The sequence below is a fragment of the Tamandua tetradactyla genome, chromosome 3, assembly GCF_023851605.1.
Source record: "Tamandua tetradactyla isolate mTamTet1 chromosome 3, mTamTet1.pri, whole genome shotgun sequence".
Taxonomy (NCBI): Eukaryota; Metazoa; Chordata; class Mammalia; order Pilosa; family Myrmecophagidae; genus Tamandua; species Tamandua tetradactyla.
The window spans coordinates 86,642,407-86,714,495 of record NC_135329.1 but is presented as its reverse complement, the minus strand read 5'-3'; the positions used below and the strand labels follow the sequence as shown (position 1 = coordinate 86,714,495).

General features: G+C 39.8%; 3 long non-coding RNA genes across 3 annotated transcripts; 1 reads left to right on the top strand and 2 right to left on the bottom strand.

Moving 5' to 3' along the window:
* Positions 1 to 11,243: 11,243 nt before the first annotated feature.
* Positions 11,244 to 14,591, top strand: LOC143676212 (uncharacterized). Its single transcript, XR_013171914.1, has 3 exons — positions 11,244 to 11,438; positions 12,179 to 12,413; positions 14,486 to 14,591. It is a non-coding gene; the product is annotated as an uncharacterized LOC143676212 (long non-coding RNA).
* Positions 14,592 to 16,643: 2,052 nt separating this feature from the next.
* Positions 16,644 to 31,968, bottom strand: LOC143676211 (uncharacterized). The gene is made up of 3 exons (XR_013171913.1): positions 31,924 to 31,968; positions 16,895 to 17,077; positions 16,644 to 16,763 (listed from the first exon to the last, which is right to left on the bottom strand). It is a non-coding gene; the product is annotated as an uncharacterized LOC143676211 (long non-coding RNA).
* A 10,892-nt stretch (positions 31,969 to 42,860) lies between these two features.
* Positions 42,861 to 65,265, bottom strand: LOC143676210 (uncharacterized). The gene is made up of 3 exons (XR_013171912.1): positions 65,206 to 65,265; positions 43,098 to 43,242; positions 42,861 to 43,002 (listed from the first exon to the last, which is right to left on the bottom strand). It is a non-coding gene; the product is annotated as an uncharacterized LOC143676210 (long non-coding RNA).
* Between the last annotated feature and the right edge of the window lie 6,824 nt (positions 65,266 to 72,089).

The window sequence follows — 72,089 nt, the reverse complement described above, 5'->3', positions numbered from 1 at the left end:
AGCCCATGATGAACTCTGGGATCTGTCCTGTAACTACTTGTTGAAGAGTGCTTTGAATATTATTGTTGTTTTTTTTGGAGGGGGTGCATGGTCTGGAAGTTGAATCTGGGTCTCCTGCATGGAAGGCGAGCATTTTACCACTGAACCACTGGTGCACCCCCTATTGTTTTTTTATTTCTTTGCTTTGCATATGTTATACTCTACGATAAAAAAGTTAAAAAAATAAATAAATATTGGTCCCTGAGCCACACCTCCAGACACGTTGCTATTGGTGAAACTTGGGAGTCTTTCTTTTTCAAAGCTCCCCTTTGTGATTTGGATCCCAGGACTGACATTGAGGAACAGCACACGAACGGGTTTCTCTCTTACTTATGACAGACAGCTAGTCTACCCTTCTCCCTGATTCTGCAATGGTTTCATGGGTGCGGATCACCTCCTCCTAAAAGGATGCACATATTTAAGTGGACTAGGCTTGAGCCCAGATTCCTTTTTTTTCCACAACAGTGTGGACAGTACTTAACACACAAAATCCACTTAATTAATAATGCTCTGATTCTGGGGTTAAAGGAACAGTTAAAAGATCATTCATTTCTTAAATTTCCACATAAACCAAAAGTTAATTAACAAAGGCTATGTAAGCAGATTTCAAACTAACTTCCCTGAAGGTGCTAATCCATGTAAGTCATTTTTCATAGCCCTATGTCTACTCAAGAAAGCCCACTGCCTGGAACCCTACACCCCAGGGTTTCCATTGTACAGGAGAGCTCCATTCTTCTCCCCTACCAGAACTCTTATTTTAGTGCAGCAGATTCTCATTTCATCTAGCATGTTTTAAGTTTCAATAAAACATAGACACTCAAATAGGTTCTGTTGCAGCGCTTTGCACAAGGGAGTCTGCAGCATGCTCACACAAGTGAAAGGGTTAATCTCAGATCGAAGTGCCCCAAGCAGATATTTGAACTTCTTGTAATTTTATCACTAAACAGGAAGGGATTCACTCTGCAGTGATATTTGTTTGGAGTCAAATTTTGGGTATGGCTCAGGTATGGCATGGCAGTCAAGAAACAGAGGCTTATGGAGAGTGTCTACACTGCACTCTCTGGACTGGAAATCCAAAGTCACCATATAACTGCACTTATAGTGAAATAAAGGGTTTGCAATGAGTAAAATTGGAAATCTAAATCTATAACCCACCTGGAACATAGAACAAAAGAGTTGACCATGTTGATATTTGACATGCTATTTGGCAGAGAAGCACTAAGGAACCAGAGGTTTTTTGAATCTGCACTGTTGAGCTTTACATAATATTTTAAATTATTTTCTAGCAAGCAATGAAGTGAGGTTAACTGAAAAATCATTAGGAATATATGCTGTTTTCAGAAGTAAATATTATTAGATTGTCAACTTCAAAACAAAAAGTTCTTGTAACTCTTTCTAAGAGCCAAGAGTTCTAAGATCCACTGAGTTTAATCGACCCAACACCAAAAAGGGAGTTATTAAAAAGATGTTGGCATTTTCAGCCATTTATATTTTAAAATTCAGGATTTTCTTAGAACTAGTACAAATCAGATAAATCAAGTGGATGCTGAAGCTGATGAAAATTATTAAAAGCCATAATTTCCAATGTTTACAATTGTCAAATCCCCTAATTGTTCTCAGCTGATTTCATGAATGTCATAACACATATTTATAAAGCTAGTATATGCGAATGTAGCGTTCATCCATTTTTCACATCTTCAGATACCGTAACAGATTTTGCCTGAGGATAAAATAGGGTTTCAGTGCTTTTTTGGGATCATTCAGAGATAGTTGAAATCCAGGTTCTGTCACTGGTGAGGGAATGCCTTCACCTCTTTCTAGAATAAGCCAGAGAATAAAAAAGCAAAAGAAATAAATTGGAGAACTTCTTCAACTTTGGTAACACTTTCTGGAGTGCTGTTATACAATTCTGTGCTGACCCTCTGAACTCAGCGAGGCCAGGGCTTACCAGGCAGCTCAGATGGGATCTGAGTGCCCTCTATTGTTATGGCTTGTCTCAGTGCCCTTCGTTGTAATGCCCCATGGCATTGTTATGAGAAGGAAATGGTGGAGCTACATAGCATGCACAGCCAAGTGCTTTGTTGTAGTAGGTACACCACGAATACTAGTTTTGCTGCCATATTCCTCTTGCATGGTAGCCTATATTAGTCCGTTGAAGCTGATAAAATGCTTTTCTGTCTCAGATTCTCTGGATTTTCTCTGAATTTCTTCACTTATAGAGGCTCCAGTAAAAGGATTAAGACCTATCCTGAATGAAATGGGATACATCTCAACTGAAGTTACGATCCTACTCACCAAAAGACCCTACTTACAATAGGTCCACATATAAGAACATGATCTTTTCTGGGGTACATATGGCTTCAAACCATCACAGAGCTACTTTCTCTTATTTTCTTCTCAGTATGTTCCCATGAAAAGAGACCTCAGACCTTAAATATCAATGTTGTGGGGGCACAAGTTGTTTTCCCTGGGCCTCTGAAATCACAATACTTGGATTCCATCTCCTCTACCCCGACATAGCTTGATCGTGATGTTAAGGTTTCAGCATGCAATGTCCACACACTTTTTGGAAACTTTTAATCAAATCATTAGAGTGACATAGGTATTATTATCACTGTTATTATTTATCATTAGTTATCCTGAAATGATAAGGATTAATGAAACACAAATAATCCTTGCTGATCTCCAAATAGGGGTACTTTGAGAACCAAATGAGTAACTTCCACTTTATTAGGCAGTTAAGATCTTTGATCCTTACTGAGAAATTACAAGCTTTCTCAGACATATTCAACAACCACACACACAAAAAACCTCCATATTTTAAAAGTGAGATGAACAATGTGTAATTTAAGTCATACTTATGTCAGAAAAAATGTCTTCCACTCACTCATTATGTAATTCATTTTTCAGCCTCAGTGCCTCGACATGTGATATTTAAGTGACAGATTAAGAGGGGTACATGTTTGCTCTATTCCAAAAGGAATAAAAATTTACATGGCCCTATTGAATAAAAAAGCCTTTATTATTTTTAGAATCTCTTTGTTTGAAGGGTGTTTTGCTGGCTTATCTCAATAAACTTTCAAAAAATGTTATGTCCCCAAACTCTTTTAACCCATGCCCAGCCTGACACAAGGGCTCCACAGAAAGCTTCTTCTTTTCTATTACCTTTCCTCAAGTCAAACCCTAATTACCACATGGGGTGGAGCAGCTGGAATGCCTAACCATCCTGCGTAGGCATGGAGGAGATGGGTCATGATGCCACTGGTGAGGGGTGAAAGGGTTCTGTGGGGAGCTTCACCCAGACCACACTGCACTAGGGAGTGCTGAAGTAGAGCTGATCAGTGTCAATCATGGGTCTTGACCATCAGTGAGAAAAATATCCATGAGCATATCACCAAGATGGCAGCACCAACTGCCTGCAAAGGGTCAGAGACAAAAGGCATGGGACAAGTAAGACAAAGAGAATAGCATAAGAGTCCCAAGAAAATACATACACTTACCCTATCCAATACCATGAGGACACAGTAAGCTCTGTCATATATACAAAACACTAATTTGGTATAGAAAAGAGACAAAGAGCAAAATACTGGGAAGCTCAGCATTAACTGAAAGGAAGGCATTTTAAACAAAAAGGACATTAACAAACAGAAAGAATTGAGATAAACTTTTTTTTTAAAGTTTTCCCACTCCCAGGCCAAGTAGGAGATTGTGCCAGTTTGAAAGTATTACGTACTTCAGAAAAGCCATGTTTTAATTCTGATTCAATCCTGTGGGAACAGATATTTCTTTTAATCCCTATTCAGCATTGTAGGTTGGAAATTTGATTAGATTATCTCCATGGAATTGTGACACACCCAGTTGTGGGTATGACCTTTGATTAGATGGAAATGTGACTCCACCCATTCGAGGTGGATCTTGACTTAATGGAATTCTTTAAAAGAGGAAACATTTTGGCAAAATGACAGAGTCTAGGGAAATGACAGTAGCCTCAGAGCCAATAGAAACTTTGCAGCAGAGCAGACACAGATGTGAACACATGAACAGATACACAGATGTTTGGAGATGCTTAAAGCCTAGCAGACATGCCCATGAGATGTTAGTAAAGCCAGAACCTAGAGAGAGCCAAGGGAAGCCAAGAGATGAAAACCAGCCCTGAAGAGGCAAAGCAAGGAACCTCCACAGGAACAGAGGCTGAAAGCAATGGAGTTCAGGAGCAAGGGATGAGCAGATGCCAGCCAGCTGATAGGGGTGTGCCTGACCCATCGTATTTCTTGAATTAAGTTCTCTTTCCCTGCATGCTGTAGTTTGGAGATTTTTATAGGCTTAGAACTGTAAGCGTGTAATTTATTAAATTACTCTTTGTAAAAGCCCCTCCAGTTCTGGTATATCATATTCTGGTAGCTTGCAAACTAACACAGAGTTTACAAGGAAAATTATCTAGGTTGTGGGTAAATCAACATTTGCGTTGTACATCTAGGCAGTGGCATAAGCAAACATTTAGTCTCACTAAATGCATATAATACATTTGCATCCATTTATACTCATGTGTGTGGTGGTTTAAAGCTGTATAGACACCAGAAAATCATGTTCTTGTATCTAATCCATACCTGTTGGAGAGAGCCCATTGTAAGTAGGAGCTTTTGACGAGGTTACTTCAATTAAGCTGTGGTCCAGCCCAATCAGGATGGGTCTTAATCCTATTACTGGAGTCCTTTATAAGCAGAATGAACTTGACAGAGTGAGAGAAAGCCACAGGAAGCAAGAAGTCAAACATCAACATAACCCAGAAGAAAAGAGAGAGACCAGGAGATGTCATCATGTGCCTTGCCATGTGACAAGCCACGTGACAAGCTAAGGACCAAAGATTGCCAGCAGCCAGCCACATGATGCCATAGTCTTTTGGAAGAAAGCATTGCCTTGATGGTACCTTGATTTGGACTTTTCCCTAGCTTCAAACTTCAAGTGAATGAATTTTCATTATTTAGCCCAACCCATTTCATGGGGTTTGTTTGAGCAGCCTAGGAAACTGAAAGAATATATAAATGCATATTTGCCACATAGTAATTGGAGAATGAGCAGTGCACTAGATAACTCATCATTCCTCCATTTGTAAAGCAGTTCTGGTGTGCCAGATGTTTTGTGTTGCCTTTTATACGGTACCTTACATAGGCACATATGGGAAGGAATGGGTACAATATCAGTAGCAAGACAGTGGAAAGGGGATTTCATTTCAGGGTGTACAAACACAGGACTTCATGCAGCAAGGGAGACAATCTGGGGAAAGGAAGAGAAAGGCTCTGGAAGGTCAGGTAGTTCCAGTGTAATGAAGGACAGAGGATACAGGTAAGGGGTCTTCAGGGAATTAGACTGCACAGGGAAGCAATATCCTGCAGCCTGCCCAGGAGGTTGACCATGTAGGGAACAGAGACCACAAGACCCTTCTTCTCCAGATAATGGCCATTTCCTGCCTCATGTGGTGATTTTAGGGCTAGCTAGCCATCTCTCTAGGAGGTGGGTGTCATCTCAGCCTACTGCTCTCGCAGCATGACTCCACTGCAAGTCTTTCAGTGGGTGGGTGTCTGGTTGTCAAAAGTAACAATTCAGAGGGTTCAGCCAGGGCTTCAATTCTATACCTGTCAAGCCCCTAAGATTGGCCCATAATATGCATTAATCCTAAGGTACCCTTTAGTGTTGAGATAGAGGATAGATCTCAGCAGCTAATGTGTTCCAGATGGGAAAAGCACATTGTGGTTGAATTAAAACAAGTTCATTTGATGAGTTCAGTAGGCATCTACCTGGCATCATACCTCACCTCCAGTACCACTTGTTGTGTGACCTGGAACAAAGCACTTACCTCTTTAGCTCTCTATTACTTATCCTGAAATGGGAGTAACTATAATGCCATTTATAAGGGCCAAGTGAGCTAACTCTTGTAGGCTATGCCAGTGCATGTTACCTCTTATTAAGTTATTCCTTCCAGTTATAAGGCAAAGCTATTTGAGGTTCATGGGAGGAGATGTTGTTTTTATAAGAAAAAATGAAACTCCCAGTGATCAATGGCAGGATATAATGAGATATGATGGCTTTGATGTCAGGCAGGCTCTGGTTCCATCCCTGTATTGCCTTATCTGGAGTACAGTGTGGCCTTAGTCAATTCCCTAACTTTGCTGAGCTTTAGTTTTCTCATTCATAAACCAGTGATAGTAATAAATACATTTAGGTTCACAGCCTGACTCTCCCACTTACCTTAGTCTCATGATGCCTTGGATTTTCATCTGGAAAGTGGGATAATAATAGTACCTGTCTCTATTTCAGGGCAGAACACCTTAAAGGAGTCAATGTACAATTTTTTTACACTCCCTCCCACAGCTGCTGTGATAGTGGAAATTTCCATCAAGATAATGCCTCTGACTTGAGAGACTACACTGAAAAAGAACTCTTGCTGACCTTTTGGACATATTACATGAGGGAAGAAAAATGAAAAGAAGGCAAGGGAGAGCAGGGGATCCTTAAGTATTCCAATATTTAGTGGTCCAGAAAAGAAAAGACTAGCAACAAATGCTGAAAATGAATATATGCATGTAAGAATGGTGTCATGAAAGTCAAGAGAAGAAAAAGTTTCAAGAAGGATTGACTGGAAAGGATTCTGTTAAGCATTAAATAAGGTGAGGGGAAAAGAGTATTCCTTGAATTTACAGAAATATTATTGACCTTGGCAGAAGGGTTTCAGTTGTGATATAAGGTTATAATACTGTAATAACCTGACAAAAATCTTGGGTGTAATGTAATGGCGACACTGAACAAAAGCAATTATCAGCTTTTTATAGATGAGAAAAAGGTGACTAAATTGATTGAGTGAAAGTCTCTCAACTTGTAAATGTTGGGCCGTCGAATGACTCCAGATTTATTGCCTCCAAATGTTATCAATTTCCTACTAAAATTGCCTCTCACTGGAGGTAAAAATTCAATTAAATACAATTATCCGGATATTGTAAAATCACTATGGTAATAGAGAGAATACTACTAAAGTTTGCAGTCAAATAGATAATTCTACCTCTTCTTGGCTGTGGGAAATCTAACAAGGTATTTAAGTTTCTCTGAGTTTGTTTCCAAATATCTAAATAGGATAAATGATTATCTTATCTGAATCTCTATATCTATCTATCTATCTATCTATCTATCTATCTCTCTATCTATGTAATTTATCTCTCTATCATCATGGTCTATCAATTTATCCTGTTACAAAGGGACCCAAATTAATTGCATGAGGACACCCTACCATATTCCTGAGGGCAATCTCTTTGTTGATTATAGATGCAATGAATTGATTATAGCTACAAATCCCATCTAGAAATACCCTTTCATTAAGAATTAGGTCAGTGCTTGATGAAACAACTGGACCCCATGACCTGACCAAGTTGAAAATGAAGTTAACAATTACATTATATAAGGAGAATATTTGAAAGTGGAAAATAACAAAGTGATGTAAATAGAGAAGATGATTGAGCAAAGATAATTTAAAATTTGATAGCAAAATTAAAATTTGCATTTATGCCTGTTTGAAGCTATTATGTACCCCAGAAAAGCTATGTTTTAATCCTGATCCTATCTTGTGGGGGCAGTCATTTCTTTTAATCCTGATTCAATATCATAGGTGGGACCTTTTGATTAGATTATCTCCATGGACATATGGCATGCCTAATTGTGGATGTGACCTTTTGATTAGATGGAGATATGAATCCACCCATTCTAGGTGGGTTTTGATTAGTTTATTGAAGCCTTTTAGAGAGGAAACATTTTGGAGAGAGCAGAGCCGACACAGATGTGGATATTTAGAGGGCAGAGACAGATGTTTGGAGATGCTTGGAGCCCAGAAAACATCACCAGGATATACTAAGCAAACCAGAACCTGGAGAGAGCCAAGGGTAGCCAAGAGATGCTAGCCAGACCCAGAGAAGCAAAGTGAGGAGCCCCCACAGGAACAGAGGCTGAAAGCAACAGAGCCCAGGAGCAAGGAAACAGAATGCCAGACACGTGACTTAGCAACTGACAGAGGTGTTTTAGATCTATCAGCTTTTCTTGAATTAAAGTATCTTTCTTTGGATACCTTAGTTTGGAGATTTTTATAGGCTTAGAACTGTAAAACTTGTAACTTATTAAATTCCTCTTTTTAAAAGTCCACTTCTGGTATATTACATTCCTGCAGCTTGTAAGCTAATACAATAACGTCTTAGTGAGGAAACGGCATTGAAGAAAACTTCAAATGGAGAACACACTTGATAAGCTTTAATTTGTTTTAGAATCTATGGAAGGACAAAGAGGAATAGAATAATGATAAAATTTTAAAGGCAGAAAATATATCCATACTGAAAAAAAAAACAGCAGCAGTTGAGATAAAAATCATCAGAAACCCCTATCAGAAGGTGTGAATGAATTGACAGGCAATTGTCAACCATGAAATAATTAAATAATGTATAGAAGGCACTCAGCCCAGGACCTAGCAAAGCAGCAGGCATTAAAAAAAAAACAGTATTCAAATTATTATTTCAAAATTAACAATTGTTCTACATCTGATGGGTATGAAACCCTTGCCAAAGTAAAAACAGCAGCCCTCTCTCCCCATAAAATGGGGCAGAAAACCCCAGTGGTCTGGAGTCAGAGAATCATTAAGTATGGATTTCCCATTTTTAGGCCCAAGAAAGTCGTCTTAGTTTCCCAGCTGCTAAAAATACCATGCAATGGGTGTATTTAAATGATAGGAATGTCTTGGCTCACTGTTTCAAGGCTAGAAGTCCAAAACGGAAGCATCAACAGAGCGGTCTTCTGGCCCTGGCTATGGGTAATCCTTGACCCTTGGATTTTCCGTCTCATGGTGATCTCTTCTCCTTTCTCTTTTGGGTTCTTTTGACTTTCACCTTCTTCCTGTGGCTTTTCTTCTCTTTGGATTTCATTCTGCTTATAAAGGAATTCAATAATCCTGCTTAAAGCACAAACTGATTCAGTGCGACCGTACCTTGACTGAAGCAACATCTTCAAAGATCCTATTTACAATGAGTCCATGTCCACCAGAATGCAAACCAAGACCAAGAACCTGTCCACACCAGGATCCACAATTCAATACACCACAGAGGCTCTGTCCCTCAGTGGCCTGTGTGTAACCACAGAGATTTTATAGTTGCTGGCATATCTGTAAAACTATGCCAACTAAAGATATTTACTCAGATAGTCACTCAGAAAATATTAAATGTCCTCTACATCTAGGAAAATCAAAGAACATCTGGCTTTTAAAAAAATAGAGCCTGTCGTGGTCAGGTTCATGTGTCAATTTGGCCAGATGATGGTGCCTGGTTCTCTGGTTGGGCAAGCGCTGGCCTGTCTGTTGCTATGAGGGCACTTAATGGACTTAAATCATAGTTACGTTAGCTGCATCCACAGCTGTTTGTGCTTGTAATCAGCTAAGGGGAGTAACTTCTGCAATGAGTGATGATTAACCTAATCACCAGAAAGCTTTTAAGGAGGATTCAGAAGAGACATTCACTTTTCCTGCATCAGGCAATGAACCTCTCCTGTGGAGTTCATCCAGACCCTTTGTTCTAGTTTGCTGGCTGCCGGAATGCAACACACCAGACACGGATTGGCTTTTAATAAAAGGGAATTTATTTTGTTGGTTCTTCAGAGGAAAGGCAGCTAACTTTCCACTGAGGTTCTTTCTTACGTGGAAGGCACAGGATGGTCTCTGCTGGTCTTCTCTCCAGGCCCCTGGGTTCCAACAACTTTCCCCGGGGTGACTTCTTTCTGCATCTCCAAAGGCCTGGGCTGAGCTGCGAGTGCTGAGATGAGGAATGCCAGCTGCTTAGGCTGTGCTACATTGTGCTCTCTCATTTAAGCACCAGCCAATTAAGTCAAACGTCACTCATTGCAGCAGACACGCCTCCTGGCTGACTGCAGATGTAATTGGCAACAGATGAGGTTCACATACCATTGGCTTATGTCCACAGCAACAAGACTAGGTATGCTTACCTGGCCAAGTTGACAACTGAGTCTAACTAACACACCCTTCATCGGAGTAATCAGCTTCACAGCCTGTCCTACAGATTTCGGACTCTTCCATTCCCATGGTTGTCCACCCAGCCTCTCCTGAGAGTTCACTGAGGAACTTCATTGGAGTCACCAGTTTGTGGCCTGCCCTACAGAACTTGAACTCTACATTCCCACTGTTATGTGAGACACTTTTATAAATTTTCTATCTACAGATATCTCCTGCTCATTCTGTTTCTCTAGAGAACCCTGACTAACAAAAAGACATTAGCCTAACTGGAAAGAATACAGAAATAGATGAAATAAGAAGAGGAGCTGATGTTTTTTGGATGCTTCCTAAATGCTGAGATGCTCTCTCATACCATCACAGCAACCTTTTCATGGGGTAATATTTGAACCTCTGACCCTAAGCCTATATCCTAACAAATCCATAAGACCAATAACAGAGTTAATTACTTTGTTGGAACTCACGAACATTTATCAGTGTCTTCCTATAGTCAGTCATCCCACAATATGATCTCACTAGAGCTTGTGGATCCAGACCTAACAGGGAAAAATTGGTATTATTTTTAAAGAGCAAATATTTAATCCATGAGGTAATATATAGACTAAAATCATTCCTTTCTTTCCAACTTTCACCTTTTCACCCTGAGTCTTTAGCCTTATTCTTTAAAAAAAAAGAGGTTATTATGAGCCATTGATTGTATAATATGGGTTGACTGTATGTGTGTGGATATTTCTCAGTTAAAATATGTTTTTTTAAATGGTTGCTTCAAGGTTTCCATAAGCACTATCTCTGCCGGGTCAACTGAAGAGCCTTCTTAACAGATCAATAGCTCCTTAGTAGAGAAGTAAGGTGGCCAGAGACACTGGAAGCTTCAGTGTTAAGAACTCCTGCCCATTAAAGATGAGGGGGAAAGTGAAAATAACGTATCATGTAAATGAGGTTCCAAATCAATAGGAAAATGATGCTAACAAAGTCAACACTCTCAAATCTTTTGGGACACTACTTCTTCTATTACTTGAGGAGAAGTGTTTCTATTTCAGGGGTGACAGCAGTCACCATTGGCCTGACCACCATGATCCTGACACTAAGTGATTCTAATGGGGTAATTAGAATTTAGAATCACTAAGTGATTCTAAAGAGAGAAAAGTATAATCCTATCTTATTTTACTTCATTTTTTGTACACACTAAAGCTCATAGGATCAGTGGAAATGTAGAGTAGGGAGCACTAGAAATCAAGTCTCTCCACCAAAACCACCACTGAACTGGCAAAAAGCATCTGAATCAACTATTTGAACTTCTGGACCCTATTGGAACATTTTGCAGAATCTAGGGAAGCACTGGAGTAAGAGGCTGGTAAATTTCTCTGAATTCTTGTGACTTTCACCCTCTGTGAAGCAGCTTCCATCTCTCATACAACTACATGGCAGGCGACAGTGAGGACTTCAGCCCAGTTTCCTGGTGCAGGTTATGACACCAGATTGGGTTATAAGGACCTAGGCCTCCAATGTCTGGCAGTATGTGGTCTGATTGCTGATTAAAACTTTTGATTAGCTACTTCAGGTTGCTGGGAGTCCAGCTCCGAGGGCAGTTTCAGATTGGCTATATTAAAATATTACAAATATAAAAATTGTGAATGAAAAATAATACCTAAGATAATTGAAACAAACTTGCATGTATGGTAAGCTATAGATTCACCATATTTGATTATTCTGGGCATTTAATATCCTTAACATTTTTACAAATTAGGCTTTATGACAATGTGACATAGTTTTACATGTATCATACAAAATAATGTTTAAGAAGAATGAACTCCCCTGAGATCATAAAAAACTTTTTACACATTCTATGTGTACTCCAATTTCCAATCTGATATGGTGTCCAGACCTCAAGGATATCTGAACAGGCATAAAATTTCAGAGAAGGTAAATACTAATATTCTTCAAAAATGTCTTAAGTGATCAGGTAAGTCTTCCTCCTTTTAAGTTTCTAATGAAAATATTATAGCATTTCTGGCTATTGTAATAGGGATAATATAGTTTAAATATTCACCCAATATAGTCTTCATTCCCCTGAAAATCATGTTTTTCTCCCAGGAAGCTAAGAATTGAGACTGAATTGTCCCGCCATGGGTCAACTGTGGCACAGGGCAAAGTGATCTTGCCTTATGGACTCAGCCTACACCTGGGGTTGGATGAAGGCCACAGCAGACTCTCAGATGTGTAGGGTCAATCTGCTGCCAACCTGCCATTGAAACAAAGAAAGCCAGAACCAGCATAAAGGTGCTTTAGGAAAGCCTTCACCTCTGATCTCCAAACCTCTGGTTGTCAGGTACGTCCATCACATCCATCTGTGGGCTGAGTTCTTGCCACAATCAGCACATAACAGAACATAACCAGAGAAGGAATGAGTTCACAGGGCCAGACCTGTAGCCACTGAACTCAGTGAGGCATGGTAGAAAGTTTGTGGCTCTGAAACCAACCTGGAATCAATTCTGGCAGTATGGTCAGGTGTACTTTGTCTCTGTCTCCAGCCTCAGTTTCTAGGTCTGTAAAGCAGCAGTTCTTAAACAGGAGTGATTTATTACACTATGGGGTCACTTGGAAACATCTGGAAATCTTTCTGCTATGTTGTCTCTGAAAAGACACACAGAGCTGGAAAATTTGGTTTCATGGGCTCCGTTCAAATATATGTGTTGACTACCCTAGGTTTTAGTTTTAATTTGCCTTTTACTATTTTAAGGGGAGTTTTGCATGATCTGATCTCATTTCCTCCTCCAACTTTAGCCATGCATCACTTATTGGCCATTCTGTTCTCTTATAGCTATTCAGGGCAATAAGCTTTGTGTGTCATTTTCTGGCAGCACTCCACTACCCTCTAAGAAAAATTGGCACCCAGACCTGAACTATTGCAAAATTTTCTCCCTGAACTTTCTACCCATTGACCACTTAGCCATCATAGGGATCATCAGAGAGTTCAGATCTGACCCTCGCCAATTCATGCTTAAAACCTTCCAAACTCTTCCCGTGGCAAATAAAGCTCAAGCTTTTCAGCTAAGTGCACAGTTCCCACCACAAGCTGAATCCTTGTGCTAGCTCAGTGTCATCTCTGTCCACTCTCTGCCCATAGTCCAGCCACAATGTACTCGTGATGTCCTTCTATATGCCCCTCTTTCATTTCTGTGCCTTTGCAGTGGTGTCTTTGGTGACCTCAAATTTCCTCTGCCTCTTTTTTCCTCTTTACCTATACTTCATCCCTGCTTCTTACTTAGTGACTCAGCTCAGGTATTATACTCCTCTGGGATGTCTTATTTGATCTTCAGCATAGATCATAGCACCTGTATGTGCTCCCACTATTCTATTAGAGCTGATTGCACTGCAATCTAGTCATCTTGAAGCACAGTATACCTATTCTTATACTTTACTGTATAAACAAGGATATCCTGCATTTATACATTAATAGGAAGAGAAAAATCATCAGTGGAAATGGACCTAAAATGGCACTAACAATAGAATTAATAAATGATAGGAAACAACTTATTATAACTATATTCCCTATGTTCAAGAAAGAAATGAAAGTTTAAGCATTTTATGCAAAGATATGAAGCATATATAAGGACCAATATCAAACTTGTAGAAACAAAAAATATCGTTTTTGAGATGGAAAATATAATGGAGGGGTTAAAAACTGATTACATATATAGAGAAGAAAGAAAAATGAACTTGAAAGCAAAGCAATAGAAACAACATAAAATGAAACACAGAGATAAAATGTGCTGAAAAAAAGGAAAGTGCATCAGTGAGCAATGGGGCAACTTCAAGCAGCCTAATTATATCTGTAATTGGAGTCCCTGATAAATAGCAGACAGAATTAAGACAGAAAAAAAATGAAGAAATAATGACCAAGATATATCTATTCTAAATGAAAATAATAACACTGCAAATCGTAGAAGCCTAAGGAAACAGAGAAAAGGAAATATGAAAAAAATCAAACCAGTACATCAAGGTATATAATAATTAAATTTCTTAAAGAGAAATGATAAACAGTGATAGAAAGAAAATCTTAAAAGCAGACAGAGAGAAAAGGTTCATTATGTACTGAGGAGTAACTATGAATTATGGAAGATTCGTCATTGGTAACAGTGCAGATCACAAAGCACTGAGCAGCATCTTAAAGTACTGAAAGAAAAAAAAGTTTGACCTACTCTTCTATACCCAACAAAAATAGCTTTCAAAAACAGAAATGGAATAAACATTTTTAAAGAAATATAAAAGCTGAAAGTATCATCATCACTTGAACAGGATTATAAAAACAAAATATATGAATATATATGCATATATGCATATTTATATACATATATCTATATATGAATTTATGTGTGTACATTCCATATATATTCACAGAATCAATTCAGGAAGAAGGAAAATTACAACAGATGGAAAATGGATCTATGCAACAGAATGAAGAGCTCCAGAAATAATAAGTATGTGAGTTAAAAAAAACAAGCCAGATTTTCTTCTTATTTTAAAAACTAACTTTAAACATAATTGACAGTTCAAAGTGAAGATAATGGTAATATACTATGGGGGTTATAAAATATGTAGAAGGAAATGTATGACAACAACAGCACAAAAGCCAGGTGGGAAGGTATGGAAATATACTATTACAACATCTTATACCATATGTGAAGTAGTAAATTATTACTTGAATGAAGACTGCAATAAAAATATAAACCACAAACCTCACAGCAACCATGACAATGGCAGTCAGCCTCCATGTTCCCTACCTGCTTGTGCTCACACCTTGGTGGTGCCCTCTCTGCTTAAGCAGATAGAATCTTCTAATATTCATCTTAAGTCTTTCAATTTTTTTATGTTTTTATCCTATAGTGTAACATACATACAAAGCAAAGAAACAAAAAAGCAAGTTTTCAAAGCACTCTTCAGCAAGTAATTACAGGACAGAGCCCAGAGTTCGTCATGGGCTCCCATATGAACCTCTCAGATTTTTCCTTCTAGGTGCTCCAGAATAGAGGAGGCTAGAAGGCTTATTTTTTTATCATCACAACTGACTTTTTCCCCTTTTTTGTGAATAATAACATATATGCAAAAAAGCAATGAATTTCAAAGCATATCATCACAATTAGTTGTAGAACATATTTCAGAGTTTGACATGGCTTACAATTCCACAATTTTACATTTTTGCTTCTAGCTGCTCTAAGATACTAGAGACTAAGAGAGATATCAATCTAATGATTCAGCAATCATATTCATTTGTTAAACCCTACCTTTTCTGTCTAACTCCACCATCGCCTTTGATCTTTCTATCCCTCACTTTAGGGGTATTTGGGCTATGGTCATTCTAACTTTTTCATGTTGGAAGGGTCTGTCACTAATATGGGGTAGGGAGATGGAACTATCCGATGCTCTGGAGAGGCTAGAAAATAAATTTAGGAAAAATGAACTTAAACTAAATTCAAAGAAATTAAAATGAAATTTTAGAAATGAGACAGAAATCAATGAAATCAAAAGTAGACAAGCAAGTGAGGAATCAGTAAATCCAAAGTTGTTCCTTTGAATAAGTTAATAAAGCTGGTAAAGCTTCAGTCACAACCAAAACATGGTAGAGTCCAATAGATGATCTTTAGAAACAATGTTTGGAGCCCCTGCAGTGATGTGTCAAGGTGGGAACAGCCAGTAACTATGCGCCAGAACACACACCTCTCCACATACACACCTCTTCACACCCACACCTCTCCATATGCACAACTTTCTACACTCCAGGACTCACACCTCTCCACACGCACATCTCTCCATATGCACACCTCTCCATACTCAAGTTCCCACACTGTAGGAAGGCTACAAGACTTGGAATCAGACCCACACCCACTCCCTGTACACCTTGGGTCAACTAGCTCAAGCTCTCTGAGTTTATTTCCTCATTTATAATATCAAAATAATCATTTCTACCTCTTAAATGTGTTACAAAAGTTGAAAGAGATTAACTTCTTGCAGAGCTCTGGGTGGTTCTTTGCAAGTCGTGGGTGTTTAGTCAGAGCAAACTCCCCTCCCAGCTACAGCTGATCTTCCTTTGACCTGGTGAAGAGAGAGCCCCTCTCCTTGGGGTCAGATGAAGGGTCAGGGTTTTCCGGTTCAATGTGAAAATACAGAATAGAAGAAAATGTGAAAAACTAACAGACAAGCACTGGGTGTTTTAGTTTCACTGTCTCCTCAGTCTCTGAAAGAAGAAAGTTTCCCTCGGGATTCACCGCTCACTCTGCAGAATAAATAAATGAACATCGAGAGGGATATCTTCCTTCCTGGGATTCGCTGAGACTGTCAGCAGACCCTTAAAAAGAGCCTCATTCACTGCAAACAGCTAATTAGGAACCCCTTAACATTCGCACTAAAATCAAAAGCATTTGGTTCTTTGTGAAGCGTGTCCCAAACAGCTTGTGTGAGCCCAGACACTAGGCTTCTCCTGGGCTCGGGTTAACGGATTCATAAATCAGGAGAGTCTCCAAATAAAAGGGCTAATTAAAGTGATTCGTTCTCTATTAAATACCATTTATTTTCAGGCATGCCTTTCACTTTCCTCCCTCCTCTCCTCCAAGGACAATATTCTTGAAGGTAAACATCCATATTTCAATATGTGCCCCACATAGCTCCAAGGAAATCTGCACTGGAAAACCAAGCAGAAAGGGTGATTCTATAGCAGTACATTTTGTGGCAACTCCCCATTAAAAAAATAAAATGGACTCAATCCTCCCAAACGAACCTAAGAGGAATAGTTTCTCAAACCCAGGGCTTTACCTGCAGTCCCAGAGAGGCAGGTGGTAGAGAGGGAAGAAGAGGAGCTACGGGTCAGAGACACCCCATCTAGGTCAGCTGTGCATGTGTCTTGATCATCAGCACCCAGTTCTCAAATTCTTCCTCCATCTAACAAGGATGACAGCCACAGCAGCCCCGGGGCTGAGGTCCAGAGGAAGTAGAAAACTGCAGGTAAAAGATCACAGCCCATGGAGGTAAATGTCCATCCTTTCTTCCCCATGGAACACCTGCCTCTTAAGAGATGCCGAATGTGGAGGAACATCTGCCTGTCAAAGGGAACCCACTCTGTAATTCCTAGTTTGGATGATAGGAAGCCAGTCTGTAAATATTTCATTTCAAAACATCTTAAGGAAGGCTTTCAAAGTGGAGGGAAACAGTCAGTCTAACTCTCTTTCCCTGATAATAGCATTGCATACATCCTTGTGTTCTCTCAGGATTGCTGTAGGATAAGCTACATGCAATTGTGTATCCTTTTACCTTTTAGGGGAATCATCCCCAAAAGAGTCTCTGGTACAGTCACCAGGTTTTCCTCCCCTGCCAGAGGTGAAAAACCCTTTCCTCTGGTCAGCTGTCCTTATAGAGAGGTGTAGGCAGTTGGAGGGTGGACAGTGGAGGCCTGGGTTGGGGGCAAGGTCTCTCACCTGTCCTGTGCATTGACCACTAAGGGGCCCTATCAGGTCTAAAGCCTTGCAGGGTCAAGTTCACCCCAAGTATAAGATGAACTACCTCTTCCACTGAGGAGTCGACACTTGCATTTTCCATCCACCTGTCCTTTGGTCTTGCTTTCAAGAACAGACCTCATTCTGAGAGGTCTCATATACCATCTCAGAGTTAAGTGGGATAGAGCCTATTTTTCCCATTGTTTCTCACCTCCTAGATCAGGAGTAGTCAGTGCATGGTCAATAAGTTAAAAATGGCGAAGCGGCCAATGCAATGTTCTAGAGCCATATTTTAAAATTTAATCTTTACATAGAGATATCTTCTCAGTGGGTAAAATGAATGAGAACAAGCTTCATTTCTGAAAGGAAATATATTCTCTCCCTTTTTCCTTGAAGCCCTTGGGTTCTCAGTCTATCATCTTCACACATTTAACAGAGACATTCAAAGAAGGAATATTCTCCAACTTGAAGTTTATTATAAGAACAGCTGTGGAACTGCCTAGGAACCAATAACCACCTGACCATGAGGAGGATGGGAACCAAGGAGACCAAGTGAAGCTTGTTGTTTGCTGAATGTTCCAAGGCCTCAATGTTTCAAGCACTCTACAGCCCCACTTGGTCAGATCTGCTGGCTCAATTGGACCACCAGAGTGTGCTCTCTGCCCTGGGCCACCCTGTGCTTGGCTTTCCCTCTCAAGAACTCCCGACTGCCTGCAAAAGAGGCCCCACACTCTTCAGTTTGGAAATCAAACGTCCACAATCTCATTCTCACCCCCGTACTCCAGCTGATCGCCAGCTCTTTTCCTCACAACTACTGCTGAACAACTGACAACTGCAGCTAGGCTACGCTACCCCACAAACATTCTCTCCTCATACTTTCTGCATTGCTATTGCCCAAGCAGGGAGTATTCTCTCTACTCTTGCTGTTCCATTTGTTTAGACACTGCCCCCCCCCCTTCCAGCTCACGTCCTCCAGTTTAGTGTCTGAGGGAACTCCTCCCTCTCCTCCAGTCTCTCACAGGGCTCACATTCATGAGCATCAACCTCAGAAGTTAATGTCAGTCTCTCTTATGCTCTTCCCTAAAGGCTTCAAGTAAGTTTCCTATTGCTTATCAGCTAGATGTAAAGCTCTGGGGTCAGGTATCAGATATTCCCTGGATTCACTCATGATTTTCCTACTGCCTTGCATTTAGTAAGGGCTCAATTAAGATCTATAATAAAAATTGTATCTCAAACTGCTGCAAAATAGAAGCAGTGACTAACACTCCAAATTGGGGGAAAAAATACTAAAAATGCCAGAAAAATATTTAAAGCATTTTGTGTTTTAGTTTGTCTTTTTATTGTAATTCAAATACAAAGAGCCAAAGGAAATCTGGAACTTGTAGATTTAACATTGAACCTGCCATTCTCCTTGGGGACACTGAACATCTATTTGTGGCATTGAAGGACTCAGGGTCAAGATGCAAAGCCAAGGAAAGAAGCCCAATTCCAAGAAACTGTAACCAGCTTCTTGTAATATAATGTAAATTTAAAATAAGCCAAAGTTTCATGCTCACTTCCCTTCACACACACTGTGGGGAAGACAATGAAATATACCTGTATTGAGCTGTGGCCCTGAGTGAAGGGGAAAAAAATTATATCCTGAGACTTTCTAAAGAAAATTTGTCCTCACCTGGATTTTGGTATGAATTCACACTGCCTGGGAGGTCCGAAAAGATGCAAGTTGAAAACACAGTTTAAAACAGCAATCAGATAACCAGAAGAAGTAAATGCTCAACACAGATTTCAAAGAATCTATACAATCTATCCCAAGGATTGAGATATCATAGTCAAAAATCAAAACAGTGGGAAATGGGCATCATGAAACACAGTCAACAGCAGCACATTCTCAACAACTTCAAATTTGAAACTACCAGCAAGAGTATAACATAAGTATATTTAATAGGTTTAAATAAATTCAGGTTACAAAATATATAAACAAATAATGAAAGATCATTAAATGTTCAAGCAATTTTGACAAAATAGTCAAATATTAAAAACTATATTATAAAATAACCCAATGGATGGCTTTAATGGGAAAATTCTTGAAGCTGAACAGATATTTAATAAAATAGAGGTTAAATATGAAGACATTATCTATAATGTAGTATGGAAAGAAAGAATCAGAAAATAACATCGAAGGTTTAGAGGACATGGAAACTAGAATGAATAAGAGAGGAATGGGACATATGGAAAGTATTTGAAGAAATAACAGCTGAGAAACATCAGAACTGACAAAAGACATTAATATTTATAGTATATTAAAAGCCAAGTTGATCTCAAGAAGATACCAAAATAAGAATGAAATAAATCCCCACTTACACACACATCTGTGTGAAATGGCACAAAACCAAAGAGATTATCTTAAACACCTTCCGATATAAAGGACAGATAATCAACAAAGAAATAACAAGTACCACCTGGAAGTCAAAGACAGTGGAATAATATCTTGAATGGGCCATGAGAAAATAACTGTTTACCCAGTGAAGATATTTTTTAAATGAAATAAAATTAATTTTAAAATATAGATGAACATAAATGGAGACATTGTGCCCAACAGAACTTCACTGACTAGCATTCTAAAGGTTAACTTTTAGGCAAAATGAAAATAATACAGAGGGAAGATCTGTAGTATAAGAAAAAATAAGAGCGAAGAAATTGGCAAATATGAAGTGGTGGTTTGGAGCTGTATGTACCCCAGAAAAACACATGTTCTTAAATGTTCACATCTGTTCTAGTTTGCTAGCTGCCAGAATGCAACACACCAGAGACAGATTGGCTTTTAATAAAAGGGGATTTATTTTGTTAGTTCTTCAGAAGAAAGGCACTAACTTTCATCTGAGGTTCTCTCTTACGTGAGATGGCTCAGGATAATCTCTGCTGGCCTTCTCTCCAGGCCTTTCGGTTCCAACAACTTTCCCCCGGGGTAATTCTTTTCTGCAGCTCCAAAGGCCTGGGCTGAACTGAGAGTGCTGAGATGAGGAATGCCAAGCTGCTTGGGCTGTGCTACGTTGAGCTCTCTCATTTAGGCGCCAGCCAATTAACTCAAACGTTATTCATTGCAGCAGGCATGCCTCCTAGCCAACTGCAGATGTAATCAGCAACAGATGAGATTCACGTACCATTGACTCATGTCCACAGCAACAGAACTAGGTGCCTTCACCTGGCCAAGTTGATACCTGAATCTAACTGCCACAACATCCATTTCACAATCATTCCTGTGGGTATGAACCTATTGTAAATAGGACCTTTTGATGAGGTTACTTCAGTTAAAGTGTGGCCCAGGATGGGTCTTAATCCTTTCATTGCAGAACTTTACAAGCAGAATGAAACTGAAACAAGTGAAAGAAAGTCACAGGAAGCAAGAAGCCAAAGGTCAATGGAACACCGAAGAGAAGGGAGAGGCCAGGAAAGACCTCCATGAACATTGTATGTTACAGAAGACCCAGTGCCACGGGTCACCGGCAGCCAGCCCAGAATGCCAGTCTTTGGGAAGAAAGCATCACCTTCATGATGCCTTGATTTGAACTTCTCAGCTTCAAAACATGTGCTAAAAATTCCCATTGTTTAAGCCAACTCATGGCACGGTATCTGCTTGAGCAGCTAAAGAAAGTAAAACTTATATTGTTTATATAAGACAATGAATATAGTTTGTCTCAAGCTTAGGAGAGAAGACAAGATAGATCTAAAACAATTACCCATAATACTATATGAGGTAGAGTAAGATTGCATGCAGTTAATTTAATTGTAGCCCTTGCATTGTTCAAGGGTAGAGTAAAAATATTAATTAACCTTAGATATTATTAAATAAAGCAAGCACCTTAAAATTTCTGAGGTGAGCAATTACAGAACAGAAATAGAATCAAGCAATTCTGAAAGAGCCGTGAGAAAAAGGCACAATGAGGAAATCTGTTCAAAGAAGCAAACAAAAAAAGAAAGGATATGCGTAATACACAAAAAGCACAAGGTAAGATGATGGTAATAAGTGTAAATAAAATGGTAATTAAAATAAATGTAAAAGAACTAAAGTCTAGAGTTAAAAAACAGAAATTGCCAGACTAGACCAATAAACAAAAGCTAGCCTTATGCTATTTACAAGAAACTCAAACACATCTAAATCCTATGTTTTAGAAAAGATAGAAGTAAAAGAATACAGAAAAATTGATCAGAAAAATACTAACCAAAACTAATATTTAACTTTATTAATAAGAGACAAAATAGACTTTAAAGCATAGAGCATTACTATGAAACAATAAGAAGTTTAACCCTTAAAAAATGATAAAATAATTCTAAACTGCATGCACATAGTGACATAACCTTGTATGTAATAAGAACAAAACTGAAAGAGCTACTAGGAAAAATTCTCCTCCACTTTCTCCTACCGCTCCCCCTCCACCTCATCATCACCAGCAACAGCAAAAATAACATCACAGTGAGAAACTGTAACATAATTTCAATACAATGATAGATATATCAGGAAAAATGCTAAGAATGTTCATTTGTGCTATGTAACTAAGAACCTTGATCAGACACACATTAAACCAATCAGTGGAGAATAAATCTTTTTTTCTTTTTTTGCATGGGCAGGCACTGGGAATCGAACCCAAGTCTCTGGCATGGCAGGTCAGCACTCTGCCTGCTGAGTCATTGTGACCTACCCTACAAATCTTTCTTAAACACAAATGTAACACTTATGAAAATTGGTCAACTTGGTCATAATTCAATCTTCAGAAAATTAATGCAATTAAATTGAATATAAATTCCAAAAATAAAAAATTTTAAATTCTTGATATTTTCAGAAATCAGAATTTCTTATATTCTTATACATGAGAAATCAATAATAAAATGATAAAAAAGTGTTCTTAAAATACAGCTTGAATAATTCATGGTTCAAATAATTAGTCATAATTATTTTTTAAAGACTTAGAACTGATCAATAATGAAACCATAGTATTTCAAAATTGTGGGATGCAGCAAAAACAGTATTTAAGGGGAAATATAGAACCTAATTTATTTATATTAGAAAAGATGAATTTATTTTAGAAAAGGATGATATTTAATGAGCAAAGAATCCAACTTAAGAGGTCATATCATAAATGCAGGAAAGGAAGTAATAAGAGCAGAGATTAATACAATAAAATTGACAAATCCTTTGCAATACAAACAAAGGAAGGAAATAATAAATATTAGAAATGAAAAATGTATATAACTGCAGATGATATGAAGAGAGAAAATACTAAAAGAGTTTTATGAATAACTTTATACCAATATACTTGAAAACTTAGATAAAATGGACAAATTACTTAAAAATATAATGTATAAAAATCTGGTATTGACCAGATGAAGTAGAAAAAGGTAAATAAACCTATAACTATCAAAAAAAATTGTATCAGTAATTTAAAATCTTTTTGTGTCTCGTGTGTTTTTTTCTATTAGTTCTAACTCTCAAAGGACAAATAATTCTGATCTTACACAAATATTTCAGAGGATAAAGCTGTAGAAATACTGAAAAACTCATTTTATAAGAAAATGAAATTATGGGTTCATATCACTCAAAATTCCTAAAGAAATTATGAAACTTAATCTAAGTGATATTCAAAGATAATAGTTATGCCAATAGGACAGAAGATTAATTTAACATTAGAAGTCAGTTTATATCATTACTATGTTAACAGTTTAAAAGAGAACAATCATAGAATTTTTTGTTTGATAGAAAATTTCATTCATTTTTTTTAAAGTAAATTCTTAATAAACTAGAAGTAAAGGTGAATTTCCTTAAACTGATAAAAGATATCTGCAAGCAACTTAAATCATCATATTTAATGGGAAAATGCTTAAAGCATTTATTTTATGAACAGGAAACTGGCATTTTTTCTAGTATCACCATTTCTAGTCAATATTTATTAGCGGTTTACAACACACTAAGGAAAAAGGAAATGCGTTAAGGAAGGGAGGGAGGGATGAATTGGAATTTTACCTCACACTATACATAGAAATTAATTCTGGATACTAAAGACTCAAATATGTAAGACAAATACATAAATGTTTTAGAATAATATATAGAAAAATATCTTTATGACCTGAGGATAGGAATGATTTTCTTAAGATTCAAAAAAGGCAAATCATAAGGAAAAAATAAATGCAACTATATTAAAACTAAGACATTCTGTTTATCATAAGAAACCAGATTAAAAATGAATATAAGCCAAAAAATTTTTTTTGGGAAAAAAATTTTTTTTGGAAAAGATATTTACAACATATATAGTAGACAGAAGTTACAGGATGCTTACAAAACTCCTGCAAATCAATGGAGAAAGAGATAACCCAAAGAAAAATGAGCAAAAAGTTGAAACAGCACTTCACAAAGAAATGCTAATGGTTAATATAAAAATGTGAAGAACTGCTCAACTCATTATTATTCATGAAAATATAATTTAAACCACAATTAAATGTCATTTTACCATATGGGCCAAAATTTCAATGTCAGACAATAAATAAATATCAAATTTTGGCAAAGATGTTAGACAGAGCTCAGAGTAACAACATAGCAATATCTAGTAAAATTAAAGATGTACATTCCAATGATACAGGAATTCCTTTCCTGGGAATGCTAGAAACAGTTCTGCCCATGTGTTCCAGGGAATATTTATGAAATGTCAGTAGCAACAGTCTATAATAGCAAAATCCCAGAAACAAGTCAAATGCCCAATGCATAAATATTTTGGTGCATTCATGCAACAAAACAGAGCAGTGAAAATAAATGAACTACAGTTATGAACATATGGTTGACCCAGTCTCAGGACAGTGCATTGAGCAACTCAAGCAAGTTGCAGGAGAATGCATATGGTATGATTTTATTCCATAAAGTTTAAAATCTGCAAAACTAAGCACTGCATGCTTTCTTGGGGCTGCAAGCCCAAGCTGCGCTAGTTGTCTTCTGCATCGCTCAAGCAGATAACCCCATAGAATTGTTGTATTTTCTGCATATTCTCCGCAGTGTCATCTAGTGCCCCTGGGAAGGATTCAGTCTCATATGTTAAAACTATGAAGAAATGGAAGAAAATGAAAAACACTAAATTCAGTATAGGAGTTACCTCCGATGCAGGAAAATAAATGCAACAGAAAGAAGTTCTAGTTGGGTTTCAAAGATCATTGCAATGACAATTTCTTAAACAGTCTGAGGATATATTAGCATTTCTTAGATTATTATTTTGTGTATCTTTTGCATATTTCATACTTAATTAAAGCAATTTATTTAATATTTAATGAAAACAACATTCAATAAAAGCAAATTTTAAAAAATGGCCTATCCAGGTGTGACCTTGCATGTAAAATGCAAGTTGTGACATTTCTATCCCTGTTATCTCATCTCTCATCCCCACCATGAATAAATCCTTAACACCATGGAGCACAAAAAACAGAAGGACCCTTAGAGAATCAGCATGACATGGACAATGGAACAAACACAAACTAACCTTGATTCAAACCTCTAGTGGGTTATCTAATAGTTACGTGAGGTAGGGAAACTTACCTCTCTGGCTCAGGGTCTTTAAAATGGAAATGATAAGGTACAATTTGCAATGTTCTGGGGAATGGGGAATATGCAGGATGAGTAAATGTAAATTTGATACAGCATTTTTGGTGGAAAATTTGTAGGCAGTATTAAAATATGAATAGTTTCTTATAAATGTTCTTATCAATTAGCCAGGAACACAATTACTTAGACTCTATCCAAGAAAAAAAAATGTTCTCTCCAAAGTTTGCATAAATTTATGTGCAAGCTTGTTCATTGCCACATTAGTTTTGGTTAGGAAGAAAAAGAAACAACCAACAAAATGAGGAGTGTTAAATAAATGATGGCACTTGGATACTTGGAAATATATTGTGTAGCCATTAAAATGACTAAGGTAAATGTATTGACGTAAGAAAATCTCTGTGATATATAGCCAAGTGAAAAGCACACGTGGAGTCTGAAGCTTAGAAAGTTCAGAGATGACTCCTAGCTATGAGCAGGCAGAACAGGGACTGCTATCCACATAATATAATCCTAAAATAGCAATTATTCCTGCCTCAAAACACAACCATCCTTAAGAAGCTATGTGCTAGCTATGAGCATCTCTCTCTCCTAAAAAAATTTTAACTTGTGCATAGCCGTAAATACAGCCATGAAAACCCAGTGATTTTCAGGGTTTTCTGAAATCTAAAAAAGTCATGTATGAAGGATGAGTTCTGTGTAATTAACACATCATTATTCTGTAGGACTTTGAGGAAAGGGAGCTGCTATGCTTGGTCATATGGCTTATCCATGCCAATCACCTGTCTGCAGGACTCTTTATTCCCCAATAAACTGGATGGGAATACCACGCCAAAGCATCTCCAGGGTGCTTAGATGAACTTGGTAATCCTCTTGTTGTCGCAATGGTGCTGGGCCTGTCTCTAAAGTATGCATTGAAGAGACCTTCAATGTAACCCATGCCTATCACTGTCACAGCCTGCATCCAACTTGAATGTCTCCCCCTCAACACCATAAAAGCCTTAGAGGCAGGTTCAAAGAATTGTCACAGGACTCCCTGAATGTAATAGATCATGAATGTGGGGAAGTGGCACTAGATGAAGCCGGGAGAGCTGCCCGTCCTGGGCCTCAAAGTCAAAGGCGCCCTCAGAAGTAAGAGGAAGATTGACTTCTTCTTGGTTAATTTTATTTCTTGTAACAGCATGGTCTAGCCATTTCACAAATCACCATGCTGTTGCCTGAAAATGTCCCCTTGTCAGCCAGTGCCTTTCCATAAAAAGAGACTAGAAAAGCATGAGAGGGTAGGTTATGTTTGCGTGGCTCAGAACAGCCTGGAGCCTATGCAGAGTGGAGCTCCCTTGAGTCAACTTTGAGCAGACTGACCGGGGGCCCCAAGGCTAGGACTCCAAACTCCCTCTCACCCCAATATCCAAGCACCTCTAAGGCTTCTGAGGGAAGGCTTGGCATGAGACAACTCACAGACATCCTTGGTCCTCTACCCTGTGGATGAAGTGACTGCTGGCAGTTGTTAATGGTGCAAGGAAATGACAAGTCTCACACACAGGTAGCTCAGCCTGCACCACCTGGCCTGAGGACTTCCCTGGGAGAACAGAGGAGCCATGAGTCAAGTGCAGTGACTACAGGAAGTGATGCTTACATCCTAGCTTGTGAAATAAAAGTAAAAACATTGCTTCAGTGCCTGTCAAGAAACATGAGGTGGAAGCACTGCAACCAGTCAATGTTAACAGTAGCTGGAACAAAATAAGCACTCAAACCGGTTAGCTATCATATGCCAAGAGCTCTGCTAGGGGCTTCATATCATTTAACTTCCTTTGTTTAATTGAAATTTAATTTCCCATTCAGAATAAGCATAATCTTACCCATTTGATTTATGATGAGATTGAGGTTCCTAAACCCATGTTCTATGAGATAGTGCACAATCAGTCCATCCATCTTGTTCAAACTAATAAGTGCATGAATCTGAGTTGTGTACTGTTAGAGATTAAAAAAAAGAAAAGTATGAGAAAAACCTTTATCGTAGTATTCAAGACACTGGTAATTAAACCCAGGAGAGAAGCAGTATGCTATGAAAGAAGAACAGCAGTTCAAGGGGATAAGAAGTTGCTACCACACTAGACAAGAATACCCTGTTACAGGTGTTGAAAATAGATGGTGATTCATATTTTAAAACTTTAATTTACATGTGAGACTAAAGCAAAAAATGCTTATTTATTTGGTACAAAATTTATATTTTGACTAGTACATTTCCTAATACAACTTTTGTGGACAGTTTAATTGAGCATCATAAGTACATGGAACCTTAAGTAGGGCATGAGATTTTGTAGGTTTGTCCAGAGTGATGGCCTGATAAATCCCAAAGTGATTTGAACAATGAACAAAAAAGTATTTGCAAAGTCCCCTTGGGGGAATGGTGAGAAAGGGGGAAAATTCAACTTCCCCATATGGAGAATTCCTGATATTGTTACAAGCAGTAGGGACAACCAAAGCAATAGGCCAAGTCCTCAATCTTGGGGTTTGTTCATATGAAACTTACCCCCACAAAGGATAGGCTACTTAAAAACTCTTTTGTTACTCAGATGAGTCCTGTCTCTCTCTCTCTCAACCAAATGACAAGAAAACTCACTGCCCTCCCCCTCTCTACATGAGACATGACTCCCAGGGGTGTAAACCATCCTGGTAACATGGGACAGAAATCCTAGAATGAGCTGGGACTCAGCATCAAGGGATGGAGAAAATCTTCTGGACCAAAAGAAAAATGAGACGAAATAAAGTGTCAATGGTTGGGAGATTTCAAACAGAGTTGAGGGGTTATCCTGGAGGTTATTCTTAGGCATTATATAGATACTTTTTTAGTTAAGGTATATTGGAGAGGCTGGAAGGAAGTGCCTAAAACTGTAGAGATGTGTTTCAGTAGCCATGTTTCTTGAAGATGATTGTATAATGATATAGCTTTCGCAATGTGACTGTGTGATTGTGAAAACCTTGTATCTGATGCTCTTTTTATCTATGGTATGGACAGATGAGTAAAACATGTGGATAATAAATAAATAAATAATGGGGGAGCAAATGTTAAAATAAATTTAGTAGATTGAAATGCTAGTGATCAATGAAAGGGAGTGGTAAGGGGTATAGAAAGAAACGGGAAACAAAGGCTAAAATATACTGGGTAGATGGAAATATTAGCAGTCAATGAGAGGGAGGGGTAAGGGGTATGGTATGTATGAGTTTTTTTTCTTTTTTCTTTTTCTGAACTGATGCAAATGTTCTAAGAAATGATCATGGTGATGATATTGTGAGTTTTTTATTATATACCAAGAATTGAATGCTCACATGGTAAGAATGTTCGTGTTTATATGTTGTTATATTTTAAAAAAAAAATTTAGTCAGGCAACACCTGCTCCAGGAAGCCTTCCCTGATAGCACCAGGTAACATTAACATGACATCCCTCCTCTGAGTCTTCCCATCACCCCAGGGTGCTACACCCATTCCTGTCTTTGCACATGCCACCTTTTTTAGAGTTTGTTTCCTTGACCATTCTACTAAGAGAATGAGTTCACTGAGGGCAGGCACAAAGACCTATTCTTTCTGTGTATGCCTAAGGTCTAACAAAAAGTTAGTTCCAGAAGGAAAAGTGTTTATTGCAGTAGGATTTGTGTGGGAAGCCGAGGTTTTCCACATCTGGCTCAAATGGGGGCTTCCTTGTCGAGGGAATTTGGAGGCAGAGAAAGTAACATGCTGAAAATGGCCACAACTTCATCTAGTTCAAATCCTGGTCTTAAATTAAATACTAATTCAAGGTGGTGTGTGAATCCAACATTTTAATTTCCTATTCTAAAAACCATCCTAAAAATATAGTGGAGGAAAAAGGATCCTAGATCATGAGCCGAGATATCTGAGTTCTCACATTGCCTCCATCATTAACACCCTTTGTGACAGCGAAGAAGCCCCAGTCTTTAGCCTCAGTTTCCCCATCCAGAATGTGAAAAGATTGAATTTCTGGACTTTTTCCAACACTCAAATTTTATTAACCTAGAAGAGCAATGAGGAGGGACCAGCTAGCACTCCTAAAGCAAGGGAGGGGTGACGTTAAGCCTGGGTATCAGGGGAAATGGAGTTCATTGAATAATGCATTTGCAGATAGGGATTGGGGTGTTATAAACCACCCCTGACATTCTCTGAGCTATAATTCCACCTCATTGTCACTAGGACCCTAGTTTCTGCAGTAATTTCATTTAATTTTATGACCTGGCTCTTCCAGTCTTCCTAGTGAGATAAGCAGGCTTGACAGGGCTGAGGACAAAGCTGGGCAATGATTTGCAAGTCTAGAAGTGGATTATAAACCGGTCATATCTGCAGGGTACGTGGAGGGGATCCATCTACCTCTGGAAAGGAGGGCCAGACTTTTCTCTGAACAAAAGGATCAGAACAGTGTGGCCTAGGTTGGCTGGTGTGGGGCCTCTGCCCTCTCAACCTCCATGGTGTGCCCCCCAGGGGCATATGAACAGGCTAACAGAGGATCATCCACCCAGGCTCAGAGGCTCACAGGCAGAATCTGGCCCCAATCTGAGGACAGAAGCAAGGACCAGTTTTCCCTGGGAAGGTTGGAGGTCGGGGCAAGAAAGGGTAGAGCCTTGAGCACAGAAGTCACTTATTATTGTCACCTGTGGAAAGAGACAGGCGCCAGAGACAGGCACACCTGGGCCCAGCTCCCTCAGACAAGTCACTTAACTGACCTGAGCCTGAGTTACCCCAGTGGTGAAACGGGGACAAGAACAACTTCCTCCAGGGACCATTGTGTCTACTACAGATATGGGAAGTCAGGGGTGCATTCAATATAGTAGCACTGACTGTGGGAGCACATCCTCTTGTCCAGCCAGCCCTTCGACCCTGGGACCTCAGCCCCAGTTTCTGGGAGTCCATCAGCTGAGAGAGCCTCTGATGGAAGCATCAAAACCTATAGGACCTCACCTGGTCAGCTGGTCTATCAGTTTCTGGTGGGTCAACATCAGGTGTGTTATTTGCCTTGCATCTCCAGGACATAATGAAGCACCTGACCAGGTAGGAGACAGGGCAATTTGAAGGTGGCTGGCATGCATGGGGGAAGGTCACCCCCAGGACTACCTCCACTCAGGCCTGGGGGTGCAAGCCAGGATTCTGAAGGGGAGGGGGTTACTTTCTCCTTTCCTCTCCTACATGGTCAGCCCAACTGAGGCTTAGAAGTGCTCAAGTGCCTGCCTGCTGTGCTCCAATCAGACAGGCTTTCTGGAGGGTAATTAACCCATGGGTAAAGGGGAGTTAACAAGAAGCCCAACTTGCCATTGGTTTGGAATGCAGATGAGGGACAGTAGCCAAAAGAATTACTTTCACAGGTGGGAGCAGAATCACACAGCATGGCTGCTGGCCAACAGAGAGGCTATGACATGGGGTATGGTCAGAGGGGCAGACCAGGCTCCCTAAAGGCCCTAAACTCCACCCCAGAGATGGTGCCACTGTCCAGCAAACAGTCCTGACCCCTGCCTGCCAGGTGTTATTCTAAGTACATTGTATATATGAGCTCATTTAATCTTCTTGGCAGCCCTGGGGAGTGTGAACCCATGTAATGTTTCAGAACGCAAGTCACGGAGAAGATAAGAAACTGTTCAGGAGCACTCAGCTAGAAAACAGAGGAGAGAATCTCTCCTAAAACAAGGTTTCCCACCGATGGCCCTACTGACATTGGGGTTGCATCATTCTCTGCTTTTCAGGGCTGCCCATACATTGTAGGATGTTTAGCGGCATCCCTGACCTCGACCCACTAGATACCAGGGGCACTCCTCCCAGCTGTGGCAACCAAAAGGTCTCCAGACATTGCTAAATGTTTTTTTGAGGGGACAGGAGTAAACATCCTTGCTGAAAACCAACATCCTAAAGAGTAACAGGGACAGAGCAGGCACAGATGACCTCAGGGACATTTTGTCACTTGCTGAAACAGAAACATTGGGATGGATAGGGGGTACTGGGCTCAGTCTGTGGGCCAAGTAGAACAGAGATCTAAGCTGAAGATGATCAGAGTACCAGCTGGAGTAGAGGGGTGGCGGGGGCATGTCCCCAGCACAGGGAAAAGGACGACCACGGGAGCCGTCAGCAGATCAGAACCACCCGAGAGCTTTCTACAAACACCCTGGTCTGTAGGTGGCCCCACCCAGCACCTGGAATCTCCATTTTAACAAGCATTCCAAATAACTTTTTATGCAGCCAGCCAAGGTTGAGGTTTAGGAATCACAGGCATTTGGTGTGGCTGAAGCTTCATGTTTGAGAAGAGGCTTTGGGACCCTCAGAGGACCCTCCGAGTAGACTCCTGGCAGAGGCGCACAGTGGGGAGGGTCAGGGGGTGCGGTGGGTGTGGCTGGGCCCCACTTCTCTATCCCGGTAGGACAGGCCCCTGTCTAAAATCTAGTTATGCTAAGCTTCCTCCCCAGTCAAATGCTTTATCACCAAATTCGCATCGGGGTGGAAAAGCATAGTTTTAATTTTTTAAAACATCCTATTATTAACACCTTGCATTAGTGTGAAACATTTGTTACAATTGATGATGAACATTTTTATAATTGTGCTATTTGACTAAAGCCCATGGTTTAGCTTAGAGTTCAGTGTTCATGTAGTGGAGTTTCTTTTAAAATTTTTGTTCTTCTAGCATACATACAATCTAACATTTCCCCTTTTAACCATATTAAGATATATATTTCAATGTTGTTAATTGTATCCACAATATTATGCTACTATCACCACCATCCCTTACCAAAACATTTCCCTCATTCCAAACAGGTGCCAGCAAAATTTAAGCCTTCACTTCCCATTCCTTATCCCTACCTTGTCACCTGGTAACCTATATTCTAAATTCTAAATCTGTGGGTTGATTATTTTAACTGTTTCAAATCAGTGAAGTCATAAAATATTTGCCCTTTTGTATGGCTTTTTTCACTCAACATGATGTCTTCCAGGTTCATCCATGTTGTTGCATGTATCAGAAATTCATTCCTTTTTACACCTGAATAACATTCCATCATATGTATATGCCACACCTTGTTTATCCATTCATTGGTTGATGCATATTTGTGTTGCTTCCATCTTTTGGCAACTGTGAATAATGCTACTATGAACATTGATGTGCAAATATATGTTTGAATCTCTGCTTTCAATTCTTCAGGGTGAATACCTAATAGCAGGATTGCCGAATCATAGGGTAATTCTATACTTAGCTTCCTGAGGAACTACCAGAGTGTCTTTCACAGTGACTGCCCCATTTTATATTCCCATGACAATGGGTGAGTGTTTCTATTTCTCTGCATCCTCTCTAACATTTATTTTCTGAAAAAAACAACAGTAAATTTCAAAGCCAAAGAGAACTGACTTTTAATCCACTCTTTAGAACATTACCCTTTGTTTCTTTGAACCTTGGTTTTCTTATCTGTAAAATGAGTATAAAAACACTTACTTCCTTGACATTTTAACTCTGGAATTATGAATTGGAAGCATGATGACATACTTGTCACCAAAAGTTTTGACTGGTTGACCCCAGTATCTAGTTCAGTAAATAGACTCTTCAAGTTAATGGTGCTTCCAAAATGCACATGGAGCTGGAGAGGGCATCTGTCAGTGTCGTGCAGAGAACTTGTTGTAAACATGGATATGAAAACTACAACAAAGCAATCACTTCATGAAACCTTTCCTCCCACATGGCATCTATTTTTAACATCTCAGCCACAACTTTGTAAATCACACTCCATATCCAACCCTGCCTGGTGGAATGTGATTGGTGAGCCCAAAAAGCCAAAAGCAGTACCTATGTTTCTGCTGACAGACGCTTGTCTTTCCCCTTCCCCATTTCTGGGGAGTGCATTTTAATCAGAAGCCCAAACTCCCCCGACACTGGTTCTTGGTCTACCCTCAGCAATCAATGGCCTGGATTGGCTCAGTTTTCTCTTCATTATATTCCAAGTCTACTGGTTGCACCCAAAACCTACATGTGAAACATGAATTTGCTCCCAGATGTAAAAAGATACTCAACCCTCCCCCACAAATAAAATCACAGCTATTAACATAATGCATGTTACTTTTCAGCTGAGCCTGTAATTTGTGAATGTGTCCATTGAAAATGTGAAGGAAAATGCAGTATTTGAGGCAGCTTTGAAAATACTTTCACTAGGTTTGTTTTCCAACTTAAATCCATTTGAGTGAGTAAGAAGTGTAATAAAGTAGATGATCGACTATCTCTCCCAAGTCCAACAAATCACTCCTTCCATAGCTGTGATTGCATACTTCTTCTTAAAGTGGAGAAATGGCAGCCGATGAAATTGATCCCTGGGGTTAGAAGCAAATGGGATGGGGAAAGAGGCAATGATATTTACATTTTGAAGAGCCCACCGTGCCAAGCACTATGTGGCTCTGAATACCTGTTAGTTAATGCTAGGAGAAGCAGTTCTCATCTGGGTGTGACATTGTCCCAACAGGGTCCAGCTGGCAGAAGCTGGAGATATTTTTGGTTGCCATGCCTTGAGGGGAGAGGGTGGCTGCTACGAGCATCTAGTGGTTAAAAGCCAAGGATGCTACTGTACACAGGACAGCCCCCAGAACAGAGAATTCTGTTGACTAATGTCAATGGTGTCAAGGTTGAGAAACACTGGTTTTCAAAGTAGCTATTACTCTCCTTGTTTTCCAAATTGGAAAAATGAGGCTCAGAGAAACTAAAGGAATCAAATTAAGGTTCATCTGAACTCACAGCTCTGAAGTAAACTTTAGGGATTCACAGATTTAGCTCTAGAGAATCACCTGCTTCCAACATGAAGATGTGTGCATGACCTGTACTTAGCCCCTTCTCAAGCTATGTAACTAACAACACCCTTAAAGGAAAGAACAACTGAACCAGCTGCTCCAGACCTATCACCTTTCTTAAGTGAAGGTAATCTCTTGTTGATACCTTAATTTGGACACTTTTACTTTTTCAGAACTGTAAACTTATAACTTATTAAATTCCTCTTATTAAAAACTGTTCCAGTTCTGGTATATCGTATTCTGGCAGCTTACAAGCTGACACATATTTTGATACCAGAGAAGCAGGGTGCTGCTACAGTTCACAAATACCAAACATGTTGGAACAGCTTTTTAAATGGATAAGGGGAAAATTCTGCAGGAGCTGTGAGGAGCTTGATTGAAAAGGCCTATAGTGCTTAAAGAGACAGTTGGTAGAAATGTGGATTCTAAAGATACCTCTGATGAAGCTTTAGACAGAAATGATGAACATGTTGTGCCAAACTGGAGGGAAGGCATCCTTCGTACATGGAAAGCAGAATTTGAGATTAAAGAACTTGGATATTTAGCAGAAGAAATTTCCAAACTAAACAGAAAATGCAGTCTGACTGCTCCTAGAAGCTTATAGTAAAATGTAAGAGGATAGAGAAAAGTTCAGAACTGAACTCTTGGATACAAAAAAAGAAACAAAAATTGGTGTTCTGGAAAATTCTGGCTTTCAGAAAGTGAGACTCCAGTAAATAGGGCCCCACATGAGGATTTATCCAAGCATGGAAGTAGTCAGCCGTTACAAGACGAACAAGGATTGGAGATGGAGTCATCCAGAGAGAATCTGTGGAAAGGCCTTTTGTCTGATGGTCAGGATTCCAGCATATTGCATAGAAAACCAACAAGAGTGTTGTGGGATCTGCATAAATGCAACCACTGCCAGTCTGGACTAAAAGGCTCAGAAAAGGAACAAAGTGAAAGTAAAATGTCTTCAAAGGCAGAACCATGGAAGTTAAGGTCTGGAGTCAGGAAACAGCAGGCCAGGAGAGAAGACACACCCATATGTGAGCGTAGGGTGAGTTTGACCCAGATGTTTAGAAAGAGTTGTGCCACCTCAGGCAGCTTGCAAACTAACACAGATTTTTGTGTCAGAGCAGTAGGATGCTGCTTCAGTTTGCAAATACCAAACATAAGGTGGAGCACATAAACCGGGGATTCGGGGGAGCCTGGCTACCACCCCATTGTTCCGGAGGGGTTGAGTGTGGGTCCATAGTTGTCAGAGAGCTCGGGGGCAGCCTCAGTGTTTGAAGAGGGTGGAGTCAAGGAAAAGGTGGTCTCCACAATGTCCCCCAAGGCTGCAAGGAGAGAGCAAGGCCTCTGCATAGATCCTTGGAAAGGGTGGGACTGCTGCTTTCTAAGACCTCAAGGATAAATGACTCTCAGACTTTGAAATCTAATAAAGTTTGCCCTGCAGCTTTTAGGAACTGTATGAGTCCAGTGACCACTGTTTACCTTCCAACTTCTCCCTAAGGCAATGAAAATATGTATCCTATGACTGTCCCTCCTTGTATATTGGTAACAGATAACTCATTCTGAGCTTTACAGGTCCAGAGGCAGAGGAGAATTTTGCTTTAGAACAGACCATGCCTGTAGCTGACTTTGAGATTTTTTTGACGTGGGCATGCACCGGGAATCAAACCCGGGTCTCCGGCATGGCAAGCAAGAACTCTGCCACTGCACCACCATTGCCTGCCCTGACTTTGAGATTTTGTACTGGTTTTAACTTTGTATTTTATTTGTATTGTTAAACTGAAATAGTTTAAGGCTTTGTGATATTATGATGGAGTGATGTATTTTGTATATGGAAAAAAACATGTCTTTTGTGGGGTCCAGAGGGTAGAATGTGCCAGTTTGTAAGTATTATGTACCCCAGAAAAGCCATGTTTTAATCTTGAGTTAACAGAAATGACAGAGAGTCAGCAGACACTTCGGAGACAACAGGGAGAGCAAAGACACAGATGTTTTGAGATGCTTGGAGCCCAGCAGACATTGCTGTGTGCCTTCCCATGAGAAGTTAAGCAAGCCAAACCTGGAGAGAGCCAAGGGAAACCAAGAGATGAAAGCCAGCCTCAGAGAAGCAAAGTGAGAGACCCCCTTCCCCACCGCCACACACACACAGGAACAGAGGCTGAAAGCAACGGAGCCCAGCAGCAAGGGACCAGCAGATGCCAACGACATGACTTTCCAGTTGACAGAGCGATTCCAGATCCATTGGCCTTTCTTAGGTGAAGGCAACCTCTTGTTGGTGCCTTGATTTGGACACTTTCACTTTCCTAGAACTGTAAACTTGTAACTTATTGAATTCCCCTATTGAAAGCCATTCCAGTTCTGGTATATTGCATTCCAGCAGCTTGCAAACCAACACACCAACACACAGAACTTAAAGTGAAGAAGCGGTGATTGCTCAGCTCTGATATCTAATTGCCATTTAAAGAAAATAATTAACACTGAGGTTATAATTAATGAGAATGACCTAATGTTGTCAGGCTTCTCTGTAATTCTTCCAGTTAATTAATCAATGTGATTAGGATTTAGTAGTCCAATTTAAATTTTGATTTGAATGCTGGAAAGGGGTTGTGCCTTACCCATTGAAATGAAAGGTGAATGGTGAAATTTTAGGAATCATGGAAAAGTGGCAAAAGAGGTATTGTTGGTAGACAGTATCCTATTTGTTTTTCTTAGAACTGCTGCTTCTGTCTTGGGATTAAGTGAAAATAAGCTTGAGGACAAAACTGATATATTGAGGAAGGCAGAACCTGTCAAGATATCCAATCCACTGCAAAACTCAGGACCCAGATGTTGGTCAGGTGGCCAAGTTCACTGCTGTCTTGCAAGGTCTCTGCCCTGGCTCTGGGAATAACCCAAAGTCACAAGACGCTTTGCTTTGTGAATTCTGCTTCTGAGACGGAGACCATTCCTACCAGGTTAAAGTGTTTGGACTATCTTAAATAGGCAACGGAAGGCTTTCAAGGTTTTATGAGTAGTGAACTAGCATCACCACTTATTTTAAAATAAAAAGATTTAGAAAATGTCTGATGTAAAAAATATAAAGTATTCTACTATCTGTGGTGTAAAATTCAGAAGAATTGGGGGAAGGTACAAGCTGATAGATGTTTAATGAAAGATCAAATTTCATCTTTAGAATACTGTAGTGAGAAAATGGGCTTCTTTGGTCATTAGTGAGATTCCCATTACTGGAGAGGTTCAGGCAGAAGTTAGATGGCTTCTTGGAATAAATGGATACCGCTTGCTATCCACCAGCATGTGTTACCCCTTATTCTTTAAAATTGTGTTATAGCTGGAGTATGAGCACCTAGGAAGAAACCATATTTTCCAGAGCTCATTGCAACCAGTTGTGGGTATATGATTAAGTTTTCACCAGTAGAAAGCACAGCGTGTCATTTCCAGGTCTGGGTTTTAACACATTTCAAGGAACCTCTCATGTGTTCTTTTCCCCTCCTGTGAGAAGATACCTAGAGATATCTAAGATTCAGATTACCATGAAGATGAGAATGGTGGAATAAAGGGGAAAATCTATATGATACTTTCGATAGATGCTGTAATGGTTTGAAGCTGTAGGTATCCCAGAAAAAATCATGTTCTTTTAATCCATTCCTGTGGGTGTAGACCTGTTGTGCATGGGATCTTTTGATTAGGTTACTTCAGTTGAGGCATCCTCCAGGTGGGTATTAATCCTCTCACTAGTGTCCTTAGTAAGAGGATAAAAGACAGAGCGAAGACACAGAAAAAGCCCCCAGAGAAGCTGAATGGGGAAGCCACTAAAACCAGAACCTGGAAGCCACAAAACCTGGGAGAGAACTGAGAGACCAGCAGATGTTGCCATGTGCGTGGCTATGCGACAGAATAGCTGGGGATTGCTGGTAGCCAGTCTTTGAGAAGAAGGTATCATCCTGTTCATGCCTTGATTTGTACATTTTCAGGGCCTTAGAACTGTAAACTTGCAACAATCCCCATTGTTAAAAGCCAGTCCATTTCTGGTACAATGCATTTCATCAGCCTAAGCAAACTAAAACAGATGTAGAAAAAAAGTTGACCGACTTAATTATTCACTGCAGAAAAAAAAACTCTCAGTAAACTGTGAATAGAAGGGAACTTTCTAAACCTGATTAACAGCCTCTGCAAAAATTCTATAGCAAATATCATGCTAGTATGGAAGGGTCAGTGCTTTCTACCTAATAAAACAAAGATGTTAGCTCTCATTACTTTTATTTAATATTTAACTGGCAATACTATCCAGTGCAATAAGGCAAGAAAAATTTCTAAGGGGCATATATTTTGAAGGAGAAAAATAAAACTGGCTTTATCTTCAGCCAACATGGTGGTTTATGTCAAAAACCCTAATGAAAACATAAAATAAAACTATAATGAATTTCAGTACCTAATAAATGAACTTAGCAGGGTTGCAGTTTAAAAGTTCATGTATAAAAACAAGTTGATTTTCCATAATCAGCCACAAACAATTATAAAATGAAATTTTAAAACAATTCACAGTATCATTAAAAATAATAAAATGCTAAGTAATAAAGTTAATGACAGATGTTTAAGTCCTCTACACTCAAAAGTAAAAAAATAGTACCAAGAGATATTAAAAAATAACTAAACTGAGAGGTAGACCATATTCATGAGTTAAAAGATTAATATATTTTAAATTTAATTCTCCTCAAATTGATCCATACATTTTAAGCATATTAAGTAAGAATATGAATAGACTTTTTGAAGAATTGACAAATTGATTCAAAAAAAAGTATTTAAAAATGCATAGGGCCTAGAATATTCAAAACAATCTTGTAAAAGGAATAAATTGGAGATACTGTGAATTACTAATTATATATGTTGATGTTCTTGTTGGTTTCTTAATTTTTTAATTAATAAATAAATTTTAAAAAGAAAGAAAGAGATTGAAGAGTTTGTATTTCCTAATGCCATGATGTACTATAAAGCAACAGTAATTAAGAAAGTGTGATATCTGCATAAAGATTTACAAACATATGAATGGAACAAAATAGAGAACCAGTAATAGACACACACATGCATAACTATCTGATTTTCTACAACAGTATCAAAAATTAGAACTTTAAAAAATAATTAGAATTTTAAAACATTAGTGGTGTGAATGTAAAATGTACAACAAATGTTGGAAAAATTCCAGTAGGTACTTGTTCTAGTTTGCTAGCTGCCAGAATGCAATATACCAGAAACAGAATGGCTTTTAAAGAGGGGAATTTAATAAGTTGCTAGTTTATGGTTCTAAGATTGTGAAAATGTCCGAATTAAAACAAGTCTATAGAAATGTCCAATCAAAGACATCCAGGGAAAAATACTCTTGGTTCAAGAAGGCCAAGAGTATCCACTCTCTCAAGTGGAAGGGCATATGGCGAACACAGCAGAGTTTCTCTTTCATCCGAAAAGGCACATGGTGAGTACGGTGTCATCTGCTAGCTTCTTCTGGCTTCCCGTTTCATGAAGCTCCCCGGGAGGCATGTTCCTTCTTCATCTCCAAAGGTCACTGGCTGGTGGACTCTGCTTCTCGTGGCTATGTCATTCTGCTTTGCTCTCTCTGAATCTGTCATTCTCCAAAATGTTTCCTCTTTTATAGGACTTTAGAAACTAATGAAGACCCACTCAAATGGGTGGAGACATGCCTCTACCTAATCCAGCTTAACAACCACTCTTGTTTAAATCACATCTCCTGGGAGATGATCTCATTATAGTTTCAAGCATATAATGCTGAATAGGAATTAGAAGAAATGGCTGCTTTCATAAAATGGGATTAGGATTGAAACATGGCTTTTGTAGGGTACATACATCATTTCAAACCAGCACAGTACTTACAAAACTAAAAATATACCTACCCTATTATCGACCAATTCCAATTCTAGGCATTTACAAAACTATCTGGACAAGAATGTTCAGAGAAACTTAATATGCAATTCTTAAAAACTTGAATCATTCCAGCCATCCATTGATAAGAGAGTGGAAAAATAAAATATAGTATATTTGTAAAATATGGTACTACTCATGAGTAAAATTGAACGAACTAATGCCTCACATAATGACACAGATAAATCTCAGAAGCACTATGCTGAGTTTAAAAAGTCTTACATAAAAGATGAAATATTGTATTATTTTATAAATATGAAGGCCTAGAAGAGAGAAATATAATTTATGGCAGGAAAAACTCAAATAATGATTTTCTCTGTAAGGTTTGAGGTGGGTATGGGCTTAGGAGAGATACCAGGAAACTTTCTGAGATAATGTTAATATTCCATATCTTGATAGATGTTTGGGCTACATGGGTGTGCATATGTATGCATTTATCAAAACCTTAAAGTGTACTTAAGATGTATGCATGTATATGTGGCATTGTATCTAAATTGTACATCAAAAGAAAAATGGCATTGAACTTTGTTTAATAATATGCATGATGACATGTTTATGATGAAGTGCATTATTACCTGAAATTTACTTTGAACTGTGTCAAAATACAATAAGGAATGATGGATGGACAGAGGAATGGAGAGGTTATTAAATTTGCAAAAAGCAAGTAGAGCAAAATGGTAAAGGTAGATTCTACATGGTGAATATACGGCTGCTCACTGTGAAATGCTTTCAATTTTCATTTGAATACTTTCATTTAAAAAAAAACTTTTAAAATTCAGACCTATGTGACTTCAATACTTCCTTTTATTCAGTGGTTCCTAGAATGAGAAGAATTATCTAAGGTGGATATTGTTTTTTGCCTAATTCTTTCTTGATTCCTTTCATTAACAAGTGGTCATATGCTTCTAGGAAGTTAAATCATTTTTTAACCCCAGGAGGTGATATTTTATTAATCTGAGCCAATCCTTGTGTGCCGGTTTGAAAATAATATGTGCCCCAGAAAAACCATGTTTAATTTTGATCCAACCTTGTGAAGGTGACTGTTTCTTTTAATCCTAATTCAATACTGTAGGTTGGAAACCTTTGATTAGATTATCTCCACAGGGATGTGACACACCTAATTGTGGGTTTGACCTTTGATTAGACAGAGATGTGCCTCCACCCATTCCATGTGGGTCTTAATTAGTTTACTGGAGTTCTTTAAAAGAGAAAACATTTTGGAGAGAGCCGGAAACAACAGAAGCCTCAGAGCCGACATAAATTCAGAGCAGAGCTGACACAGATGTTCACTCTTGGAGAACAGAATCACAGATGTCTGGAGATGCTTGGAGCCCAGCAGACATTGCCATGAGATGTTAAGCAAGCCAGAACCTGGAAAAAGCCAAGGAAAGCCAAGAGGTGAAAGCCAGCCCCAGAGAAGTAAAGTGAGGAACCCCCACAGGAACAGAGGCTGAAAGCAATGGAGCCCAAGAGCAAGGGACGAGCTGATGCCAGCCATCAGAGGTGATACCCAGTTAACAGAGGTGTCCCTGGCCCATTGGCCTTTCTTGAGTGAAGATAACTTCTTGTTGGTGCCTTAATTTGGACACTTTCACTTCCTTAGAACTGTAAACTTGCAACTTAATAAATTCCCCTTTTAAAAAGCTGTTCCAATCCTAGTATATCACATTCCAGCAGCTGGCAATCTAACACACCTTGTAACTCCATTCCTTTTTTCTGTGATTGGTTAAGAACTTTTGGCCAACTGGAACTATGCAAAGCTTCAAAGTGTTCTAAATTCTGAAAGGGGAATCAGGGAAGAAAACTTCTCTTTTCTGGCCTTCAAACACTGATGGATATATGACCTGAGATGCTTCAAGCTGCTGCACCCATCTTTCAACATGAGGAAGAAAGTTTAGAGTCAAAGGCCAACATCTGAGAAAGGCAGAGCAAAGAGGCCATTGACCAACCCAGAACCACTCACCCATCTTTTGGACCTCTTAGGAGACATGATAGAGGAGTTGATTGGAATTGCAGTACTTGCCTTGCCACAAGGCAATAAGCATGAAAACAAAAAGCAATTATACAAAGAAAGGCAAAACAAAAATGAAAAAAAAAAAGGGCTGGGATTTCAATAACGTTGCTGATCTGCTTATTCCATATGCCTCTAGACTTCTTGTTAAATAAAAAATAAACATCTGTACGATTTAAACACCATTATTTGGGTATTATGTTACTTTCAGCCCAAAGCATTCTGAGGGTATTCAGCTTTAAAAGCAGAAGACTTATGTGTGAACCATTCGAAAATGCTATTCAAACTTTATTAACAGAGGTTACCCTGCCTCCTTCAATACTGACAGTGATTTCATAAGAACCTTGTATAGTCACCTGGAGTCTTACAGGAGAACCACAAGAAGAAGGAACCTGGCTGAGACCCTGAGGGAGGTATAGAATTTCACTGAAGATGTCAGAAATGCAAAAATGCCCAACTAGGGATCAAGATGTCAGGGTTTAAACTCAAATGTTCCATGGGACCTCCTGACTTGCTTCACTTTAGGGATAACTCTGGTTTTTCAGGGTGGAGAAAATTTCCCTACCAGTGTCTGAAAGAAAAATGCTTTCATTCAGTAAATTGGTTATAGAGAAAGAAACTTACTCTTTCTAATTAGTATCAGTTATAGAGCTGTAGGCTCTAAGTAACAGAAAACCCAACTAAAATAGCTTATTGAATAAAGAAACATAGTAGTTTATAACAGGTAGTTCTCTGAAAACACAAAATCCAGGATTAATTCACCATCTCAGAGACATCTACAAGGAGTCCACTTTTTTCTGTCTTTCTGTCTTCCATTCTTGGTGTGTTGACGTTGTCCTCAGGTTGGCTCCCGATGGCATGATAACTGCAGTGGTGCCGGTATTCATTCATCCCTGCTCCTGCTCCTCTCCTCCTCCACCGCCCCACCCCCACCCCACCCATGCTTCGGTATCTTTGTAATTGCTCCAGTCTCTATTTCGGAATACAGGCTCCCCTTGTTCCCCTTGCTACTCACGCTGCCTGGTGAACTGTGTGGTCTGTAGTTTCCCAATTTCCATATTTCCAGTTCAGTCACATTGCTGATTCTGTCTTGTTCCAAGGCAGCATCTCCTGAAAAAAGAATTCCAGTTGGGAAAGCTTTGGTGTGGTGTCCACTCAAGAACCAGTTACACTCCTACCTGGTTAAAATTTTCCCCCTCACTCACCAAAACCCAGACTGGAAAAGCAAGGAACCAACTCTAAATGAGATTGTTTTCATCACACTGTGGAGTTCAGAGTTTCTTTCTCTCTAGGAAAAGCACCATTTTGATAGGGGACTCTCTTTTCGTGCAGTTGATTATGTCATCAGTCCTATGATTCAAAAGACAAAGCTTGATTACTTCAAATCGTTGTCTAGATAAATCTATTCAAGGCATGCCTTCTTTAATAAAATATTTTCCTCAAATTAGGTAAATTATGTAGATGCCATTAAGGAAAACAGATTGGGTCATTCAATTACTTCTAAAAGCCTCAAAAAAAAAAAAAGAAGCAGTTACCTGCAGCCTATGCGGGGGTGTCCTACTGTGCAATCTGGACCTTGGGAGCCATCATGGTGGACAGAGTTGAGGAGGGCAAATGAATATGGATCAATATGACCTAACACATCTTCTATCCACTACCCTTTTGAACTTCTCAGAAATCACCTGCCTCCCCTCTTACCATTCATTTTTAAACTTGCTTCCATTTCTCCACCATCCAAAATTTCACTTTTGTCCATTTCATAATTGTTTTTCCAATGTAAAGAATTACAAGCCTGTGTCAAAATTAGGCTCACTTTGTGGAAGAAATAGGGAAATGTATATTCACTTGCATTTGAATAAAGTTTTTACTAGAAACTTTAAAAAATGATTACTTGATTGGAGGATGACAGATGGGAGAAGAAGGGATGGGATGGGATGGGAGGGAGATTTTTTTCCTTTTTATAGATTTCACTTTCACTTCTTATCTCTCTTTTTATCCCTGGTAATGAACGGTTCACTCAATAAATTAAAAATTCATAGGTTTTTTTTTTTTTGCATGGTCAGGCACCAGGAACTGAAGCCGGGTCTACAGCATGGCAGGTATCGTTATGATTGTCTTATATAGTAAATATAAGAGTAAAACATTTAGATTATTCATACTATCCTTTCCTTCACTCTCCATGCTTTTTTCTGGGGTAATTTTTACTTTTTTCTAAAAGAGCTTAATTCATTATTTCCTTTAGTGCAGTTCTATTGGTAGTTTCACCAGATTTTTATTGTCAAAAATATGCTTATTTCACTTTAATCTTTGAAAGATATTCAAATCAGTGTGGACAATTGAGTTATGTACCTCAGAAAACAAAACAAAACCAAAAAATGTATTCTTAATCTTAATCTCATTTCAGTGGGTATGAAGCATTGAAGTCGAGACCTTTTGAAGCTGTTAATTTTTGTTAAGGTGTGGCTACCTGAATCAGGGTGAGTCAATCCTATTACTGGAGGCCTTATGAAGAAAAAACACAAGACACAGGGAGGAGACAGAAGCTGGAATCAACGGAACCTGGCAGGGAAAGAAGACATCACCATGTGATGAGAAAGCCAAAGAACTCAATGATTGACAGGCAGCCAGAATGCTGTCAAGCTGGGGGGAAGCCAGCCTTCTAGCCTACAAAACCATAAGCCAACCCATTCGCTGGTGCTTGTCATAGCAGCCTGAAAGCTAAGACTTTATGCATAGAAATTGAAGTTGGTGGTTATTTTCTCTCAGCACTGTGTTATTCTGCTTAAAACTCAGTTGTCTCTATAATTGCTGATCTTTTGAAGGTAATATGTATTTTTGCTCTAACTTCCATAGGATTGTCCTTGTCTGTTGTTATCAGTGTTCTTAAGATGTGTCTAGACATAAGTTGTTTCAGGTCTTTTTTTTTTTTGCATTTGTTTTGCTTAAGGTTTATCATACTTCTTACTTCTTTAAACTGTGACTTCATGCCTTTTGTCAGTTTGGGAAAATTAATAGCCATTTTTTAGGTATTGTAACATACTTTTTTGTTTTAGATGTTTTATGTTTACATAAAAAGTGTGCAGAAAGCAGTGTTTTCATATAACCCCTCCCTACCTACAAACAGTTTCTTCTATTATTAGCACCTTGAATTAGTATCTGTTATAATTTATGAATCAATATTGATACATTATTAATAACTAATTTCCATATATACAGTAGGGTTCATTCTTTGAGTTGTACGGTTCTGTGGATAATGACATGGCTCCACTATTACAGCCTCATACTTCACAGCGAACAACTTCACTGCACTAAAATATGCCTTGTGCTCCAACTATGCAACTCTTCCTCTGTCCTCCTTACCCCTGGCAGCCACTCACTTTCATATAGTATTTTGATTTTAACCTTCCCAGAATATCCTACAGTTCAAACCAACCTGGCATCTTTTACTTACCAATGTGAATTTAAGCTTCCTCCATGTTTTTCCTCCTGGCTTATGCTGTGCTTTATTGCTGAATAACACTCCATTGTAACAGGGTATTCCCAATTTCTCCTTCCTTATAATAATCATCAAAATATTGTTGCTATTATTATTTTGAGCAAACTATTATCTGTTAGGTCATTTAAGGCAGCACATCCCTGTCCTACCCATCCCTGCACCCTACCCCCTCAACCACTGCATCCTGCCTCCCCCACCATGAGCACTGCTGCCTGGGCCCCCCAAACACCCTGCACACATGCACCTCCCCCAAAGGTACTCAGGTGTGCATCCATGCCCCACAGTCTCCCCCACCCCACACAGGCGCACACCCCTGCACCACACCCACCCAGCAACCTATGCATGTGTGCCTCACCCCCAGACCTGCACCGTGCCCTATCATGATCTGCATACCCATGCCCTGTCCCCCTGTACCCCAACATCCATGCCCCAAACCTCATACCCGATCCTTTTGCTATCCCCCCCCCAGTGTACACCTCCTGCACCCTGTCACCTGCACAACTCCCCCGATTTGCCTCTTGCTACACTCTGCCTTTGTGTCTCCCATGCCTCAATCTGTCCGTGTGCTTCGAGGGCTACCTGAACCATACCCTGCCCCTATGACCCAGAGCTTCCCCCTCATACCCCTGTACCCCATATCCCATGCTACCAATCACCAGTGTAGCACCCCCACCTCACATCCTGCCCCACACCCTTCCTGCAAATATAAAACCTTAGACTACTGAGGGAAATCAACATCCAAAGTAACCCTATCAACATCCAAAGTAACCTATCTAAATGCCTAGAAGGCAACAAAAATCACAAAACATACGAAGATGCAGGCAGATAGAGCTCAATCTAATAACCAAATTAAAACACCAGAGGAGACACAGACTTTGGAACAACTAATCAAAGATGTCCATAAAACTCTGCTAAATAAATTCAACAATTTGGCTAATGACATAAAGGAGATCAAGGTGACCCTAGAAGATCATATCGAAGAATTTGAAAGAATAAATAGAAAAAAACAGATATCACAGACTGAAAGATACTGCGTGTCAAATAAAAAATATACTAGAGACACACAACAGCAGATTTGAAGAGGTAGAAGAAAGAATAAGTGACCTAGAGGAAAGGACAACTGAATCTGAATGCATAAAATAACAAATAGCAAAAAAGATGGACAAATTGAATTGGATCTCAGAGAAATTCTGTACAACATGAAGTGCACAAACGTAAGAATCATCAGTACCCTAGAAGAAGAAGACTCAAAGGGCAGGAAGATTAAGTGAGGAGATAAAGGAGGAAAACATCCCAACCCTTATAAAGGACATGAATATGCAAATCAAAGAAGCCCAATGAATACCCAAGAGAATAAACCCAAATAAGCTTACTCCAAGACTAATCAGTCTGTCAAATGTTAAAGAGAAGTGGAAAATCCTAAAGATGGCAAGAGAAAAGAGATCTACTATATACAAGGGAAACCACATAAGACTAAGTTCGGACTACTCAACAGGTACCTTGGAAGTGAGAAGGCAGTGGTATGATATACTTAATATGTTAAAAAAGAAAGACTTCTGGGTGAGAATTCTGTACCCAGCCACATTGTCTTTCAAAAGGGAGGGAGATATTAATATTTTTACAGACAGACAAAGCCTGAGAGAATTTGTCTACAAGAGACTGGCCCTACAAGAAATACTAAGGCGAGTTCTGTCAGCTGAAAAAGAAAGACAGGAGAGGGAGCTCTGAAGGAGGACACAGAATTGAAAGTATCAGTAAGGCTAACTTAAAAGATGAAAAGAGAAAGAGAGGAAAAAATATAGAGATCTGACAAATAAAATCCAAAAGAATTTTTAAAGTAATAACTTTTAATGTTAATGAACTAAACTTATGAATCAAAAGATACAGATTGGCAGAACAGATTAAGAAATAAGATCCATCTATATGCTGCTTACAAGACACTCATGTTAGACCCAATGATATAAATAGATTGAAAGTGAAAAGATGGAAAAAGATGTTCCATGCAAGCTGTAACCATAAGAAAGCAGGAGTAGCTATACAAATATCAGACAAAATAGACTTTAAATGTAAAGAAATCATAAGAGGCCAAGAAGGACACTGCATATTAATGAAAGGGAAAATTTACCAAGAGGAGATAACAACCATAAATGTTTACGTTCCCAATGAAGGAGCTCCAAAGCACATGAGAGGAGTGATAGATGTTTCAACAATAATTGTGGGAGGCTTCAATATAGTAGTCTACTCTATAGATAGAACAACCAGACAGAGGATCAACAAGGAAATAGAGAACTTTAATAATCTGATAAATGAATTAGACCTAACAGACTTCTCTAGATCATTACACCCCAAAACACAAGAATATGCATTCTTCTCTAGTGCTCATGGAATGTTCTCCAGGATAGATCATATGCTGAGCCACAAAACAGATCTTTATAAATTTTACAAGATTGAAATTATTCAAAATACTTTCTCTGATCACAATGGAATGAAGTGGGAAATCAATAGCGATCAAAGAACTAGAACCTTAACAAATGTATGGAGATTAAATAATGCATTCTTAAACAACCAGTGGCTCGAGAAAGAAATTGCTAGAGAAATTGGTAACAATCTGGAGATGAATGAAAATGAGAATATGACATATCAGAACTTTATAGATGTGGCAAAGGCTGTGCTGAGAGGGAAAATTATTACCCTAAATGGCTATATTAAAAAAGGAGAAACTGCAAAAATCAAGGGCTTGACTGCTTATCTGGAAGAACTAATGAAAGAATATTAACAAATTGAAAGGAAAAACTCACATGATCATCTTGACTGATCCTGAAAAAGCATTCAATAAAATTAAACATCTTTTTTTTTGATAAAAACACTTCAGAAGGTTGGAATCAAAGGAAGCTTTCTCAATATGGTAAAGGGCATATATGAAAAATCCATAGCCAGCATTGTACTCAATGGTGAGAGACTGAAATCCTTTCCCATAAGATCAGTGTGGAGGGCCAGGAGCAAACAACCAGGCCCAAGGAGGGAAAGTCCCCACAACATTGGGGCAGAATGTCCCCAAGAGTTAAACAATAACCAATGTTAGGGAACTGAGGGAACGGGATGTGTTTTGGCAGCAGCTAACAGCACTCTTCTGCTTCTATGATCACACTTGCTTGCTAGCAGCTGCAAAACCACAACGTGATTTTAGCCTTTATAAGCACGTCTTGAAAACCTCTGGGGGCTGCTCTCTGAATCTTCCTTCTTGAAGGTTTCTGAGGCAGTTATCAGCCGGCTAATAAAGACTCCCAATTGGCTTGCAATTCTGAATTGTGTGGTCTCTCTTTCGGTGCGCTCTACAACATTTGGAGGCCCCAGCGAGATCATCCCTAATGGGACATCTGGTGACCACAGGTCCTGGGGGCTGCCCCCAGAACTGAGGTCTGGCCTAGGGGAAGGCCTAGGAGAGATGTTCCTCTGCCCCAGGCAAGGACCAGGATCTGGGCTGGATCTACAGGACCCTCCGAAATTATACAAAATCTGGTGGAGTCATCTGTTTCTGGGAACACACTGGTGAGTACAGGTCTGCTATTCTATCCAGTGGGGACCTCTGGAAAGCTGGACGCAGCGTTACTTCCAAGGTATAGTCCCGGAGCAAGACGTTGCCTGGGATTCTGGTTAGGAATCAATCAGATAATGTGTTGTTTATCTTGGTTTGTTTTGTTCCTCCTCTCAATTGTTGGTCTCATCACACTCTGTGTCATTCTTGTCATAATTGCCATGGGTCAGTCAAGTTCATCTGTCTGTACTCCCCTTCAGTGCTTTTTGAAACATTTCCAGGAATTTCAGCAGAAGGCCAGAGACTATGGAGCCCGTCAGTGCCTTTGACTTGGAAAAATTCTGTTCACAGGAGAGGCCAACTTTTGGTTCTGGTGGCCTCCTGAGGAAACCATAGACCTATCTATAGCTTATAAAGTCCAAAGGACAATTTTTGGTGATCCAGGCCACCCTGACCAAATCCCCTATATACTAATTTGGATTGAAATTTTAACAGAAAAACCCAAGTGGTCATGGTCTTGCCTGGAGTCCCCAAAAGAAAGACCCCCCTCTCCAGAGTCAAAACAGCCCTCTTAATAAAAACCTCTCAAAAAGAAAAAACTAATGGGATCCCAGTATTGACAGGACCACCAGAGGATCTGCTCTTGATGGACCCTCCCCCATATCCAACAGCCCCTCTGCCTCCTCTAAGGCCAGAGGGGAGAAATGGCCAAGAGGCGGCAACCAGCCCCTCTAATAGCTAGGAGGTGACCTTCAGTCCCCCCCATACCAGAAGAGACTCTGCTTACCACCCTTCTTCTGGTTCACAATCACCAGATTCTTCCAGATCCCCAATTTTACCCTTGAGGCAGGTTGGCCCTGCCCTGGGGGACGACCACCCACCTTTCATGGTCTATGTCCCCTTTTCCTCTAGCGATCTAAAAACCAGAATCCCTCTTTCTCTGAAAAGCCCCAAGGGTTCATCTCCCTCTTGGAGACTGTCTTTTTTACCCACCAGCCCACCTGGGATGACTGCCAACAGCTCCTCCAGGCCCTCTTCACCTCCGAGGAATGAAATAGAGTCAGGAGAGAAGTGAGGAAGTTAATTTGGGGGCCTGATGGACAACCTACTACTGAATCAACCCACTTACAGGCTGTGTTCACCTCCACCCATCCTGGATGGGACCCCAACACTGATAGAGGTAAGGAGGCTCTCGATCGGTATTAGCCAGACTCTGCTCCAGGGAATACGAGTGGTGGCCAAGAAGCCGACCAACTTATCTCTGGTAAGCGAAACCATACAAAAGCCAGACAAATCTCTGGCTGCTTTCCTTGAGCACCTTCTTGAGGCATATCGCTTGCATACCCCTATAGAGCCAGAGGCACCCGAAAATAGGCGAGCTGTAGAGATAGCATTTGTCACCCAGTTGGCTCCAGATATAAGAAAAAAATTACAGAAATTAGAAGGATTTGAGGGTAAAGTGCTGTCCAAACTGATAGAGATTGCCCAAAAGACTTTCAATAACAGAGATGACCCCGGGACCTATGCAGTCCAAAAAAAAAAATAGCCAAAACTTTAGTATCCACAATGGCTGAACAGGAAAAACAAAAAGGTAGACAGGAAACCATTGAAAAAAGAAAGGGAAACCAAGGAAAAAAGTTGGGCTTAGGTGCAAACCAATGCGCCTACTGCAAAGAGAACGGACATTGAAAAAATGAATGCCCTAAAAGAGGACTTAAAGGACTGAAACCGGCCTCTGTTCTGGTTGAACAGGTGGATTGACAGGGCCGGGGCTCCATTCCGTTGAGCCCCCGGGAGCCCAAGATCACATTAGAAATCAGAGGCAAGCCTATAAAATTTCTTGTGGATACTGGGGCAACCTTCTCCATCCTCCAGCAAGCCGACGGGCCCATATCTAAGGGAAAAATCCCCATACAGGGAGCAAAGGGAAAGACAAAGTCTTACCCATGGACTAAGACTAGGATCACTAACCTCAGGGAAGGAACTGTCACCCACTCGTTTCTTGTAATGCCAGAGTGTCCATACCCCCTTTTGGAGAGAGACCATCTCCAGAAATTACAAGCCACCATCTCTTTCAAAAATGATTCAGCTGAGCTCTCCTTCAATACCAACCCCTCAGCAATCCTCCTCACTCGCCCCTTATCAGAAGAGTATTTGCTTACTGCAGAGGTGGTGCTGCCAGCCCCAGGCCCATATTTGCAAGAATTTAAAGAAAAAATACCAGGTGTATGGGCAGAAACTAACCTACCAGGATTAGCTGCCCACCAGCCCCCCAATGTTGTCCAGCTGACTAGCACCACCACCCCAATCAGAGTCCAGAGCCCGACAATTCCCAATAAGCTTAAAGGCTAAAAGAGGCATTGCAGTCCATCTCAAAAGGCCCCTGGAGGCAGGTATCCTAGTCCCCTGCCATTCGGCCTGGAACACCCCCCTTCTCCTGGTCCAAAAACCCAGGACCGATGATTTCCAGCCAGTGCAAGAACTGTGAGAGGTAAACAAAACAATTGAAGCCATTCACCCCACTGTGCCTAACCCATATATGCTCTTGAGCCTGTTTCCTCCCAACCAGCAGGTCTACACTGTTCTGGACTTAAAGGATGCCTTCTTTTCACTTCCCCTGGCCATGGTAAGTCAATCCATCTTTGCTTTTGAATGGACTGACCCAGAGAGGTGGTTCTCTGGACAACTAACCTGGACTCGATTGCCACAAGGTTTCAAAAATTCTCCCACCTTGTTCTATGAGGCCTTAAGCCAGGATCTGGCTTGTTTTAGACAAGAGCATCCAGAGATAACCCTTCTACAATAGGTGGATGACCTCTTACTGGCAGCTAATAATCTGCAAACTGTAAAAAGGCAACCAAAAATTTGTTGCAGGAACTAGCCCAGTTGGGCTATCAGGTCTCAGCTAAAAAGGCCCAACTCTGGACCAGTTTAACAACATACCTAGGGTATGAATTAGAAGGGGGAGAAAGAGCTCTGTCTTCTAATAGGATTGAAGCTATCCTAAAAATACCCCAACCAAAAACAAAAAGGCAGGTATGGGAGTTTTTAGTAACAGTTGGATATTGCTGGCTCTGGATTCCCGGGTTTGCAGAAATAGCAAAACCCCTGTACAGTAGCACAGGGGGAAAGGAGGAAGCTCTAACTTTGACTGAGGCTAAACAAAAACCTTTTAAAATGCTGAAACAGGCGCTTGTGAGCACCACTGCCTTACCCTTGCCTGACTTGTCCAAACCTTTTCAACTACATGTGGCTGAAACCCGAGGAATAGCAAAAGGAGTCCTCACCCAAATGCTAGGATCATGGAAAAGGCCAATTGCCTACCTGTCTAAAAGACTAGACTATGTAGCAGCTGGGTGGCCAAGCTGCCTCCAAGCCATTGTCTTCACTGCCATTTTAATAACAGAGGCATCCAAATTGACTCTGGGACAGGACTTACACATAGTGGCCCCACATTCAGTAGAAACGTTACTAAGGAGCCCTCCCGAGAGATGGCTCTCAAATGCCCGGATAACCCAGTATCAGGTATTTCTACTGGCTCCCCCAAGAATCCGCTTGGATAAAAACGGCAGCTCTTAACCCCGCCACCTTGCTTCCAGATAATGACCCGTCCAAGCCCATCCATGACTGTCATGAGATCTTGGAATCTTTCATGAACCTGATGGCTGACCTCACCAACAACACCTGGCCAAATCCTGACAAAAAATTACATACAGATGGGAGCAGTTACGTCTCAGAGGGAATCAGGTATGCGGGGGTGGTGGTAACTGTGGACCAGGTCATCTGGGCCCAGGCCCTAGGACGTGGGACTTCAGCCCAGAAGGCTGAGCTGATAACTCTGAACCAGGCTCTAAGGTGGGGAAAAGGGAAGATTGTTAACATCTACACAGAGAGCAGATATGCCTTCACCACTGCACGTGTCCATGAGGCACTATATCAGGAGCAGGAACTTTTGACATCAGGAGGAAAGGAAATTAAGAACATATCAGAAATACTTGTCTTGCTAGAGTCTAGCTGGTTACCAAAAAGGGCAGTCGTTATACATTGCAAAGGACATCAGACTGCCAAAACTCAAATTGCCAGAGGAAATGCCCTGGCTGATAAAACGGCAAAAGAGATTGCCCAAAACCACGGGGGATGCTGCAGATACTTCCTGTTTTACCAGGGTGAGTGCTGCTAAGCCCTCCAAAATATACTGGGTAAGAAATTAGACTGGGAGAAACTCTGAGCACTAGAACAGCTCTGGATGGTTGGAAAATTCTCCTGGATGGGAGAATCCTAGTGCCAGAGCACCTGGGGCACAATTTGGTTACCCAGGTTCACCAAAGTACACTCCTGGGCAGTACAAAACTAACTGAACTCTTACAGAGAGATTACTACATTCCCTGATTGCAACAACAAAGCCTGGCAGGTATCTTCCAGATGCCACATCTGCGCCCAGGTAAATTCCAGCCGAGGGAGAGAAATGCCCCAAGGAACCAGGCTGAGGGGACAAGCCCTGGGAGAACAGTGAGAAATAGACTTCACGGAAATATTACCTGGTCCATATGGATACAAATACCTGTTAGTCTTCATTGACACCTTCTCCAGATGGACTGAGGCATTTCCTACCAGAACCGAGACAGCACAAATAGTAGTAAAAAAACTAGTTTCTGAAATTGTCCCCCAATTTGGCCTCCTGACTGCAATGGGGTCCGATAATGGGCCGGCGTTCATCGCCCAAGTTACCCAATTGTTAGCAAAAATATTAAATATCAAATGGAAATTACATTGTATTTATAGGCCACAGAGTTCAGGGCAAGTTGAAAGAATGAATAGAACAATAAAGGAAACTTTAAATAAACTAAAGCTCAAGACTGGTGAAAACTGGGTGAGTCTCCTTCCATTTGTCCTCCTAAAAACTAGATGTACTCCCTATGTTAAGGGAGTTACCCCATATGAAATCATGTTTGGACGACCACCTCCACTAATCCCTAAATTGGGGGAAGAAAAAATAGCTGAATTAAATAACCATTCTCTTCTAAAATCATTACAGACCCTGCAATCTACCACCCAGCAAACTTGGAAACTGGTGAAAGCAGCCCATCCGGGACCAACAGATCCTGCCCCTAAAAAAGATCTATTTCAGGTTCAGCCCAGAGACCTAGTCTGGCTAAAGAAACTCCAGCCAGCCACCTTGGAGGCCTGGTGGACAGGACCCTTGCCAGTGATCCTTTCAACTCCAATGGCAGTGAAAGTTGAGGGAAAATGGCACTGAATTCATCACACCCAGATAAAAAAGGCTGCCTCGGACCAGATCCCTGAAAATGGACCATCCAGCGAACCGAGGATCCACTAAAGATAAGATTTCCAGAAATCCCTCTGGGTCCTCTTAATATCCCTGGTGCAGGTTGCAGGAGAAAACCCACACCAGGTTATAAATTATCCCTGGGAACTCACTAAAACGGTGGATGGAGTACTGGTGGCTACAACCACCACTCCCTCCCAACCAACCCTCCACTTTGATCTCTGCCAACTGTTTAGACACCTGGGAAGGGGAGTTTTTGGTAACATGATCAGATATGGGTGTGCTACCCCCTACGAAGAAAAAGGCTATGACCAAATACTATGCCTGTCCTGCAGAGGGAAATTTAAACTGCCAAGGGAAAGGCCAATATTATTGTGCCAACTGGGGTTGCAAAACAATCGCAGAATGGACTAACCGAGACCTGTTCATAACCTTAAAAAGGGCACCAGCCCATACCCCCAACATTGCACCTAAGGCACCTGTAACCCAATGATTATTATTATCCCTTCCTGGAGTAGCCAAACCTGGGTGGGTGAAAAACTTGGGATTGAGATTATATGTTTCGAGTTACAACCTAGGCACCATTTTCACAATTCAAAGGTTCCTTTCCCATAAAGCAACAATTCCATAGGACCTAATCGACTCTCAACCCCAGCATAAAAACAGCACGGCCCCCCCAGACTCAGGGTCCCACCTCTGGTAGGCTTAGCTCAAAAGCCATGCTACCCCAAACTCCCAAATAAATTCCTCTCCCTCCCTAAAAAACCCCTGCTCGACATGTTAAATTCAGTTTTCCAGTTCATGAATCAAACCAACCCACTTATTACTGAAGACTGTTGCTTTGCTTAAACCCTGAACCCCCTTTTTACATAAGAATAGGATTAATATCTCCCTAGCCTCATGGATACCCATATCAGAAACCTCTCAGTTCAAGAGGCACAGGCCAACACCTGTGCAGGTGGGAACAGAACCGAAACTCACCCTAGAATCTCCAAGGCAGGGACCTGTATTTATTCTGAGAATTTTAATCTAGCCAAATTCCCCTATAGTGACTCCTGCGGTCTCATCATGTCACTAAAACATTTTAACTTCAACCCCAGTGGATGAGGCCGCCTCCTTGTAGCCCCTGATGGTACTTGGCTTGTCTGCAAATCCAGTATTACCCCCTGTATAACTTCCCCAATAATGGCAGTCAAGGAGGAATTTTGTATTTTGGTTCACATTATCCCCCGAGTATATTATTATTCTGGGAAGGAGGTAAAACTTTAGAAATCACTTACCGGGCCAAGTGACCCCAATCTAGTGCCCCTCCTTGTCGAACTGGCATCACAGGATCAACTGCAGTCGGAACTTCAGCCCTTATAACCGGGACCAAAATTTAAAACCCTTAGCAAACATTTATCAGGACTTTAGTGAATTAAACTCTGTCAATCGTTTGAAAACTCCCTAAACTCACTGGCCAAGTCATCCTTCAAAACTGCAGACTTAGACCTTTATTTCTGAAACAAGGCGTTATGCATGCCCCGAGAAACCTGCTGCTTCTATCCAATCATTCGAATAATTAAAAGTAGTCTATCCCTAGTCCCTACAGGTTAACGAAAGCAAAACGCCGAAAAACTGAAACCAACTGGTATGAAAAACTATTTTCCTGTCCCCAGCTACCCCTCTTGTCCACGGTACAGGGCCCCTAATTTTCGTATTATTAGGCTTAATGTTTGGACCCTGTTAATCAATGTCTAACCACATACTGCAAAAAAAACACAAACTTGTTAAATATTAGTCCTTGATCCCATATCAACAGATTACAATCAAAATGAAGAAACAATGATTATTCTCTCATAAAACCAGTGGAATGTGAGGCCAAGAAATCACTCACCCAAGCAGGAAAGTCCCCCAAAGATCTGGCGAATGCCCCTAGTGTTAAACAATGACCAATGTAGGAACTGAGAACAGGGAACGGGATTGTTTTGGCAACAGCTAATGGCACTCTTCTGCTTCTATGATCACACTTGCTTGCTACAACTGCAAAACCACAACACGATTTTAGCCTTTACAACACGCCTGAAAACCTCTGGGCTGCTCTCTGAATCTTCCTTCTTGGGGGTTTCGAGGCAGCCACCGCTGGCTAATAAAGACTCCCGATTGGCTTGCAGTTCTGAATTGTGTGGTCTCTCTTTCAGTGTGCCCACAACAATCAAATGGGACAAGGATTCCCTAGGTCACCACATTGCACAACATTACTAGAAATTACTAGCTAGAGCAATCAGGCAAGAAAAAGAAATAAAAAAAAAAAATCCAAATCAGAAAAGAAGGAATCCCAACAGACGACCCTCCGGAACAACAGCTAGCGCTATCCACCTATCCCATATCGACAGCCCTTCCAACAATAATGGAACTAGAATGAGCATAGCCCAAATCCACTACAGACTGGAGAAAGATCAAAAGAGAAGGTAAAGTTATAGCAAAGAAGATACGATATAATGAATGAATATGACTGCTGAAATCGTTATATTTCTTTAGTCTCCAATGTCTTGGAGCAACTAAAGGAAAAACCTAAAGTGTGGAACTGTAACACATACCAAACGCTGCCCTCTGAAATCTATCAACTGATTGTGACAGTGTGCTTTGAAATTTGTTGCTTTTTGGTAATAATTTCTTATCACAATTTAAAAAAAAATTTTGTTAATGTCTGTTTTAAACTCTTCTCAGGTTTCCTAGCCCCACTTATTATCACAAACATATCTGGAAAAAAAACTGGTACCCACACTAATCCACATCCTTTGCTTCTCCTTTTTATGAACCTTAGTCTTTTAAGTCCTCCCTGACTTACTAGGTCCCATAACTTCAAATAGATTTTTTAATATTTTGTTCATGATAAGTGAGAGAAAATTGCTAATTGACATCTATCTTTCTGATTTTCAAATTTACCTACCCTGTGATTCTGTGAATTTAAGATGGTCTTTCAGAAATGATCCTAAAAGTGTAAAAGATATGAACTAATAAAATATCCACATTTGTTGAAATCCACTTTTTGCCATACACTGCCATCAGTATTTCACACCATTGACTCAGAATTCTCACAATGAACAAAGAAGCAATGGTTGTATGCATTCTAATGGCATTTGAGGATTGAGCTAAAGCTGGAATGGTAAACAGTGCTTGTCTTGCCTTAAACACTAGTAGCAGAAGCAAACTTTTTAAAAAGAATGGCTGAACAGTAGACCACATGTTCAAGCCAGAAGGGTGATAAAGAACAAAGTATACCCAATGGTCATTGACATGGAACCAATGGGGAAAGCATGAGACTGAGCTAGTGAAGCTCCTAAATTTGATAACCATGGGAAGATTCTCTACTTCCACATCACCACCTCTATGTCCTCCACTCACCAACCACTTGTTTACAGAATAAGAACAAAACCTGTTCTCCACCACTAAGCTCTAACATCATGTGTAGTGTTTTACCCACAACCCATACAAGGAGCCCCTGACCACATCTAGGCAACATCTACAGCACCATGTGGAATTTCCTTGAAGAGTGCAACTCCACCCCTTAAACTGCACTCTTGATGCAACTCAACTCAATTCATTTCTGTACCTTCCATGCCTACACGATCTAACTCAAAAGCAATCATGAGTGCCTAGTTGAATAAATGATGTGTCTATGGAGGCAAATAGATGAATAATACACAGTGAGTGAATGGGAGCAGGTAAGCAATACTTCCTATCTAATAATTACCCTTTCCCATATTATACATGTGAAAGCCTCTAGATATCTTAGTTTATTGTTCTGCAAATATTTCCATTCTAGTCTACTTGTTTCATCATCCCGTAACATTCCCATTTGTGGATGTATTTTTACCCTTCAAGATTCACCGACAAAGAAAACTCTAATAAAAGGGCTATTACCCTTAAACTGTTTCTTTCTCTCTCTCAGAGCAAAAAGACCTTTGTACCTATTGTCTATTTTTCTGAAACAAACACTAACAGCTTCATGCTGAACATCAAGTATCTGTCCACCATCAATGATTATACTGAAAACAAATCTATTTCATGTTATTTTTTATTCTTGCCAACACATGAATCCTGATTTCTGCACTCATACACCCACTAAACAACTCGCCCCCAAGGCATCACAATGCCCAAAGAACTACTGAAGCTTCCAAGAATTTAGCCCCGGCTGAAGAAAACAGTGAATACCCAGCATGATTTTTTCATGGGCCAGAAGACCGAGGCAGGGGCCCAACCACACCATGTAGGCACATTCCAGCCCTGCTAGATTGTCAAGGTCATTCCACTCACATTCCTTTGCCCAAAGCAAATCTCATGCCAAGCTCAATATCCAAAAGAAAGTGTTTCTACCACTCATGCTGAAAAGTGAAAAAATATTGATTGGATAATAATACAACTATCCCAGACCCACTCAGCACCGTTCCGAGCTCATCCTGCTTTCTCTGCTTGGTGTCTTTTACCACCCACTAGCAAAGAGTGATAAGAAACAGAATCACAAATTTAGTAGTACCTACTAAATATTTTTAATCCTTACCACACTCTGTTAATAAAATTGCGACTCCCATATTCTACATAAAAACTGAGAATCGAAGAAATAAAGCAGCTATCCATCTGTCAAGAATTCATGCCAAAGATAGATTCAAACTAAGTTCACTACTATCTAGTTACCCACAAGTCCTTCCCATTTCTTGGTGTTTACCCATTGGTCCAGCAATAAATCCAGTTAAACCACAAGAGATATTCCTACACACCAAACAGAATAATTAAATGTAAAGACTCAAAAACAAGGATGACAGATGCAGCATATTGGGAACTACATTCTACTTGCAATGGAAATTCATACTTTGAAAACACTAAATATCACTCAAGTTATGCAGTCCCTTTAACCCACCACTCCACTCCTACATTATAATATTCAAGAAAGATTTATCACCTGGACCAACTGCATCACAAATATTATCAGAGCAAATTATTTTTAATTGTCCCACACGAAATGATCCAAATGCCATTATGATAAATAATCAAATTAATGTAATTTTTCATATATTGAGAATACAAAAAGCAACTAATGAAAAAACCACACTAAAGACAACAAAATGCATTAACACCACAGATGAATTTAGTGAAAAAAAACATCAGTTCCAATGACTATAACTGATGATTCCATTATTAATGTTAAAAATTCAAATAAAACCATATTTTTGCTTAGTGCCAACTTAAAAGAAAAACAAAAAAACCAATTTGATAAAAGCATTGGTTTTTATGGGGGAAAGGAAGTACTAATTGAGGAAGACAAAAGCTTATGAGATGCTGACATGTACTAATTTCATATCTGTCTTACACCATGATCTCTTAATCTGTGATAATTCATTAAAATGCACAACTTTAGTTTTTTGCATTTTTTTTATGTATATAATTCTCACAATTTACAGGAAAAAATCACAGCTAAAAAAAAGAATGGATATTAAATGGGTAGAAAGTTTGCCATAAGGAAAACAGAGAAATGAATTAGTGGCTGAAGGTATATGAAATTTGAGTGCAAGATCTGAGATTTGTATATTATTCCAAACCTCCCAGGAATGGCAAAATCCTTAAGAAAGTAAAAAAAATACATCCAAGCACCTAAATAGCTGATACAAAGCAGGCTTGCTTCCATTCCCACAGACCTCATAATTTGTGATGGAATTACATGGTCAATTAAATGATTCTATTTTGAGAGTAATAAATGTGGGATCATCATTTAACATGAATGAAGAGCTTTATCATTTAAGAGTGTGCCAATTAAAGAAGAAAAGATGTTGCAATAGCATCCTAGAGAGGAAATCAAACTGAGCATAACCAATCAGCACACACTGAACTGCTAAAAAATTGCAGGCAGGTAAAATTAAGATGATACATCACAAGAAGAGAAGACAAGTTGCTAACGGCAAGGAGAGATTTTAATGTTGATTCCCATATCTCATCTGATAAGTAAGAACAGTGGCAGGGTTATGTGTGACAAAGAAAAAGTGTAGGATTAATGGATTGGAGACTTCAAAAAGTTGTTGTTGGTGAGTCCAAGGACTAAGCAATAGTCTAAGAAACCAACTATAAGTAAATTCCCTGGATTAAAAGAAGTCACCAAATTATAAGAAAGAATAATATAGAAAATATCATGAAAATATGCAGTAATATTCTCAGAAACAAAGAAATGACTGGAAGTTCATCATTGGTTGCAACAGATGGTAAGCATCACACAATCTTACAGTTTTAAGAATCTGGACTTTTGCAAGAAAATGAGTAAAAGTGTGGTAATGGGAGAAGAAGGCACTTGACCCCTATTGTCCCAGTGATATTTAGTGACAAAACAACGCAAACAACAGCAAAGGTCCCCGTTGGAGGCTGAACAAAGCACTATCCTTGAGAAAGCCAATTTTGAGCAAAAACACAAAGTTAGCATTAATTAAAAGATATAAGTATCAGGAAATTGCTTGTAATCCATAGTTCTGATGCCCATGAAAGTTTGGGAGATCAGAAAGAATGGATAACTTCCTTTAGAAGATCATGCTGTGGGTAAAAAGTTGGAAACTGGAGCTTGTGGCAACTCCAGCAATATTGCAAGGGATTAAGGTAATGGTGTTTGGAAAGTGGTTATCACTTCCACCTAAACGTGACTGAGCTGGAGGGGAGTAGGGTGGTGATGGCAGCCATCCTTCCAGGAGATCAGGGCTTGCCATCCCCACTCCCAGAACACACCCCTTAAAACATCCCTAAGCAGAGTGGAGACTGGGAAACCGCTAACGTATACCCCATGATAGTTTGATGTACATTTATTTATTTATTTATTTATTTATTATTTATTTATTTATTTGTATGGGCAGACACCGGAATCGAACCTGGGTTTCTGTATGGCAGGCAAGAACTCTGCCTGCTAACCACCGTGACCTGCCGATATACTTTTTTTTTGAAGCCTTGCTTAAAAAAAATTGCTTAAATTAATTGTTGCTAAACTTGATCCTGCTAAATAAAGCCCATTTTCTCAACCAGCTGATTTTTGTGTTTTTATGCTTTCCCTGTGATTTAGAATTTTCTTCAAAAATTAAAAAAAAAAAGAATGCAAATGAGATACAGAGGGCTTTTGATTCAAAAGCAACCATCTCTCACAGCTACAGGTCTCCTCCCCAAAGCTCTTTTCTCTATTTCTGACAGAGGTCTCTATTTGGTTACTTCACTTTTCTAATAATATCTATTATCACAGTTTTTGACTTGCCAACCCCTGGCAATGTCTATTGACTTCTCAGGCTGGTTACTTTCATTTAACCCCACCCTAGAGCCCTCTTTAATCCCTGCTCATAGAGGGAGGAGCTGGAATCTGTAAGGCTTTCATGGACAAAGTTTCCTTGCCTTCTGTTTCCAGCTGGGTTGGCTCAAAAGGTCCAGTGGCACAGGAGAGAGAAGGGAGTGATTTCCCACACACCCCCTCTGCTCCCTCCTGCTTTGCACCCTCAGTGTCTCCTTCTATATAGTAAACAACAGCTGAAGATCCCTCACACAAGATCCCACCCTTGCCTGCCTCTAAAATCTCTGCTCCCAAGCAGAATGTGCCTTCCTGGACACAACCATTAACCCATCAGCATTACTGAAATGAGCCTCTTCTCAACATTGCTTCACTTTTATCCCTTGAAAGTGGGTCTCCTTTTCCTCCCAGGATCCCAACTAATGCAAGGTTCAAAGAATGCTGGTATGTGAGCAAAATTTCCCCCCCTTGCTTTCTCCAGATGTGGGATCCTTTTATTATATGGTGACTCTTCTCTTGTTCATGGCCTTGTACCTTTAATCAACTTGCTTAGAGCAAGCCTTGTTTCTCAAATGCCATCTCCATCCCAATTCCCTCTGTGTAAAACAAAATTATCAGTGTCTTCCCCTTCCGTCTGCCCCTCTCCTCTATGCGCCACACTTCCCTTCCTTCCCACCTCTACCACCCGGGACCACACTTTTCCAGTGTTGAGGTTCAAAATCATGACCCCATCTATCTTATGTTTTATTCCATAGGGTGATTCTAAACACTGTCACCAATAAATAGTGACTACTGCGCTTTAAAGTAGGTAGCTGTTTCCATTGCAAGCCAAGCTATATGACTATGCCTTCTTCTTGGTTCAATATCTTTCCCTCTGAATTTCCCAGAAGGAGATGTCCCCAGTTTTCTGTCGAAATGAATATCATTTCTTTATTCTATCAGTGGCCCACACTGATGACATCTTTAGTTAGTATCGCATGGGACAATGGCTTAATTGTACAATTTTTTGTTTGTTTCTCCTGATTTTTAGCCAATTTGCTTTTTCCTTGTAGAAACAATGTATGAACTCCTACCCTGTTTTAGGTGTATCCAGCCCCCCAATCACCTGGTCTAGTCTAGGTAGAACCTTCTTTATTTTTTCTACAGCAGAACCTCCTGAAGCCCACCACCCTCAAGTACTAACCTAAATGTCTGTCATTGTCCTAGGTATCATCTGCCCCAGAAGCCCTGAACTGCCCCATATGCCCTTCAGGGTGCACCCACTGTCCTTTCCTGCTCTCCTTTTCCTTCACTTTCCCCTTGGTTTCATCATTTCATTCTCTACAGTTTTCTTTGTCAAGGAAGTAAATTTTTTGAATTTTTGATTGCAAAGATGTCTTTATTGTTCTCTCACAATCAAATGCTACTTTAACCAACATAAGAGTTAAGGTTCAAAATCACCCCAATCCTACCCATCCCCAGAACTTGGAGTGCACTGTTCTGAGTCTTCTACTATTCAGAATTAAAAGTGAGCTCTGAAGTCAGTTTGAATTTTATATTTCATTAAAAAAATCTCCCTCTCCTCTCCTATCATTGAAAGCTTTTTAAAAATCTTGTTCTGAAATACGTATTTCTAAAATACAGCCATCTCATTCTGAAGTTTTTTTTTCTTTAGCTCTGAAATATTTTTCTTCCTCTATTTTCCTTTTTTCTTCTTCATATATATCTAGATGTAATTTTCTCCCTTCCATATTATCTCTCTTCTCTGTTTGAGAAATTCACATTAGTTACACCTTATCTTTTTTTCTGTTTTTTTTTTTTTTTGCACTTAATCTAGGAGGATTTTCTTTTAATAAATTTTTATTGTAACATACGCAATTCAAAATTTCACATTTTAAACATTTTCAACTATACAAACCAATGGTGCTAATTAAATTCACAATGTTGTGCTACTGTCACCACTATGCATTACCAAAACTTCCCGTCACTCCAGACAGAAAAATAAAACAACAAAGCTCTATTCTCATTAAGAAATAACTCCCCGTTTCCCACTCCCCTCCTGCCCCTGGAAGTATGAAATCTATTTTCTGTGTCCATGAATTTGCATAGCCTATGTATTTCATATAAGTGGAATCCACAGTATCTGTCCCTTTGTGTCTGGCTTATTTAACTTAACAATGTCTTTAAAGTTCATGCATATTGTCATATATATTAGAACTTCATTACTTTTTATGGCTGAATGATATCCCATTGTGTATATATACCACATTTTTTTTATCCATTTATCTGTTGATGGATGCTTGGGTTGCTTCCACCTAAGAGAATTCTTTAGTTTTAATTTTTAGCCGTTTAATTGAATTTTTACTTCAATATTATATTGTTAATTCTTATGCTCCATTTTTTATTCTTTGGTTTTCCTTTTAAATAGCATACTACTTTTATTTTATTATTTTAAAATATCTGTGTATATTAGAGTTCTGCTTCATTTGTTCTCTTTAAGTTCTCTTCTGTCTTCTTTTTTTTTCTTTCATTGAAGTTAGCTTTTTCTATTTGTCAACTTGGCCTTTTTCTCCATGTCTGGTTTCCATACATGGCATGGGTTCATATAGTTAGTTATCTAACAGTTTTTGAAATGAAAAAGCAGTCTGGTTATTCTAAAAGATGGTTAAAGATTTCCTCTTTTATTGCCTTAATCCATTCTATTTCCTGAAATCAGTTTCTCTGCTGAGTTAGAAGGTGGGCTGGGAGAGCTGTGTTTGTGGATTACTAGGTCTTTGCTTTGGTATATGTAGAAGTTGAGCTGCCTGACTGCTACACGCCCCCAAATCCCAAAAAAGGGAGGGTTTTCTTGAAAGGGGCCCCTTCCTACACTAGGAGATTTGACTCTCTTCCATAGTTCCTAAATTTTTTTAGAGACATTGACCCATTTATTCTCTGGGGACAAACACCTGTGGCTTGCCTGGCCTGCTTTATGCAAAAGTGGGGAAGCAGGAGAGGAAGTGATTAGAGTAGCTGTCCCCAGTGGGCCTCCGACCAATCCTGCTTTCAGCCCCACTTCCAACCCACCTCCAGCCTGCCACCCTGAGCCCATGTCATGATCCTCCACCAGAGCCCCCTTTGGGACTCTACAGCCCTGTTTCTCCCACGACATACTTCCATACCCACCCATCACCAAGGGAAGTTTGAAATCTCATACACGCTGAAGGACCCCTCACAACCTCTTTATTTGGTGAGTTTATATCTCACATCACTCTTTAGTGTGAGTTTAATGGATTATCAAAAGGGATGATTAGTTTGTAAGCAGCTGGAATGTGACATACCAGAACTGAAATGCCTTTTTTTTTTAAACTTTTTTTTTATGGTAAAGTATATATACAGAAAAAAACAGTAAATTTTCAAGTACATTTTAATAAGCAGTTATAGAACAGATTTCAGTGTTTGGTGTGGCTTACAATTCCACAATTTTAGGTTTTTGTTTCTAGCTGCTCTATGGTACTGGAGGCTAAAAGAAATATCAGTATAATGACTCAGCAATCATACTTGTTTGTTAAACCCAACTTTCTCTGTATAATTCCACCATCACCTTTGATCTTTCTCCCACTCTTTAGAGGTATTTGGGCTATGCCCATTCGAACGTTTTCATGTTGAAAGAGGCTGTCAATAATATGGGATGGGGGATGGAACTAGTTGTTGTTCTGGAAAGGCTGGACCCTCTGCATTTCAGGACTTACCTGGTCCAGAGACCCATCTGGAGGTTGTAGATTTTGAAGAGTTACCCTAGTACGTGGAATGTTTGTAGAAACTTATAATGCCATAGGTGTTCTGTAGGTAGAAGACTCAGAACAGTGCACTCCAAGTTCTGGGGATGGGGTAGGAATGGTTTTGGTTAGGGTTTGACAAGTTATGATAGGTAGCAATGTGTAATGGAAGCTTACAAAAGAATAACCTCCAGTATAGCCTCTCGACTTTGCTTGAACTCTCTCAGTCACTGCTACTTATTTGTTACACTTTTTTCCCCCCTTTGGTCAGGATGGCATTGTTGATATCTCGGTGCCAGGGCCAAGCTCATCCCTGGGAGTCATCTCCCATGCTCCCATCCCTGGATGTCATGTCCCACGTAGAGGGGACGACAATGGTTTCATTTGCAGTTTTGGACTTAGGGAGAGAGAGGCCAAATCTGAGCAACAAAAGAGATCTTCCAGAAGTAACTAAGGCATACTTATAGGTAGGCTAAGCTTCTCTGCTATATACATAAGCTTCACAAGAGCAAGCCTCAAGATCGAGGGCATGACCTATTGACTTGGGTGTCCCAAATGTTTGGTGCAATAACTGGGGTTTCCTGGTGGTAAAGATTAGTAGATCCATAATTTTTCTCCCATCCCTCAACAGACTTTGCCAATACTTTTTTATTAAATGCTTAATATACTCTGGAATATATCCAGGCATTATATTAAACTATACAAGATTAAAGGCCCTCATTCTTTTTCTGGGTTCCCTGTGTCTGGATTGTTTAAATGATCTACCCAGATAGGTTGAGTTAGATTATGTGCTACAGAAAATTTAGGTTCTGGACATAATAAAACCTTCTTCTTCCTTTGGTCTCAAAGAGCATGGAGTGGCTTTTGATAAGGAGAATTTACTAAGTTACAAGTGTACAGTTCTAAGGAAGTGAAAGTTTCCAAATTAAGGCACCAACAAGAGATTACTTCATTCAAGAAAGGCCAATGGATCAAGAACACCTTTGTCAGCTGGGAAGTCACGTGGCTGACATCTGCTGGTCCCTTGCTCCTGGGCTCCATTGCTTTCAGCCTCTATTCCTGTGGGGGTTCCTCATTTTACTCCTCCAGGGCTGGCTTTTATCTCTTGGCTTCCCTTGGCTCTGTCCAGATTCTGGCTTACCTAACATCTCATGACAATGTTTGCTGGGCTCCAAGCATCTTCAGGCATACATGTCTCTGTTCTCCATGTGCCTGCATCTGTATCAGCTCTGCTGTGAAGTTTCTGTCAGCTCCGTCATTTCTATAGGCTCTGTCTGCTCTGAGCAATCTCCAAAATGTTCCCTCTTTTAAAGGACTTCAGTAAACTAATCAAGACTCACTCAGAATGGGTGGAGTCACCTTTTCATCCAATCAAAGTTCACACCCAAAATTGGATGTGCACAGCTCCGTGGAAACAAGCTAATCAAAAGTTTCCACCTGCAATATTGAATAAGGATTAGAAGAAAGAGCTCCTGATTATGTTTTTTTTCCTGATTATATTTTAATCAGGATTAAAACATAGCTTTTCTGGGGAACATAATATGTTCAATCCAGCACAGAGAGCATACAAAATATGCTTAGTTTATTGGTTTAAATGTATTGCCATAAATTTAAAGGAACTAATACATGAGAGAATAAATTAACAAATCGCTTCCTGTGTCCCCAGGACCTTGGCACAAACTTTCATTTGCTCAGGTGAACAAGTAATATCTACTTGTGACCACAGCACACGTGTCTTTCATCCAATATTTTTTGTAGACTTTTTTCCTGCAGTGCTATATGGTCCTCATCTTTATTTATCACCCATGATGTGCAATCTTCCAAGGGGAACCTTAGAACCCCCAAGTGTAAGCTCATGTACCCCACTGTGCTCATGAGAAACTCCTGAGGCAGGGTCCCTCAGCACAGTGACAAGGGGCACAGTGAGAGTATGACGCTTTGCCCACTAGACCCCAAATCCAGTTCTTCCTTCACTCACAAGATGGTTTTGGGGTGAACTGAGATAAAATATGTAAAGCTCACAGTAAACATTTCACAAACATTATTACCATTCCCCTTTCTTAGACACAAAGCTACCTACCCCAAATTCCTCACACACTTTGGCCAACGAGAATAAAAGCCACAACAAAAAGTCAAAGCAGGAAGCTGCTTCCTTCACTAACAGGGCTTAAGAGTTCAGATGGCTGCAGCTGGAGCCTTAGCTCTTTAGCTCAGTTTTCCACCAACATCTTATACCCAAAGGAAAAGGGCTGTGGCACAAACTAAGGCTTTGTGAGAGATAGTTATTAACTCAATAATTGCTGGAAGGTGTTCATTTCTGTCATTTCTGATGGGTACCAGCTGAAACGCCATGGGCAACTGGTGCCTCCTTTCCCTGTATCTCAACTATCACGGGTGCAAGAAAGTGAGGGGTCCACAAGGGACAGCAGGGGTGCTGGTAGAGATGGAAGTTTGCAGGAAAGAGGGAACTAGTGGCCTCTTCCTTACAAAGATGCACTTGAATTCAAATTCTAGTTCCCTTACCTCCTTGGTTTTTAATACTTCCTGTATTCAGAGTTCATATGTACAAAAACTCCAATTGTCAGAAATGCAGCTGGGAAGAAGAAGAGTAAAAAGTGGAAAGCAAAACAAACAACATCACCACCACCCCTCAGCAAAAATGCTGTGACAATTAATAATAATTGTATGTGGCCTGACCCAGCCCAGCAACCTGCCTGACACACTCCCAAGTGCTCCAGAAATTGACAATCGCTGTAGAAACCCATGCCCATTGGGATGTTTTTTAGGGAGGATTATACACTGATCCACCCAGTCTGATCTATTTGCTGCCTCTTCCTCCTTTTTTTTAATTAGAGAAATTGTAGGTTTGCAGAAAAATCATGCAGAAAATACAGACTTGCCATACACCTCTCCCCTCTTATCAACACCTTGCATCAATGTGGTCAATTTGTTGCAATTGATATATGGATATTATTACAATTGTCCTCTTTTTTACTGACTCTTCTTTGCTAAAGCCTACACCTCCCCTGGCATTTCTCTGAGCTCTCCCGCCCCCTGCACCCTTCCACCCTACCCCAAGTCTAGAGCACCTCTGCTTCTCTCTACCCTAGTCCATACCAGATCAGCTCTTAGAGCTGATACCAGCAGATGAGATTTGCAGGTGCATCACTTCAACCAGGTATAGACAACCTGGAGTCCCCTGTGGGTTTTTATGGTGTTCTTTTTCCATTAGGGGTGCCATTAAGAAGCTTCCAGAAGTGCAACCAAGTGCAGCCATTCTGGATGCCTAAAGGTGTACATTAGGATAACTGAGGTGCTGCTGTGAAGTTAGGGTGTGGAGCTCTAACCGTGGATCTGATGTGAGTCCCACAGCCTCACCAGAGGCCAGGAGCTGGGTAATACCCCCGGCTCCTGCCCCAGCCGAAAGGACTAGAGCCAGCCTTGAGGATGTCTACATGGAAAGGTAGCCAGAAGCCAGGACCTGGCTGGCATTACAGCACCTCCTTCCTTGCTTTGAGGCGCCCATCTCAGCCCTCAAATCTCCCTAAATGCTGGAGTCTTCTCAGATTCCATACACTGCTGGTCAGGACTGCTTGCCCTCTAGGCTTGACCTCTCTGTGCCTCAGTGGGTTTGGGCTGCCTCTCTCTCTAGCCCACCCTCCCCACTCACCCGCCTGTGACAGCTTAGCCCCCATTGCTTCTCTCCACTCCTCTTAAAATATGCATAGCTACAGTTTGGTTTTCCTAAGACTTGCCAACTTGCCAACCAGATAAGTTAAACTATGTTTCTCTGCCAATGGGAGAGAGTCAGAAAAGCGTCCAAGGAGAAAATAGTAACACTACACATGAAAAGGTAATGTTGTCTTTTGTGTGCAAAGAGACCAAATAAATTAATTAAAAAATATATATATTAGTCTCCTCTCCAAAATGACGAAACAGAGGGAGCAAAAATTTCACCAAAGAGAAATGAAAAATGGAGAGAAGAATTTGAAAGTATATTTGATCTCACTGGTAATCAAGAAAAGGCAAACTCGAATACTATGTTTATCTCTGTAGCTTTAACAATGATTTAAAATCTAATGCTTAATATTGCTAAAGGACTCTGAGATAAGCAGTTTACTCTCACTTGGGGAAAAGTGTACATTGTTATGGACACAACTCTTAAATGTATCAAAACCCTCAAACGCATTCCTTGTTGTTCATACAGTAATATCACTTATTGGAATATAGGCAAAAAAAAAAAAACTCAGATAAAGATTTGTTATGTTCACATGGTTTATCACAGTATCTACTTAACTAGCAAAGAATAAACCTTGCAATGAAAACTAATGAAAGAGATGTTATATTTTATTTGGGAAAATGGTTATGACATAATATTTGGTAGTGAAAAACTCGGCACTCAATTGTATTCAGTACAATCTCGATTGCATTAACAAATATCCATGGATGCCTTAAAAAAAGACTAGAAGTAAACATACCTTCAAGTACTAGAGATTGTGAAAATTATTTAGGATTTGGGTTTTTTTTCCTTCTCTCCTTAAAAAATGTTTGCACCAAGCATCTGTTGCTTTAATAAAGGGCACAACTTTTAATTTTTAAAAAAAGTTAAAAGGAACAAGTAAAATCTACCCAACTCTGCCTATTAGGACTCACACCAGAGGGAGAGGGACAATAGCTAAGGTAAGAAGAGGGATGGGCTCTGAATGTGTTATTTGGGGGGCTGCAAACGGGGATAGAGAGTCCCCATCCCAGGAGCAGCATTGCTTGCTCTGTACAAAGGTGGGAAGTAAAAGGAAATTATATCCCCAGTCCCATCACTAACTCTCACCCCTTGGGGGACTCAGCAACACTTACCAGATAGTTGAAGCCACAGAGCTGATTCTGAATCCCAGTTGCACTGGCAGTGATGTTGGACAAGTTCCAGCACTCACTGAGAATCTCAATTTTCTCACTTTTAAAAGTGGGTTCTTCTTATTCTACAGCAGAGTCCCAGGATTCCTTATCAGAGCTATAACATGGCATTGGATTTCCAACCACAGGATGAAGTAATTAATTTTTGTTAACAGTTCAGTGGCACAAAAATATCTGTTTACCACAAAATTCTGATAGCACATTAAAAGGGTGGTGTTTTTTAAGTAATGATGAATCTGACATTAAAAAAAAAACAAAAAAACTTGTAGTTTAAGAAGCTGAACAGTTTTGGATAGCCAAATGCTTGTCAGCTCCAATAAAAATTAAAGTAAGAGGTTCCTTTAAACCATCTAAAATGTCAAAAATTTTCACTAGTATAATTAAGAACTCCAGCTTCTACTCAAAGGTAGAAACCATTCTTTCGAATGCTTGCAGAGTATCATTAATAAATTGGGATGACGATGAGCCTACAGAATCAAAAGACGACACTCAGTGAAGCAATTCTTCTAATATAGAGCATCTAATGCAATACCTACCACACACCAGGCACATAGTAGTTGTGAAAATGTCTATTGAATGCATAAATAAATGAATGAATGTTTCAATTAAAATTGAAGACAGTTTTTAGAGGACTTTTGGTTGTTAATGCTGTGAGTTTTGTTTTTGTACATTGCTTGTAATGCTTTGCCTAAAATTGCTAAATTACTATTAAGTTCATTCTAAAATAAGAACTTATATATTTCAATGCATTGGATCACCCCAAAATAAAAATTCTAAAAACCTGAGAAAAGGGGTTCTTAGTAATATATGTGGGAATTAAACAAGATAAGAACTGTTTTAATGTTATAAGCTATAGCTGAGCTATTTTTATTTCATTAAAAAATATGCAACACATGGAGACACACTAATAACCCATTTCTAAACATCCCTTTTTATATATTTCTTCTATAAATAAGGAAGGTGCAAGTACTTGGCAATTGTTCCTTGGTTCTTGAATTCATACCACATAATGGGATTTTTCACATGATTAGTTTTTAAAATAGGATTTACTTTTTAAAAAACTCAGACACCTCCATAGTTACATTTTCTGAGAAAATAGCAAATGTTGCCCTGCTAAGCTACTACTCACATTAAAAATGCTTTACCTTCTTCTCTGGATGGCCTAGGGTCCTTACTATAAACAAAATGTGCTTGCTAGGGGGAGAGGTGATATTTCCAAGTAACTCATGAGTGCTGCGTGTGGTCTTGCAATCATCTAATGAATTATAAATGATCTGATGTATTTCTCACAACAGGTTAACTGTGCAGATTGCTCTACTTTTATGGATAAGAAGGCTGAGGTTCAGAGATGTTAAGTAAAGGGCTGAAGGTGGCCCAGCTTTCAGGAAGTCGAGTAAGGACTTGGACTCAGCTCCATCTATCACGAAAGCACAGGGTGGGGACTCACCCTCCAGGAAAGAAAAGCTCCTCCCTCTCCTGATCAGAACTCTCTTCAGTTGTACAATAAATGCTACTTCGTGCTTATGTCTGACTTGTATAGCCTGTGAGGTTTTTATACCTTTAACTTAGTTGGTAATTAGTTTTTTTTGCCTCCTTTCTGTAAGGAATTCTTGTTACATTTCGGTGCTTTTCATCCATCCTACCCTGAGAAATTATGTTAGTGAGCCTCTTCTGATTGTGTCTGAACATTCCTGGGTTCTAAGTGAGCTTCTAGGAGCTCCTATAAATAAGTGAGATGCAAGGGCTTGGCGACTTGTTCTTTGGTCCTTGGAGTGTTTTTCTGCTTCCTTCCAGCCTCCCAGCTGCATTTCAAATCACTGAAGTTATATATGTTATGAACTCTGAATATAGAAGGTACTATTATCCAATGTGGGTATATAAGCAATACAAAACAAAATGTTGAAGCTCTTACAGGAATCATTGTAGCGTTTATTACATGCTCCTCC